Here is a 68836-nt window from a genome sequence, read left to right on the forward strand (position 1 = left end):
GTACATGGTCTTGAATAACTAATTTCTTATACCCAATTAACTTAAAAGGAGTCGAGTCCAGACACTTCTTACTTGGTTACACAATTTAATGTCAGTATTAATTCATAAAAACTTAAGTGACAGTCAAAACATAACTGTTCAATATGGCTCAAGCTAGAAGAAAAATAAACGCACACCTATTTAGGCGAGGTGCTGGCTAGCGGAGTAGAACACCTATTTAGGCGAGGTGCTGGCTAGCGGAGTAGAACACTTGAAAATAAAAGAGAGCCGCACACTCTAGGAGCTCAGATGCAATATGGTTCAAGCAACAGACTTCAAAATAGACCAATCAGTATGGCGTCATGCTCAAGCAACAGACTTCAAAATAGACCAATCTGTATGGTGTCATGCTCAAGCAACAGACTTCAAAATAGACCAATCTGTATGGTGTCATGCTCAAGCAACAGACTTCAAAATAGACCAATCAGTATGGTGTCATGCTCAAGCAACAGACTTCAAATTAGACCAATCAGTATGGCGTCATGATCAAGCAACGGACTTAAAACATATATATAAACAACATATTGTCATTCACCATCAAGAAAAAAAACATACACATTCAATAACCGGTTGCAACCTTATACAAAGGTGGGCATAGTGGCACAGAAAGGGGTCAGATCTAAGGTCTGAAGTCAGTAAAATGCACTAAATACCTGTTTAAGCCTGTCACTGACAGAAACAACATTTGGGCATGTTGTTTTCCTATCTATGGTATCCAGCTTCTCTTGGTGGATACGACAGACGCAAAATAGTTCAATCTGCTTTGGGTGCGTTCGTAAATTCGCTCTGGATATCTACTCCAATTTCAGAGCGCTCTCCTCCTGTGTGCTAGAGCGCAGAATAACTGATTCATTTACGAACGCTCAACATCCCTTGAATATGGCCGGTGTCAGTAAACCTCGGCTAAAAGGCGTATTAAATTGTTGCCAGCAGCACAGTTTCAGTCACCAATGCTCTGGATAACATGAAAACAGCCTAACCAGCTCTGCTAGGGCGAGTAAAATAGTCTCTAGTTTGTGTGGGGCGGCAGGTTGCCTAGTGGTTAGAGCGTTGGGCCAGTAACCGAAAGTTGCTAGATCGAATCTCCGAGCTGACAAGGTAAAAATATATCGTTCTGCCCCTGAACAACGCAGTTAAATGATCCTCGTCCTTCATTGTAAATAAACATTTGTTCGTAACTGACTTGCCTAGCTACATTAAAAAAGCGTAGTTAAATTGTTGCCAGCAGCACAGTTACAGAGATTGGAGATATGGATAACAGAGTCTTGTCTGGAAGCCGTGTGCTTGACTGCGGTTCAGGTCAGAACGGTCAAAAATATACCCTCTGAATTTATGAACAGACAATCTGACAAAGCTCTGAATTTACGAACGCCCAGTGCGAACTCTGGCACTACAAATTTAATGTTGTGCGCAGCCACTAAATAAAATCAGAATACAGGCAACAACATTTGTTATAGCTTGGTCTACAGTCAGCAAAGCTGATGAGTTGAACCGATATCTCTGTGCGATGTTAATTGCTGTCCAACGTGCTTTACCAGAATGCCGTATAACTCAAATTCTCACCTGTTCGTCCTCTCCCTGCCTCAACATGGGCGGTGCTCTCCCTCTCACTATTTGAACCCTGACATAATCATATTACAAACATGACGGGGTTAACTTATTAACATGACGTATACCATGGCATTGTTGAATACTCGTTTCTGATTGACTTGAAATAAAATCTAGAACATGCATTATCTAAGTGAAAATGCCCGAGAAGCCGTGTTCGGATGACATATTGGCACAGGTGTTGTTCGTCGAGGGCCGGCAAACCGTGCCAATATATCGTCCAAACACCGACATTAGCACATTTATACAACGGGTTACCAACATATTCACATAATGATTGACATATTTGAATTAAAAAGGTTATTTTGATTAATTTATTTAATCCTTCCACAAGATATAGTCCCGACACAAATATAGTGTTTCTACCCAAGCCGACTGGTCATTCGTTCTATCGGTTTGGTTGCAGGGACGCAACCCAGTTGTTCAGTGAATATGTATAGATAATAAACATAGAGTAAGCAGCAGTGTAAAAACAAAGGGGGGTCCCGGTGGCCATTTGATTAATTGTTCAGCAGTCTTATGGCTTGGGGGTAGAAGCTGTTAAGGAGCCTTTTGGACCTATATTTGGTGCTCCGGTACCACTAGCCATGGTATGAAAGGGTTATACTCAAACTCGTTGGTTTATGCGTTCTCTGGAAAGTAATGCAACTTCATTGAAAGTCAGCTCCACTCCGCTAGCGAGTCGTGGAACACACCTTCCACGTTGTTCATTATTTTCCATAGAATGCATAGCCTCTTGTTGATTATCCCTTACTTAGATTCTGATTTTATTAACTCAATTATTTTACTGTCTGGCAATAGGTATAGCTAGTTGGCTGACGACATAGTACCAGTCTACAGGGCTGGCGTTATGGGCCTGCCCTACAGTCCCTCCTTGCCCGTCCCCCAAAAATATTAAACTATAGATAATTTATTTGACCAAGACGTATGCCGACAGAAAGGCGCATCCATCTCAGATAAAGCATCCGAGCGAGCGAAACAGCGTCCCTCTGTCTCCATATGTGTAGACCATGTATCTTATGCTTTCTGGACAAAATGAGTATGGCATGTCATGCCTTTTCTGGCTAGACAGCATCAGATCCATGAGCTACATATACTAAGATAGAGGGGTGATGTTTTGCTCGCTAGTTTCAGCAGAGAGGAAGAGGCGAAGCGAGATGGCTCGCTCTTGCGAAAATGTGTCCTGAATAAGCCCAATGCATTTCTATGGGCATAATATGCAGATCTAAACTTTATTTTATTTATTTATATATATATATATATTTTTTTTTTTATATATTTTTTTTATTAACAACAAATCAATACATAAAGCACATGAGGGAACACAAGCATGCAGATCTAAACTTGTCACCTACATTCCTGCCTAGGACGACAACTTGTCACCTACATTCCTGCCTAGGACGACAAGGGCGGAGACAAATACAGATATCTGGTTTCAGACACTTGCGAATTAGAAAGCAAAGTTGGCGGGTGCACTGTTCGGATGCTGGCTTCCCCTAAAGTAAATTGATGTCTTGCCAAAATTATACAATTACTCCTGTCTAAATAATTAGCTAACGATAGCTCAAGCCAAGACAGATGGAAAGGGAGGCAGACAGGCAGAGTAGAGAGATGAATGCGATTGAAAGAACCTGAATTTTAATCAAGATATTTTCTACTTTTTTATTTGTCAGTTTTAGGCCTATGTATTTCACTTAGTTGTCGATGAAGTTATAGGCACACTGCTCCATTGGCCTATAGCTATATCTTTAGCAGCCAATGGATCACGGTATTATCAATGTGTCCATATGGCAAAGGCTGGTGCTCTTGCATGCACTATTTCAAGAGTGTGCACACAGGATATCCCATAAAAAACGGGCCCACCTATAGAAATAAAATGCCCATCCAACTGATTCGTTCTGGTGCCGGCCCTGCCAGTTTATTATTAATTGTATAGTTAGATAGCTAGCTATTCATTCATTTACTTCGTCTTCTGCATTCCCCCCAAATATCTTATGTCCTGCACTTTTCTCCCTTTTGGCATTGGCACATCCATTAAGGGCACTAGTTACTTTTTTCACTATGGTGAACACTGACTCATTGAGTGCTGATCACCTGAAACTGCAGTTGAAAAGGAAAATATCCAGATACGGTGCTAGCTTAGCTAGCTAGCTAACGTAAGTCTAGCTAAAACAGCCAACCTAGCATTCTATCACTCGGTATAAAACTCATTTTACACAATATTATCTCATCACCAATAGTTTGCTAGTTACACAAGAACATAGGAATACATCTATGACATTTTCAAGAACTTTTACTCGTTTATACATTTATACCTATTCAATAACTTTTACTCGTTTATACATTTATACCTATAAGAGCCTGCGCATATAGCTACCCTGAGAGGTATCCTATGGAGCCAGCTAGATCTACTCAGGGTTTTTTAAAGCTAACCAGCTTCAGTTAGCTTAAAATTCCAGTTCAGGCTTCATCCGTACTAGGACGGTGGATATTGCGGTCTGCCTGCCTCTAAACTCTAGCAGGCTTGTAACTGCGAGTGCATTGTGGCACATGGCTAGTCGAACGCCGAATTCTTCATGGGACACAATTCTGAAAAATGAATTCATTTCCATTGGTGAGTCAGTGACACATTTTCGTTTGTGCGAAATCAAAATAAAAAATAAATGATCTTGCAAATTCAGCAGGCTATGGTGAGAAACGGTCTTTATTTTATTATTGTTAATGCCGACTTTATCAAAGCACTTTCTCCCCCACTCCTATCAATAAAATAATTGTATTATGGTCATACAAGTGTTACGTCTGTGAAGTTTAAAATACATTCTGTTATTTACATCTGTTTTCTTTAATATACTGCTCAAAAAATAAAGGGAACACTAAAATAACACATCCTAGATCTGAATGAATTAAATATTCTTATTAAATACTTTTTTCTTTACATAGTTGAATGTGCTGACAACAAAATCACACAAAAATTATTAATGGAAATCGAATTTATCAACCCATGGAGGTCTGGATTTGGAGTCACACTCAAAATCAAAGTGGAAAACCACACTACAGTCTGATCCAACTTTGATGTAATGTCCTTGAAACAAGTCAAAATGAGGCTCAGTAGTGTGTGTGGCCTCCACGTGACTGTATGACCTCCCTACAATGCCTGGGCATGCTCCTGATGAGGTGGCGGATGGTCTCCTGAGGGATCTCCTCCCAGACCTGGACTAAAGCATCCAAGCATCCGCCTGGACAGTCTGTGGACATGATGTCCCAGATGTGCTCAATTGGATTCAGGTCTGGGGAACGGGCGGGCTAGTCCATAGCATCAACGCCTTCCTCTTGCAGGAACTGCTGACACACTCCAGCCACATGAGGTCTAGCATTGTCTTGCAGTAGGAGGAACCCAGGGCCAACCACACCAGCATATGGTCTCACAAGGGGTCTGAGGATCTCCTCTCGGTACCTAATGGCAGTCAGGCAACCTCTGGCGAGCACATGGAGGAATGCCATCCCACACCATGACTGACCCACCGCCAAACCGGTCATGCTGGAGGATGTTGCAGGCAGCAGAACGTTCTCCACGGCGTCTCCAGACTGTCACGTCTGTCACATGTGCTCAGTGTGAACCTGCTTTCATCTGTAAAGAGCACAGGGCGCCAGTGGCGAATTTGCCAATCCTGGTGTTCTCTGGCAAATGCCAAACGTCCTGCACGGTGTTGGGCTGTAAGCACAACCCCCACCTGTGGACGTCGGACCCTCATACCACCCTCATGGAGTCTGTTTCTGACCGTTTGAGCAGACACATTTGTGGCCTGCTGGAGGTCATTTTGCAGGGCTCTGGCAGTGCTCCTCTTTGCACAAAGGCGGAGGTAGCGGTCCTGCTGCTTTTTTGAGCAGTGTATATTAACATGACTCTTTTTTAACACAAAAACATTTGTATTTATTATGGATCCCCATTAGCTGCTGCCTACTCTTCCTGGGGTCTGGCAGAATTAAGGCAGTTATACAATTTTAAATACATTACAATGCATTCATTATAGAATTCACAACACACTAAGTGTGTGCCCTCAGGCTCATACTCCAATACCACATATCTACAACACAAAATCCATGTGTAAGTGTGTGTATAGTGCGTATGTTACTATCTTTATTTATTTATTTTTATTTCACCTTTATTTAACCAGGTAGGCCAGTCGAGAACAAGTTCTCATTTACAACTGCAACCTGGACAAGATAAAGCAAAGCAGTGCAAATACAAACAATTTAGCAATTAAACACTGGAGTGATAGATGTGCAGAAGATGAATGTGCAAGTAGAGATACTGGGGTGCAAAGGATTTCTTTTTAAAAATAATATGGAGATGAGGTAGTTGGATGGGCCATTTACAGATGGGCTATGTACAGGTGCAGTGATCTGTGAGATGCTCTGACAGCTGATGCTTAAAGTTAGTGATGGCGATATGAGTCTCCAGCTTCAGTGATTTTTGCAATTCGTTCCAGTCATTGGCAGCAGAGAACTGGAAGGAAAGGCGGCCAAAGGAGGAATTGACTTTGGGGGTGACCAGTGAAATATACCTGCTGGAGCGCATGCTACGGGTGGGTGCTGCTATGGTGACCAGTGAGCTGAGATAAGGCAGAGCTTTACCTAGCAAAGACTAATGACCTGGAGCCAGTGGGTTTGGTGACGAATATGAAGCGAGGGCCAGCCAACGAGAGCATACAGGTTGCAGTGGTGGGTAGTATATGGGGCTTTGGTGACAAAACGGATGGCACTGTGATAGACTGCATCCAATTTGCTGAGTAGAGTGTTGGAGGCTATTTTGTAAATGACATCGCCGAAGTCGAGGATCAGTAGGATAGTCAGTTTTACGAGGGTATGTTTGGCAGCATGAGTGAAGGATGCTTTGTTGTGAAATAGGAAGCCGATTCTAGATTTAATTTTGGATTGGAGATGCTTAATGTGAGTCTGGAAGGAGAGTTTACAGTCTAGCCAGACACATAGGTATTTGTAATTGTCCACATATTCTAAGTCAGAACTGTCCAGAGTAGTGATGCTGGATGGGCGGGCAGGTGTGGGCAGCGATCGGTGAATTGAATTGAAGCTAGTCTGGAGGTTAGTTAACACGGTGTCCAAAGAAGGGCCAGAAGTATACAGAATGTTGCCGTTTGCGTAGAGGTGGATCAGAGAATCACCAGCAGTAAGAGCGATCATTGATGTAAACAGAGAAAAGAGTCGGCCAGATAATTGAACCCTGTGGCACCCCCATAGAGACTGCCAGAGGTCCGGACAACAGGCCCTCGATTTGACACGCTGAACTCTGTCTGAGAAGTAGTTGGTGAACCAGGCGAGGCAGTCATTTGAGAAACCAAGACTGTTGAGTCTGCCGATAAGAATATGGTGATTGATAGAGTCGAAAGCCTTAGCCAGGTGTATGGTATTGTCTTTCATCAATGGCAGTTATGATATCGTTTAGGACTTTGAGTATGGCTGAGGTGCACCCATGATCAGCTCGGAAACCGGTGGGATTCGAAATGGTCGGTGATTTGTTTGTTAACTTGGCGATCAAAGACCTTAGAAAGGCAGGGTAGGATAGATATAGGTCTGTAACAGTTTGGGTCTAGAGTGTCTCCACCTTTGAAGAGGGGCTTTCCAACCTTTGGGGGTCTCAGACAATATGAGAGAGGTTGAACAGGCTAATAATAGGGGTTGCAACAATTGAAATGGATCATTTTAGAAAGAGAGGGTCCAGATTGTCTATCCCAGCTGATTTGTAGGGGTCCAGATTTTGCAGCTCTTTCAGAACATCAGCTATCTGTATTTGGGTGAAGGAGAGATGGGGAGGTTTGGGCAAGTTTCTGTGGGGGGTGCAGGGCTGTTGACCCGGGTAGGGGAAGCATGGCCAGCCTTAGAAAAATACTTATTGAAATTCTCAATTATAGTGGATTTATTGGTGGTGACAGTGTTTCCTAGCCTCGGTGCAGTGTCCTATAACTTTTTGGAGTTTGTGCTACAGGATGCAAATTTCTGCTTGAAAAAGCCAGCCTTTGCTTTCCTAACTGCCTGTGTATTTTGGTGACTAACTTCCCTGAAAAGCTGCATATCGCGGGGGCTATTCGATGCTAATGCAGTACGCCACAGGATGTTTTTGTGCTGGTCAAGGGCAGTGAACCGGAGTGAACCAAGGGCTATATCTGTTCCTAGTTCCTTTCTTTTTTAAATGGGGCATGCTTATTTAAGATGGTGAGGAAAGCACTTTTAAAGAATAACCAGGCATCCTCTACTGACAGTGACAGTGATGAGTGGTGGTCGTTTGACCGCAGACCCATTACGGACTCAGACAATGAGGCAGTGATCGCTGAAATCCTGGTTGAAGACAGCAGAGGTGTATTTAGAGGGCAGGTTGGTCAGGATGATATCTATGAGGGTGCCCGTGTTTACAGATTTGGGGTTGTACCTGGTAGGTTAATTGATCATTTGTGTGAGATTGAGGGCATCTAACTTAGATTGTAGGATGGCCGGCGTGTTAAGCATGTCCCAGTTTAGGTCACCTAACAGTACGAGCTCTGAAGATAGATGGGGGGCAATCATGTGTGTGTATGCATGTGTCTGTGCCTATGTTTGTGTTACTTCACAGTCCCCGCTGTTCCATAAGGTGTATTTTTACCTGCTTTTTAAATCTGATTCTACTGCTTGCATCAGTTACCTGATGTGGAATAGAGTTCCATGTAGTCATGGCACTATGTAGTACTGTACGCCTCCCATAATCTGTTCTGGACTTGGGGCCTGTGAAGAGACCTCTGGTGGCATGTCTTGTGGGGTATGCATGGGTGTCTGAGCTGTGTGCTATTATTATTTTAAACAGACATCTCAGTACCTTCAGCTTGTCAACACCTCTTATGAAAACAAGTAATGATGATGTCAATCTCTTTTCCACTTTGAGCCATGAGAGATTGACATGCATATTATTAATGTCAGCTCTCCATGTACTTTTAAGGGCCAGCCTTGCTGCCCTGTTCTGAGCCAACAGCAATTTTCCCAAGTCCCTCTTTGTTCTGGCTCTGGTGCCCAACACCCTATTAAGACACTTTATGTTGGTGTTTCCTTTATTGTGGCAGTTACCTGTAATAAATGATTAGCCTACATCTCAAAGTGTAGCCTAGGTGATATGTGTTTACAGCCTCTCATGTCCACACTGATGCTGACATCAGGGAGGCGCCAGAAAATGTAGCCAAACTTTTAATTACATAAATATATGCTAAATATATATATATATGCTAGTTATGTTTGACAATTATAATGTAGGATAATTAACATTAAAGTCGAAAGGCTTGATTCTGTTGACATACTCGAGGCACGGTTCGTTCAGACCAAATGGTCACAAGTGCAGAGAGCAAGGCCAGTGCCTGTTGCCTGGGGATTTTATGTCATTTTATGAGGCATGTCTTACCTTGTTTCAAAGTAGCCAAAATCAGACCATAGACATGTTGAGGGAATTATTTTATAAACAATTCCTTATGCCATTGAAACCAGCATTCTCACATGTTCTATAAGTGCGCATTGCTGCACTTATAATGTGAATAAATAATAGTTTAATCAATATTTTAGGCTAAACGTTCTGATCTGTTGTATCAGCCTCATTGCTTTAGAATTTTGGGGGGGATGTACAATGGTTTTTATGAATTTTGTATCTATTGTCCCAGAGTCTGTTTTGAACCGTCACTGTGGTGCAAAGCCACATAAAGCCAGAAGCTGCTTGGCCCTTTACAGTGGGGAATTTTTCCCCCCTCAATCAAATTCATCATAACCTTCATCCTCCCCGCAAGTTGCGCTACTGCAACACAACCCTGCCCATGCAGAGGCCAGTTATTTGGCTTCTATCTACTCTGCCTAGATCAGAGGAGAATGACTGCCCCTTCTCATTGACACCACGGGAGTTCATGACCGAAGACAATCATTGTACCAGTGCGCTATTGAGTCTTCATATAGGAATGAATGGTGTCACGTGAACAATGGTTTTGTCCACTCATACAGTCATTGGCATAGATAGACTAGAGAACAAGATAACAACAGTTTGACACTGGGCTCTTCTTCAGGCCTCCTCCTTTATCTGTTATACAAGCGTTTTTCATCATGAATCTTGTTCTGGAGGCTGCCCTGCAGAGTCTAAAATCTGTTTTTAAACATAACCCTAACCTTAACCACACTGCTAACTCTATTGCCTAACCTAAACCTTAAATTAAGACCAAAAAGCCAATTTTTTATTTAATTCATTTTTACAATATAGCCAATTTCGACTTTGCAGCTGGCCTGATTAAGGGGAAATCTCTCAGTTCTGCCTCCAGGATAAAACTCATAACAATAAACATCAACCTACATATCTGGAACAGACAGACTCACATCATGATATCTTCTCTCTCTCAACCCTCTAATGTTCTTGTCTAAATGACTAATATATGACACACTTATTTTACCACAAATGTGAGCTTGGGGTGATTATGTATAATGAAATCTATTAGGCAAATAAACGGATACAGGACCTGAAGACATTGTGTGCAGCCAGGCGTTGAGGAGTGAATTCCTCCACTACTTTATAATGAAAGACAGCATACAGTCAGAATTGAACAACGTCCTGTTAAAGATAATAATGGGAGATAAACCAACTGGGACAGACACACCCAATCCTAGCAACACACGTAAGGGTATTTAGGTGAGTACATCCTGAGCATTATGAAAAGTCCTTCAAATGAGTGGCCTGAAAATGTATTGACGTATTAGTCGATGTTAATGTTAATTTAAGCAAAACAACAACTAACTTATGGGAAGACCGTGTTTGGTGGACAGGGTAAACAATAGAATCCTCACCATTCCAAATATTTGCTGATAACACCATGCTATGTGCCAAAAGAGAAAATAATCATCAGGTAAAAGCCCCAGGCTTCTCCCGAGGGGGACAGGAGTTCAATCTCCCCCTGAAGGAGAACAGTGCTCTTGGGTTTCAAACCATAACAGTCCTAATGGGCTGGGCAGGACCACCACCAGCACAACTGGTACTAGTCATGATACAGCATTGGTCCTGTCTGTAGACTAAATTCCTGATGGGCTGAAGACAATCAAAACCCCACCAGAGACCAGGGAGAGAAATATGAAAGTGAAGGGAGGATAAAATAAATAGAGGGACAAGCATTTCCTGCCAGGGAGCCACTCTCCTCTCCAGCTCCATCTATTTGTTTTCACATTCATTAACAGATCATTTACAGCCAACAGTTAAGCGATGAACCTTCAACCCCAGGGTTAGCCGCTTTGGTGAGGTGGTGTTTGTGATTGGATGGAATCTGAAATCCAAATTCAAATACACAGAACAAGAACCATTGGTAATAAAAAATAAAAAACACAATTGTAACACCAATGTTTGCGCTTTACTCAAAGCTGCGGCTGCTCTGACACGCTGTCTGGCAACATCTCTGGATATCTGCAACTCCAGATTTAGTTCAAATCGGCAGACTCTACTGTGCACTGTATTTACACTGAGTGTACGAAATATTAGGAACACCTTCCCCTTTGCCCTCAGAACAGCCTCAATTTGTCAGGGCATGGACTCTACAAGGTGTCGAAAGCGTTCCACAGGGATGCTGGCCCATGTTGACTCCAATGCTTCCCACAGTTGTGTCAAGTTGGCTGGATATCCTTTGGGTGATGGACCATTCATGATACACACGGGATACTGTTGAGTGTGAAAAACCCAGCATCGTTGTAGTTCTTGACACACTCAAACCGGTGCGCATGGCACCTACTACCATCCCCCCCGTTCAAAGGCACTTCAATCTTTTGTCTTGCCCATTCACCCTCTGAATGTCACACATGCAAAATCCATGTCTCAATTGTCTCAAGGCTTAAAAATCATTCTTTAACCTGTCTTCTCCTCCCTTTCATATACACTGATTGAAGTGGATTTAACAAGTGACATCAATAACGGATCAAAGCCTTCACCTGGATTCACCGATGTCAGTTGTTCCTAATGTTTTGAACACTCAAGTGTATATGATAGTAAAATCAAAAAAGAAACTTGAATTTAATCATTATTTTAGAATCTCAAATGTATTTACCTTGATTATTAACAGCTGAGTAAAAGTGCCACTTCATCAACTTAAGCAAGAAACAAGTAGCATTAAAAAAGCAATTTTTTTCTTAGACATGCAACATCTAAGATAAGACACCTTCTACACGTACATTTTAGTAGCTGCTCTTATCCAGAGCGACTTACAGTAGTGACTTCATACATTTTCATACTTTTTTTTCATACTGGTCCTCCATGAGAATCAAACCCACAACCCTGGTGTTGCAAGTGCCATGCTCTACCAACTCAGCCAAACGGCACCCAATTCTAAATTCTATATTTTCTTTTTACCAAAGGCAGCAGAGACTGGTCTGGAAAGCTTGTAAAATAAATCTAAATGAAATCAAAATACAAAAATCCTAAAAATTAGAATAGAAATGTTCTGTGTCTTATTTCTAACCATTGTCTGCATATTAAGCGTGTGATTTGTTGAGCGTTTGGGACTTTGCTCCATGCGTTCCGGTGTTGGCTGAGGTCGCATTAAGGCAGCGATATCCATGCATAATGACCGGCATGAAAACGCCTGCAGATATTTGGGCTGGGCTTCTCCCATTGCTTTTAATTAATTTTCAGAAGACCCACGGAAGCCAAGCCAGATCTGAGAGCGAAAAGGCAGCTGCAAGACATTTTAGTATAGGAGATTAATGACAATGAAAACTTTTGAGGGGAGAAAAGTAAAACATTGCAGAATGAATGAAATGGTAACATAATGCATATACTGTATGGGACTGTCAAAATGTTACTGTGAACAGAATAATGGTTGTCATGCTTACTGTTTTGGACATACAGTGTATGAAGCTAAACCAGTTTCTTGGTAATTAACAATGTCTTGTTACTTGTGCAGTTTGTCCCTTTTTTTGCCCCCTCCCCAGCCACCACTCATCTGGACAGGGTTATCCCGGAAAGACATGCGCTCCTTTTTAGATGAGGCAGAGGTCACTCTTTGGGGAGAAGGTGCTTCTTTGTCTGCAGAAAAAGAGAAAGACACAAAAGAAAAATCTAACAAAATTGCATGATATATTAGCATATCACATATCAACATTTCTCAGGATAAAGTATTTATGCCCTGATGCTCTTTGCCTGAAGAAAAGTATATTGAAACATACCATTTACTGTAGTTTTATACAACGGGTAGGTCTAATACTGAATGCTGATTGGCTAAAACCGCATTCCAGCTGGTGTCTATTCCACAAGTTACCACCAGCTAAATCTATGACGTTAAAATGCCTATTTACTCTGTTTTATCTGACTGTGCAATCCACTGTCTCATCAACCCAGACAGGTACTTTATAAACTTGATCTCCACTATAAAAATCATCTTGACATTATCTCACATTTCTTTTAGACTAACATTTAGTTTCCACAGCGGAAATTTGTATAAACCTTGCTGTCTGCCTCTCCGACATTTACAACATTGTTTCAATATTCAAATTCGATCTCCAAATGTCCAATAGTAATGAATGTGTCGGGAGTCGGATGAGACAGACAGACAGGCAGGCAGCTTTTCTCAGGCAGTCGAAATCATTAATCAGCATAATTTTTATGGATATATAGAAAGAACTACCAATAGAAAACAGGTGAAATGAAATGAAGTGCAGCTAGTTCTCAGTCTTTCCAGCTTCAGTTTGAAGTGTATGTGGTAGCTGCGTTGTTGGTTAGCTGTCGAACAACAGTATCCTGACGAGAGAGCACATTTTCTATGCCAGGTGAAGTCGCTCATCATTAGCTTATTGTTATGGATGTAAAACAGCTTAAACAAATGCGGCTACCTCATTGTTATTCTGGCTGCACTGTTTGACGTGACTGTAAATTAGCCATAGTTGGCCAGCTAGCAAGCAAGGGATAAGAACGTTGGCTGCCAGTATGGCAATGGAACATTTAGAACGAACGACTGGATACAAAACAAAGACTGAATGACTGGGTCACATCTCTGGCAACGGAACCGATAGAACGAACTACCAGCCGGCTTGGGTAGCAACTCAAAATTTGCGTCGGGAATATATCTTGTGGAAAGATGAAATAGTATGAAAAAATTAATAAAAATAATGTTTTTAATGAAAATAATGTCAATCAGTATTTGAATGTGTTGGTAACCTGTTGTATAAAAGTGATAATGCCCTCGAAGCTGGTGTTTGGAACATTGCTGCGGGGACTTCCATTCATCCACAAGAGCATTATTGAGGTAGGGCACTGATGTTGGGCGATTAGGCCTGGTTCGCATTTGGCGTTCCGATTCATCCCAAAAGTGTTCGATGGAGTTGAGGTCAGGGCTCTGTGAATGGCAGTCAAGTTCTTCCACACCAATCTCAACAAATATTTTATTTATTTTTTTTCCCCTTTTTTCTCCCAAATTTCATGATATCCAATTACAATCTTGTCTCATCGCTGCAACGGGCTCGGGAGAGGCGAAGGTCGAGTCATGACCAGCCAAACCACACTTCTTAACACCCGCCCGCTTAGCCATTGGAGGCTACCGAAGTCAGCCTGCAGGCATCTGGCTACAAGAAATTGCTAGAGCGTAATGAGCCGAGTAAAGCCCCCGGCCAAACCCTCCCCTAACCCGGACAATGCTGGGCCAGGATGTCCATGTCCCATCACTCTCTAGCAACTCCTTGTGGCAGGCATGCACACTGACTTCGGTCGCCAGTTGTACGGTGTTTCCTCTGACACATTGGTGCGACTGGCTTCCGGGTTAAGCGAGCAGTGTGTCAAGAGGCAGTGCGGCTTGGCAGGGTTGTGTTTCGGGGTACGCATGGCTCTCGACCTGCGCCTCTCCCAAGTCCGTACGGGAGTTGCAGCGATGGGTCAAGACTGGAACTACCAATTGGATATCACAAAATTGGGGAGAAAAAGCGGTAAAAAGTACAAAAATAAAATATTATAATAATAATATTTCCCTTCATTGGAACTAAGAGGCCTAGCCCGAACCATGAAACAGCCCCAGACCATTATTACTCCTCCACCAAACTTTACAGTTGGCACTATGCATTCGGGCAGGTAGCATTCTCCTGGTATCTGTCAGATTCATCCGTCAGAATGCAAGATGGGGAGACGTGATTCTTCACTCCAGAAAATGCGTTTCCACTGCTCAGGAGTCCAATGATGGCGAGCTCTACACCACTCAAGCCGAGCTTGTGTGACCTACCACTTTACGGCCGAGCCGTTGTTGCTCCTAGATGTTTCCACTTCACAATAACATCAATTACAGTTGACCAGGGCAGCTAAAGCAGGGCAGAAATTTTACAAACAGAGCCTATGATGGTGCCACAATAAAGTCACTGAGCTCTTCAGTAAGGCCATTCTATTGCCAATGTTTGTCTATGGAGATTGCATGGCAGTGTGCTGGATTTTATACACATGTCAGCAACAGGTGTGGCTGAAATAGCCGAATCCACTGATTTGATGGAGTGTCCACATACCTTTGTATATATAGTGTACATATAGCGTACATTATAGCAACTACTTTGTATAGCCTAGGCTACCACACTGAAATGCATGGACAGCTCCTCATGCAAAGTGTATGTACTAAACTCTGTTAACGGGAGGCTGTAGGGGAGGCTGTTCCATTTCACCTGGGGATCAAAACTAAGCTCTCCAAACACAAGAACAAAGGTAGCGTGTCTGTGGGCATGATGTGTTCCACGTGTACCGGCCACAGTGAGCCAGACGAGCCCCACACAGGGAGCTCAGCAGTGGGGAGGATCACGAGGAGGTGGTGGGGGGCTGGAGCACAGCACACATTACAGGTACTGACCAGTTCCCAATATCTGCATGGCTGGTGTCCCATATAGTGTATCATAATCTGTATGTCTTATTTTTTTATGATTCATTGTAGGGAAAATATAACTCCCTCACACACAATTTTATCTCTACACATTTATTGTCAGTCAAATACCTTTTTGAAGGTACCCTAGCGGACAAGAGCGTTGGAACAGTAACCGATATATCGCTACTTCAAATCCCCGAGCCGACTAGGTGAAAAAAATCTGTCAATATGCCCTTGAGCAAGGCACTTAACCATCATTTCTCTAGTAAGTCGCTTTGGATAAGAGCTAAATTACTAAAATGTAAATGTTTTAAGACTCCCTTTTTATCATTAAACCATACTAAATATAATATTGAGTATCTGTGGCTACAGCTTATTTCCATCTGAATGGTTTGATCCTTCAACGTTTCATTGAAAACACTCAGCCAGCCACAGGGGTCATTTTGTGCTTGTTTGGAGAAACTATTCAGAACTTATGTGTCGAAATGTTGGAAATAAAATATTTATTTATTTGTTTGTTCCGAATCAAAAACAGAGGACAAAACAAATCTTGTCTTTATTAACACACATGTTGGTAATTTAGTTGCTATTTTCAAGGGTCATGCTATTAAAAAGTAGGTAAATAAATAAACGGTCGCACATTCCCTCGACCGCTGTGACCAAACAAATCGCTTTCAGTCATTTTACTCCCATTAGCTTTGAATGGGAACAACATTGAGGCAGTAGATAGGTAAGTTAAGTGGTTTCTTCTGCACAAGTAATGAAAATATTTAGTGGGGCTGAAAACACACTTCATGGCTCCGCCCCAGCGAGCGGTTGGTATCACATTGCAATAGGTTATAGAGTTTTTACATGGTCTTTACTGCCATGGCAAGCTAAGTGAACCCCTGACTTTAAAGCTGGATACTTTGATATAGTCTCTATACTCCTTCAGAGGCAAATTAAATAATTCTATTTTGTTTTCTGATAAGATATTTTTGCTGCTTTAAACTGGCATGGATTCTCCCTGCTTATACACATTTTCAAAAGAGAGCTTCCAGTCTATGGCACTACTGCTTTACTTTGGTGAGTTGCCAGCTAAGAGCTGTACCATTTATCCATGAAATAACTTTTAGATATTTGGCTAATTAAATGCAGTTTCCCAGTTTATGAAATATCAAATTGGCTTTTGAAAAATAAACCAGTCTTACACATACATACATATTTCAATTTACTAAGTGTTGTTTGATCACAGAGCCGCACAGAAAGTCTCTCTCTTCACCCTGCTCTAGGTCCTACAACAACGTGCCTTTATCACGCAGCGAGTCACTGCCCTCGTGGATATAATTTAGTAATCATCATCGGAATCTAATTTAGCTTCGTTAGGAAGGAACAGTATTTGTCTTCTTTTTTAGATTCCTGCAGCTTGTTTAATCTGGTCATCTGTTTGTTTCCTGGCTGTGTCTGTCAGAAGCATCTTTGTCACTCAAACTCCTGAGCGGAAGGCTGTCTGACAGAAAGGCCAGTCATTCTTCTCTGAAAATGACTTTTTTGCCTGTTTCTTGTCGAGGAGCAGCGCTCTGTCCCCTTCCCGACCCAAGCTCCCGATCGACCCGTTATCCCTGCTCTGCCACACACACACATATACACACACACAACGCAAAAGATGCATACACACACACACACACACACAATGCACACACATTGCACATACACAGACAGAAATAACACACACACGTCATATTATCATAACCTACTATTCATCAGATTTATGACAGTAGTCTGTTTGGAACGTGTGCTGGCCAGGCAGCTCATCTCATCCTAAAGCTACAGTGATTACATTTAGATCATTGAAAAAGTGCTTTTCATTATACAAGACTTGTGTCTATCTAGATTGGTCCAATGCTCACATGTGCCTGATATCATACCGCCTCTCACAGACACATATCTCGGCTCTTACTTTTCAGTGACTTTAAGTGACAGAGAATGTTCTGTCTTTAGTGACATTTAAATGGAGGGCCGAAAAAATATTCCTGCTAACTTACACCTAAAAACCAAATCATGGAATAAACATTGGAAAGGAACATTTTTGATTTGCTTGCAAAGGACAAATATTCCAATGAGGAAATCTTCGGAATATATTAACAAATTGACACATTTAATTATGCATGAAATAGTGGTACACACACACAAAACGTGTATGCTGAACTAAATGTTTAGTGGTGCGTAGATCCAGCAACAGGTAAAACAAGACAAAGCATTTGGGAAGGTAATAGGTGGGCTAAATAGTAGCTTGGTTGGGGTTAATAACATTTAAACTCATTCAATTCAGGAAATAAACAGAAATTCCAATTCCAAATATTGCTCATTCATATGCATTAAGGAAAATGTGAATTGAAAGTTCAGTTTACTTCCTGAATTTAAATGGAATTGACCCAACTCTGCTAGATAGTGAGTCTGAAGAAAAAATGTAAAACTCACTTAGTTGCCCCATAAAGTTTCTCCGAGCTTCATTGTGTTCTTTGTGAGGCGGGGAGGTTGACGTTCCGCTGGCCCGCGACATTGGGGCCTGGTCTGGACATTCTCTGTACCCTGCTACAGCCTACAAACACACACACACACTGTTCAAATAAGGTCAAACATAATTTTTCTCACGCAACTGGCCCCAACATTTTGAAAACATTCAACAGCTAACTACGCACTCATGTGCTCAAAGCAGAAAGGCAGTGTGTAGCTGAGGAAAGGAAAAGGGGGTGGTTAATTCAAACTGCACAGGGAGACCTGCGGTTTTCAACTTCAAAGAGTTGACGAGCATCAATATCATTCTCTGTTCTACATAAACCACACTGCACTGACACTGGTATTTCTACAAATCAAATCAAAAAATGGCCACGAGTTGATCAAATTGAAAGTGTCGTTACACTGGAAATAAGCCTTTTGAAAAAGAAACGTTTTAAACGCTAGGCGGAGTGGGAAACGAACTATGGAGTGAAACTTAAATATGAACTTGAAATGTAAACAATGCATGCTTCCATGGACTTTCTCCACAACCAAGATACAGACAGAATGAGAGGCAATTACTCAGTGAAAGTGAATCAGTCGTTGCTGGAATGTAACAGCGAGTCAAAATAAATAGCTCACCACGAGCTGCACTCTGCCTCCTTTCAGTATGTCTGGGTCAATCTCTGGGAGGAAACCATCACTGGAGACAGACAGAAAGGTTTCAAAACTCTGCTATTAGTGGTCGCTCTCCAATAGCGTGGTGGTTTCACTCCAACACCTCAGATCTATCACAGCATAAACATCAGATCAGTGGCATTACTGGCTTCCATTTAACTGCTATCATAATCCCAATGTCTGATTTCATATGTTATAGCCCACCCCCCCCCAAAATGCTAGATATTAAAAATGAAATAAAAACGGTCTGTATTCTTGTTTTGCATTTAAATATATTTCCTAAATTTGAATTTCTGCATAAAGAATTCATTTAATTGTTTTAAATGTTCTTGGGACATAATGTTCTAAAACAATTTGATTCTAGAACATTAGCCTTTATAATGGGCCAATACTTTCTGCCACTTCGGTAAATCTTTTATGTAATAAACATGTAATATCCCTTTCATCCCCATCACCTGCATATATATATATATATCAAATCTACAATAATGTAATCTAACCTACTGTCCATCATTGTTATTCTTCTGTATGTTGAACATGAGTTGCAGACATACAATATCATGTACTGGTGCATATCAGGTCTAGAGAACCTCACCTCTCAGGGCGTCTGCTGTCAGAGTGCACAGGCTGGGTGTGGAGCCACTGGTAAGTGCGTTCCTGGTTCACCAGTGTTTGGTCCACTCTCTCTGTTGCGTCCTGGTTCAACAGCATTTGGTCCACCCTCCCTGGTGCTTGCTGGTTTAACCGTGTTTGGTCCAATCTGCCTGTTCCCTCCAGGGCTAGTTCTGCCTGGTGAGCTGCACTTGACAGAAAATATATTTTGGTAAAACATCCCTGGTGACAACAGTTACAAGAAAATCACAGAGCTGCTTCCCTACACAGTCCTGCTGCTACAACGTCAACCAGGTGCAGAGACATCTTAACAAATGATGTGAGGCATAATTTATATAGGAGAGAGAGAGCGATTGTGTTAACACATGCACACCAACACCCTATTCCCTATACAGTGCACTACTTTTGACCAGAGCCCTACGGGCAATACACTACATAGGGAATAGGGTGCCATTTGGAACAGGGCCAAGGATAAATAAACAGAGGGAGCCTGGACTGTGACAAAGATTGACAAGTCGAGCGCTAGGCTAGGTTTTCCTCCCGAGCTGTAAGAGACAGATCAGTGCTTAGCTAAAGCTCACAGCGTTTATGTTGGGGCTTAAGGTAGCCATTTGTTTGGAGGGCTCTGGGGGCATTACTATAATACACTCGGAGTTGCTGAATGACGCAACAGCCAGGAGAGGTTGGGGGTCCTTTCATGGTGTGTGTGTCTATGTGTGTATGTGTGTGTGGTTGTGTGTTCTTGTAAAATTAAATTAATTTGAGCAACGTATCAAATAGAGAAAGCATTCAAAGATTTACGAACAACTCTGAAAATCCCATAATAAAGGCAATAATTTAAAATAAACATTTGCTCCCCGTTCACGGCCCGCCAACATACTGCCGACAGTAATGCTGCCTAAGATGGCCGTGAATTGACAGCCCGGTGCTGGAACTAATGACGCATTTATTTAACTCATTTTTATGCTTTCGCCCATCAGTAAAAAAGTAGAAAAGATTTCATAGCTGGCAGTCATCAAGGGTTAATTAAGAACCCAGTAAAAACGTCAAGTGATGGAAGCTCCCCCGGGGTAGTAAGGTCAGGAGATGGTGTTTCACACTTCCTGGAGCAGAAAGTATAAGTGGCATGTTTTAGTAGAACATAAAAAATACAGTACTAATGTATGTTTTACATAGTTTTTAATACTGCATTGTCCTACTGTAAACAGTGCCTTAGGAAAGTATTCAGACCCCTTGACTTTTTCCACATTTTGTTACGTTACAGCCTTATTCTAAAATGTATTTAAAAAACAAAATCCTCATCAATGAGGATGACTTATGTACTGGGTTTGACCAGGCCACAGATAGCAACAGAGATGTATTTATCTTGGGTGATTTTAATATAAATTGGAAGGATCACAATAATTTGAATAGAACTAAATTGATGAGATATGCCAAGAACTGTGGTTTGAAACAAATGGTTAATGATACTACTAGATCATCAATTAAGTTGGGTCATCGTTCAGACACATGCATTGATCTGATTTTCTGTAATATACCATTGCAATGCTTAAAAGCCAGATCAATGCCAGTGGGCTGGACAGACCATAATATTGTCACCATAACCATGAACACTAAGGTTCTAAAGAAACCCCTAGGATTGTGGTCAAAAGACATTTTAAAACATTTAATCATGAGCTCTTTCTAAATTATTTGGCTGTTGTACCCTGGGAGCTGATTTATCTAGAGGATGATTTAAATCACGCTACAGAATGTTTTACTGATTTGCTCACTGAGGTAATGGACCATCATGCCCCTATAAGAAAGAGTACAGTTGGTGCCCGTCCATCTCCATGGATTGATGATGAACTGGGTGAGGCTTTTTCTCAAAGAAATATGGCAAAAGTCTTAGCAGCCAAGTCAAAATTAGAAATTGATTAACAGAATTATAGAACATTACGTAATTATGCAGTTAAATTGAATCAAAAGAAAATTATTGATTGTAAAAATGATTCTAAAAAGATATGGAACACAGTTATGGGCTTACTTGGTACATCTATCTCATCATGTCCATCTAGTGTGGAGGTTGACGGGAGAATAATAACAAAACCAGTTGATATTGCCAATCATTTTGTAGATTTTTTTTACAAAGAAAATGTAATTACTGAGCAACAATGTAAACATACATTCTTCCAAACAAGCTATTGTCCAATGGATTGATTATCATATTATGAGCATCAATATCTGCTCTTTTAGTCTACAATCGGTGTCAGTGGAGGAGGTGTTAAACCTATTTAAATCATTACCTGATGGTAAATCTACATAGTCTTATGGACAATATTTTGCTTCGCTGTGCTGCTCCCCAGATTGCAGTACCACTGAGATACACATTTAATTGGTCACTTGAAAAGGGAATGTTTGCAAATGTATGGAAGCATGCGAAACTGTGTCCTATTCCGAAAGACTGCAAAGAACCCATTACTCCTGCCAATAGTCGACCAATTAGTCTACTCCCTACACTCATTAAGATATTGGAGGGTATTGTGAGTAGACAAATATGGGAGTACATGGAAAAGAATGATCTGATTACAGCCAATCAGCATGCTTATTGCAAAAACCATTCCACTACCACTGCATTGGTTGACATGACTGACCAGTGGCTCAATGCTATGGATAATGGTAGGTTTGTGGGTGTACTATTTTTAGATTTCAGTGCAGCATTTGATTTAGTGGATCATAAAATAATTTTGACAAAATGAATGCATTATGGTTTTAAGGAGGTAGCATTGAATTGGGTACAGTCATATCTAACTGACAGGAAACAGTCCACCTATATCAATGGTTAATTTTCTTCCCCTCATGTGTTAAACTGTGGAATACCGCAGGGCAGCTGCCTTTGGCCACTTCTTTATTTAATATATACCAACGATCCTCCCTATGCCTTAGCTGAAACTCAAGCTACTATATTTGCAGATGATACTACAATTTATGCAGCAAGACAATCGGTTCAACAGGTACAGCAAGCTTTACAAGGAGATTTGGAGAATATCAGGGAGTGGGTTTTCCAAAACAAACTTGTTTTAAACACCAAGAAAACCAAAGTTATGTTGGTCTGTTCAACTAGGAAAAGGCCAAAACAGCATGGGATACAATTAAGTATGGGAGGAGTACAAATTGAAGAAGTGGCAGAAACCAAACTATTGGGAGTTCAGCTAGACAACTGCTTATCATGGTCGTCTCAAATAACTAATTTATGTTAAAAAAAATATATATTAAAACAGCATGCATAATCAGAAGGATAGCTAAATATTTACCAGGAAAAATTCTTCAGCAAATAACACAAGCATTAATTGAGAGTCAGGTGAACTACTGTTCTGTGGTCTGGGGAAATGCATCATCAAGTGAAGTTAGGAGGCTGCAGAATGCACAGAACAAAGCAGCAAGGATTGTTTTAAGGTGAAAACATGCTTATTTTATTTCATAATATACATCATTTAAAACGGCCAAGTTCTATTCACAACAGTATTCAGTTGGTAAGAGACAGACATTCCATAAATACTAGGAATAGATTGTCCACCATCTATGCGTTATCCAGACAGAAAAGAGAAATAGGCAAAAGAACATTTCGATTTAGAGAAATAAAGAAATTGAATAAATTAACTGAGCAAACTAGAAACCTTTCAATATATACATTTAAACATTATTTTAAAACAATTTAAATATAATACATAGAAATGTTGTGGGACTATAGTAGTATTTTTTAGATTGAGTATTTATTGGGTCATTATGTTAGTATATTATGTATGTTTGCAATAGTGTGTTACATGTGAAAATGTGTTCGTATTATAAATTGTATTTTAATGTTTAAGGACTCTTGGAAGATTAGTCCAAATGGGGACTAAAAGACATTCAAATCACATCAAATCAATCTACACACAATACCCCATAATGACAAAGCAAAAACAGGTTGGCATTTTTGCAAATTTATAAAAACAAATTTAAAAAATGGAATATCACATTTACATAAGTATTCAGATTGTCACGACTTCTCCCGAAGTCGATGCCTCTCCTTGTTCGGGCGGTGCTCGCCGGTCTTCTACCCATCATTGGTCTGGTCTTCTTACACACCTGGTTCCAATCCCATTCATTAAGTGTTGTATATTTAACCCTCTGTTTCCCCTCCTGTCCTTGTCAGAGATTGTTTATTGTTATGTTCATGTTTTATGGATTGGTGTGCGACGGGTTCTTGTACCCACATTTATTTTATTATGGACTTTGGTTTTGGAGTTTATGTTTTAAGTTATTCAAATACTCCAATTATACCAAGTTTAATTCTCCTGCACTTGAATTCCCTGCCACCTGCATACACGACGTGACACAGATCCTTTACTCAGTACATTGTTGAAGCATCTTTGGCAGCGATTACAGCCTAGAGTATTCTTGGGTATGATGCTACAAGCTTGGCACACCTGTATTTGGGGAATTTCTCCCATTCTTCTCTGTAGATCCACTCAAGCTCTGTCAGGTTGAATGGGGAGCATTGCTGCAAAGCTATTTACAGAGGCCTCTCCAGAGATGTTTGATCGGGTTCAAGTCCTGACTCTGGTTGGGACACTAAAGGACATTCAGAGACTTGTCCCGAAGCCACTCCTGCGTTGTCTTGGCTGTGTGCTTCAGGATGTTGTCCTGTTGGAAGGTTTACATGAAGGATCTCTGTGTACTTTGCGCTGTTTATCTTTCCCTCGATCCTGACTAGTCTACCAGTCCCTGCCGCTGAAAAACATCCCCACAGCATGATGCTTCCATCACCATGCTTCACCGTAGAGATGGTACCAGATTTCCTCCAGACGTGACACTTGGCATTCAGGCCAAAAAGTTACATCTTGGATTCATCAGACCAGAGCATCTTGTTTCTCACTGGCTGATAGTCCTTTAGGTGCCTTTTGGCAAACTCCAAGTAGACTGTCATGTGCCTTTTACTGAGGAGTGGCTTCTGTCTGGCCACTCTACCATAAAGGCCTGATTGGTGGAGATGGTTGTCCTTCCAGAAAGTTCTCCCACCTCCACAGAGAAACTCTAGAGCTCTTAACCATTGGGTTCTTGGTCACCTCCAAGACCAAGGCCCTTCTCCCACGATTGGCCGGGCGGCCAGCCAAACTTCTTCCATTTAAGAATGATGGAGGCCCCTGTGTACTTGGGGACCTTCAATGCTGCAGAAATTGTTTGGTACCCTTCCCCAGATCCGTGCCTCGACAAAATCCTACCACTACGGACAATTCCTTTGACCTCATGGTTTGGTTTTTGCTCTGACATGCACTGTGGGACCTTATATAGACTTTTATTTTATTTAACCTTTCTTTAACTAAGCAAGACACATGTGTGCCTTTCCAAATCATGTCTAATCAATTGAATTTACCACAAGTGGACTCCAATCAAGTTGTAGAAACATATCATTGATGATCAATGGAAACAGGATGCCCCTGAGCTCAATATCGAGTCATAATAAAGGGTCTGAATACTTATGCAAATAAGATATTTCTGTTTAGAATTTTTATACATTTGCTGTGTAGATTGATGAGGGCAAAACATAATATTATACATTTTAGAATAAGGCGTAACGTAACAAAATGTGGAAAAAGTGAAGGGGTCTGAATACTTTCCCTCACCCCAGGCCCATGTCAAAACATAGTGGTACTCCTTCCACCTTCCCCTCACCCCAGGCCCATGTCAATACATAGTGGTACTCCTTCCACCTTCCCCTCACCCCAGGCCCATGTCAAAACATAGTGGTACTCCTTCCACCTTCCCCTCACCCCAGGCCCATGTCAATACATAGTGGTACTCCTTCCACCTTCCCCTCACCCCAGGCCCATGTCAAAACATAGTGGTACTCCTTCCACCTTCCCCTCACCCCAGGCCCATGTCAAAACATAGTGGTACTCCTTCCACCTTCCCCTCACCCCAGGCCCATGTCAAAACATAGTGGTACTCCTTCCACCTTCCCCTCACCCCAGGCCCATGTCAAAACATAGTGGTACTCCTTCCACCTTCCCCTCACCCCAGGCCCATGTCAATACATAGTGGTACTCCTTCCACCTTCCCCTCACCCCAGGCCCATGTCAAAACATAGTGGTACTCCTTCCACCTTCCCCTCACCCCAGGCCCATGTCAATACATAGTGGTACTCCTTCCAACTTCCCCTCACCCCAGGCCCATGTCAAAACATAGTGGTACTCCTTCCACCTTCCCCTCACCCCAGTCCCATGTCAAAACATAGTGGTACTCCTTCCACCTTCCCCTCACCCCAGGCCCATGTCAAAACATAGTGGTACTCCTTCCACCTTCCCCTCACCCCAGGCCCATGTCAATACATAGTGGTACTCCTTCCACCTTCCCCTCACCCCAGGCCCATGTCAAAACATAGTGGTACTCCTTCCACCTTCCCCTCACCCCAGGCCCATGTCAAAACATAGTGGTACTCCTTCCACCTTCCCCTCACCCCAGGCCCATGTCAAAACATATTGGTACTCCTTCCACCTTCCCCTCACCCCAGGCCCATATCAAAACATACTGGTACTCCTTCCACCTTGACCTCACCCATGTCAAAACATACTGTTACTCCTTCCACCTTCCATACTAGTACTCCTTCCACCTTCCCCTCACCCCAGGCCCATGTCCAAACATAGTGGTACTCCTTCCACCTTCCCCTCACCCCAGGCCCATATCAAAACATACTGGTACTCCTTCCACCTTGACCTCACCCATGTCAAAACATACTGTTACTCCTTCCACCTTCCATACTAGTACTCCTTCCACCTTCCCCTCACCCCAGGCCCATGTCAAAACATACTGGTACTCCTTCCACCTTCCATACTAGTACTCCTTCCACCTTCCCCTCACCCCCAGGCCCATGTCAAAACATACTAATACTCTTTCCACCTTCCCCTCACCCCCAGGCCCATGTAGTTCCCTGTCCTGATCCAGACATAACCCTCCTTCCACTATCCCCCTCAACCCACCCTCACACCCTGTCCTGTTCCCCTGCTCCAGGACAGGAGGAGTCACGCCTGTTAAGTGGGGCTTTTAAGCACATTATCCAATCTCTCTATCGAGGCGAGGGGGGCAAAAGGGAGGCAGGGGGAGCCCTGTCTTAAATGATATCTGAGAGAGAATGTGCTCATTCAAGGGGGTGCAAGGGGGAGCCTGGGACAGTCTGGATGGGGAGGTGGGTGTGGTCAGGGTCACGTCCTGCAGCTACCAAGTCGTAAAGGAGAGGCACGTCGTAGGCACTTTAGAGTAATTCAGAACAAGTTGTGGACGCGGGTGGTGGATGACTGTAATCCCATGGCTCTGGATCCGAAGGTCACGTTTTCAAGCCCAGTTCAATCCTTTATTTTTTCACCTATCCCAAAGTTAACCCTTAACTTAAAAACATACCAACATTTGACATTTGGATACATGGAACGATACTAAGCAGAAGGAGCAACCAAGGGTGTCAAAAACCCTTCGAAATTTGACATTTGAAGCAACTTTGAAATTTTACGTTTGGAGAAACATGGCTAAACATCAGAATCTTTAGTCAAATTGGTAAAACCATGAGATCTTGTTGGTTAAACTAGCCTCATGGGATCTTCATAGATTTCACCAGAAGCCAATATGAGCTTCTCTCTCTCCCTCCCTTCCCCCTCTCTCTCTCCCTCCTCACTAGCGCTGCCTCCTGCCCTGCCATGTCGTGGAGATGACCCTATGGGGATATGCCGTTGTGAGTTCCAGCGCCAGACTTAAAGCAGGAGTGGAGGAGAGGAGGAGGTCTCCTACTTTCCTTCGCCCAGGGGTCAAGCATTCACCTCAAGAGAGCAAACCACACACGGTCACCCAGCGGTCAACAGGCAGGCGGCGCAGGCCACAGACACACACACGCAGGCCACAGGCACTATGATAATAACAGTCTTTATTAAGGAAGGTGAGACGGCTGAGCTGGCTCCTGGCCTGCTCCAATTCACGCACTAGCTACATGCTTGCACTATATCCAGTATAACTTTGCAAATGTAGTATTTTAGGTGTGACATTTTTTTTCATGTTTTCCCAATATAATACTATTTTGGATTTAACATTTAAACCCAAATTTGCATTCCCAAATCCCATAAAGTGAAAATGTAGGATGTTGTTAGTTCATAGCCATTCAGAAGGAAGGATTCAGAAGGATTCTGGGTAAGTCAAGCATGTAGGAGCCGTTCCCTTGTTTCGTTTGTTCAATTGTGTTGTTTATATATTCAGAATGATATTATTGTGATTTGTGAAACTAAAACAACAATCCTTATCACTTAAGTCTGTGTTATTTATCTATATGCAACAGTATCAAATCTACAAAGAAAACAAAGAGAGATACAAGTTCAAACTAATAGGTTACTTCCATCTAATTGTTCATTATGAGAGCTTGATGTGGGGACTTCAATCACTGAGGTAACAGTCAGGTACACACCCAATAAACAAGTTACTAAACGATTAGACATGGTTGAAGTAACGTTAAATATGACATTGTTATATCATCATTTCTGTATAGTTTGAAGTGCAGGTGAATTATTTCAAGATTCCTTCACCCTGATGCTAAATTCAGATGCTAAATTCCCTGTCAAGCGTGTCAGAACTTTGGATAAGCACCGAACCAACAGGCAGCTATAACCCACACCTCCAGGCCGTCCAAACCCTGACTGCCTATTGCATTGCAACCATATTTCCACTATCGTTCCCAGCATCTTTCCTCCTCCCTGGTCCTGATCATTCATCAAACAGGCTGTACCTTGCAGAGCGCAACACATCAGCTGATAAAGTACAGGGTCAGTGACTTGGCGTGTGTCCAAAATGGCAACCTATTCACTATACCAGTGTTTCCACTGCAGTCATTTATATGTTGCGCTGTGCCTCGGCAAAATTATTGCCGCTACGGCAAAAAAATATGGAACAGGAAAGAGCGCCTCTGCCGAGGAGCACTTGGAAGACGCTAGAACAGTCCACATTTACGTTTCCTCTGACGAGGAGCACTTTGAAGACGCTAGAACAGTCCACATTTACATTTCCTCTGACGAGGAGCACTTTGAAGACGCTAGAACAGTCCACATTTACGTTTCCTCTGATGAGGAGCACTTTGAAGACGCTAGAACAGTCCACATTTACGTTTCCTCTGACGAGGAGCACTTGGAAGACGCTAGAGCAGTCCACATTTACGTTTCCTCTGCAAACAAAACTAGTAATGAATAGAAACATATGACTACCCCAGAGTAGAATAGTTTATCTATTTATCTAGTTGGCTTATTGTGTGTTCTAGCCTATGTGAGAGAAATATTCCATACGGCACTCAACATTCATGTAATTTTTTATTTATTTAACTAAGCAAGTCAGTTAAGAACACATTTTTATTTACAATGACAGCCTATGAGCAGTGGGTTAACTGCCTTGTTCAGGTGCAGAACAACAGATTTTTACCTTGTCAGCTCAGGGATTCGATGTAGCAAACTTCCGGTTATAAGTCCAACGCTCTAACCACTAGGCTACCTGCCGCCTCATAGAGACATGCATTCTGACAAGCAGTCAATACACAACATTCATGTTAGGAGTGTCATAGAGAAATGCATTCTGACAAGCAGTCAATGCACAACATTCATGTTAGGAGTGCCATAGAGAAATGCATTCTGACAAGCAGTCAATGAACAACATTCATGTTAGGAGTGCCATAGAGGAATGCATTCTGACAAGCAGTCAATGCACAACATTCATGTTAGGACTGTCATAGAGAAATGCATTCTGACAAGCAGTCAATGCACAACATTCATGTTAGGAGTGCCATAGAGACATGCATTCTGACAAGCAGTCAATGCTCAACAATTCTTGTAATTGCGGGAAAAACAACAGTTTTAATGGCCTTTGTTAAAAAGAGGAGGATTCCAGCTTTCCATTCCTAATTTACTTTTTTCTCAACTCCTAAATATGTGTGAACTGCACCATTTGAATTCTTAAGAGTCTAAACTGAGTTGTCTAAGCTGACATATGGAATTGTTTTAAGATGGTCATACCATGAATCATTTAGCTATTTGATTAAAAATTTTAGGACCCCTTTAGGTATAAAAAAAGATATATACAACATTGAATTTGGCTTTTACTACTATAGCCCATAGAAACGCATTGAATAACACATTCATAAATGGCAAAATAAATAATAAGGAATAAGGTTTTGAAATATCTGTCCTATATCTAGGAGGTATAAGAATGCTCAGGAAATATATATATATATATATATATATATATATATATATTTTTTTTTTTACACATATTTAACCCCTTTTTTGGGGTAGGAACAAAACTACCACCATACTTCCATTCATTTTTTTAAACGGGTGCCGGATGCCTTCAGACGAGTCCAGTGACACTTGTGGGGCAAAATGGTGAACACCATCATGTTCGTGAGAATCTCCCCTTTCCACAGTGGGGTCACATTAGTTTGTAGCCTAAACAGTTCGGAAGCTACAGGCAGAATTTGGCACATTGACAGTACCGATTTCAGACGAGTCCCGTGGTGCTTGTGGGGAGTCGTAGAGCACCATCGTATTCGTGAGAGTCTCATCTTTCCATAGAGTGGTCATAGCTACAGACGTTTTCATAAAATTTTTATTTTTGGGGATGTCTCATGGTCTGACAAACACCGCTGTAGCTCAGCCACTTTCCCCATCAGTTGCGGGAAGCCGATGTAGTGGATTGAGATGCAGTCCATGCAAAAAAACAGATATCTCTAGTTTAAACCAGATTTTTTTGTAGGGGTATGGTTAAGCACGTTGCTGCTCCGCTATTCACTGTGATTGCATAGGGGAGAGTGGTGCTAAATGTAACAAATCATTTTACCAATATGCTATTGGGCTTATTTATGGAGGTAAACTCAGCAAAAAAAGAAACGTCCTCTCACTGTCATCTGCGTTTATTTTCAGCAAACTTAACATGCGTAAATATTTGTATGAATATAACAAGATTCAACAACTGAGACATAAACTGAACAAGTTCCACAGACATGTGAATAACAGAAATTGAATAATGTGTCCCTGAACAAAGGGGGGTCAAAATCAAAAGTAACAGTCAGTATCTGGTGTGGCCACCAGTTGCATTAAGTACTGCAGTGCATCTCCTCCTCATGGACTGCACCATATTTGCCAAATCTTGCTGTGAGATGCTAACCTCCACTCTTCCACCAAGGCACTTGCAAGTTCCCAGACATTTCTGGGGGGAATGGCCCTAGCCCTCACCCTCCGATCCAACAGGTCCCAAACGTGCTCAATAGGATTGAGATCCAGGCTCTTCGCTAGCCATGGCAGAACACTGACATTCCTGTCTTGCAGGAAATCACACACAGAACGAGCAGTATGGCTGGTGGCATTGTCGGGCTGGAGGGTCATGTCAGGATGAGCCTGCAGCAAGGGTACCACATGAGGGAGGAGGATGTCTTCCCTGTAACGCACAGCGTTGAGATTGCCTGCAATGACAACAAGCTCAGTCCGATGATGCTGTGACACACCGCCCCAGACTATGATGGACCCTCCACCTCCACCTCGATCCCGCTCCAGAGTACAGGCCTCGGTGTAACGCTCATTCCTTCAACAATAAACGCAAATCTGACTATCACCCCTGGTGAGACAAATCCGCGACTCGTCATGAAGAGCACTTTTTGCCAGTCCTGTCTGGTCCAGCGACGGTGGGTTTGTGTCCATAGGAGACGTTGTTGCCGGTCATGTCTCGTGAGGACCTGCCTTAAAACAGGCCTACAAGCCCTCAGTCCAGCCTCTCTCAGCCTATTGTGCATAGTCTGAGAACTGATGGAGGGATTGTGCGTTCCTGGTGTAACTCGGGCAGTTGTTGTTGCCATCCTGTACCTGTCCCGCAGGTGTGATGTTCGGATGTACCGATCCTGTGCAGGTGTTGTTACACGTGGTCTGCTACTGCGAGGACGATCAGCTGTCCGTCCTGTCTCCCTGTCTTAGGCTTTTCACAGTATGGACATTGCAATTTGTTGCCCTGGCCACATCTGCAGTCCTCATGCCTCCTAGCAGCCTGCCTAAGGCACGTTCACACAGATAAGCAGGGACCCTGTGAATCTTTCTTGTGGTGTTTTTCAGAGTAAGTAGAAAGGCTTCTTTAGTGTCCTAAGTTTTCGTAACTGTGACCTTAATTACCTACCGTCTGTAAGCTGTTAGTGTCTTAACGACCGTTCCACAGGTGCATGTTCATTAATTGTTTATGGTTCATTGAACAAGCATGGAAAACTGTTTAAACCCTTTACAATGAAGATCTGTGAAGTTATTTAGATTTTTACTAATTATCTTTGAAGGACAGGGTTTAGACATATTTTAAATGGTGTCAGCATCATTTTATTTTTATACATTTGAGTAGAATGTCCTTTTAAAAACTCACCAGAACGAAATTCTCAGGCCATCTACAGTACATAACAATTGTTCCCCCCACACTGAAAGGGCCATTTTAAACACAGCCTTGGATTTGGGAGTTGACTACCCCGTTCCGACCTCCTCCCCGTGCCCCTCCTCACCCCATCCCCCCCACCCCCTCATTGGGTTTCTGATCTGACTTAGGGGAACTCTGTAAAAAGCGTAACCCAAACCCACTGGGGTTCTGGACCGGAGCAGGCTCCCGCTGCCTTTTTACGGGGGCTGGGCTGGGCTGTTGTGCGGCTGGAGTAGAGGCGTGCTGGCCAGGGTCTGGCTCTAGGTCAGTGGGATTTCTGAGTCTCTCTCCATCGGCTGGCCTGTGCTGGGTTGCCTCCCCTCTCCCCTGCCTCCCCTGGTGCTGACCTGTGGAAAGCACCCCCTCAGATCCATCCCAAGCTAGCGCCCCGGGCTCAGCCAGCCAGCCCAGCCGGAGCTCCCCGGCAGGGGCTTACGTTTCAGGCTTCGAGTCAAGCCCCTTCTGGAGGTGATTAGCCCCAAACCCATGACAGATTCTTTCCGAGATATCCGACGCGGCGTGTTTATTTTATCCAGGCTCTTTGTGTGGATGTGCTGGACATGAGTAACCCACTTGAAATGGGTATCGGCTTACATACCCGGAGAGCGGGGAGCAAGGCCGGGGAGCTGCCGCAAAGTGTTTCATGAAAGGAGGAGAAAATATTTCCCCTCTCTCTTTTTGGACCTATCTGTATTGTTAAACTGGTCTGTGTGGGCAGATGGTGCATGGAGGGAGAGAGAAGTACATACAGAGTCTAAACAAACAAACCAATTCACCCATCTAGCCTCCCTTCCCAAACAAACCAACTCACCCATCTAGCCTCCCTTCCCCAACAAACCAACTCACCCACCTAGCCACCCTTCCCCAACAAACCAACTCACCCATCTAGCCTCCCTTCCCAAACAAACCAACTCACCCACCTAGCCTCCCTTCCCCAACAAACCAACTCACCCATCTAGCCTCCCTTCCCCAACAAACCAACTCACCCATCTAGCCTCCCTTCCCAAACAAACCAACTCACCCACCTAGCCTCCCTTCCCCAACAAACCAACTCACCCATCTAGCCTCCCTGCCCCAACAAACCAACTCACCCATCTAGCCTCCCTTCCCCAACAAACCAACTCACCCATCTAGCCTTCCTTCCCCAACAAACCAACTCACCCATCTAGCCTCCCTTCCCAAACAAACCAACTCACCCACCTAGCCTCGCTACCTTAACAAACCAACTCACCCACTTAGCCTCCCTTCCCCAAAAAACCGACTCACCCTCCTAGCCTCACTACGCCAAAAAACCAACTCACCCTCCGAGCCTCACTTCCCCAACAAACCAACTCACCCTCCTAGCCTCACTACCCCAACAAACCAACTCACCCTCCTAGCCTCACTACCCCAACAAACCAAATCACCCTCCTAGCCTCACTACCCCAACAAAGCAACCAACTCACCCTCCTAGCCTCACTACCCCAACAAACCAACCAACTCACCCTCCTAGCCTCACTACCCCAACAAACCCACCAACCAACCAACTCACCCAAACCAAGAGACTACTACTACCCCTCACAAAACTATTTATGTTTAAGACAAGAGGCCTTCAGTTTGTTCAGTCTGGAACCCCTCAGTGCCCTACCTCCCCAGTACTTAACTCAATTTCACACTTCAAGTCATCTACAAAGCCCTGCTGAAACACAATCATCTTGTTTATCATCCGTCATCCCAAACTACTTCATGTCCCACTATTTACCACCGTTCATGTGCCTTCAATTTGGTCACCGGTCCGTAATCTCTAAGCGTTTCTATTTAATACACGAAGCAGTCGTACTTACTTCCTCCAGATAGTAAACGTCTTATATTGAAAGCACTAAAACACGCACATACATAAGCATGGTTCTATGAGCTGCAGTATACATTTGTGTGGGATTGAAGTATGCTGCATCAAGTACATTTTGATATTTTTGTTAAACGTAAAAATTGTCGCCATCTCATTTAAGGTTAATGAGGTAGCCTAAATGCATGGTAATACACAGTACAGTTGGCTGGGCTAGGTTTGCCTCAGCTCAGTAATGTGATAAGACTATATTACTGTTGTGTCTAGTGTTGTCTGAGTCCTACCTTTAATGTAGTCTCTCCTCTCTGGAGAGGGCTTCTTTGGTGCTTCCATAGGGGCATGCTGGTTGCTATGGTTCCTGAAAAGGGCCAGGCGTACAGTTGGGTCTAGAAGAAAGAAAGAGAGAGACAGAGAGATAGAATGAGAGAGAGAGACAGAATGAGAGAGAAAGAGAGAGAATGAGAGAGAGAAAGAATGAGAGAGAAAGAGAGAGTCTAACATTAAACCCACAGCATCCAGAAAATAACCTTTGGGTTCTGGATAAACTCACAGCAGAGACCCTTCATGACATGCAGAGAGCCTAACACTATGCATTCCCTACTTTGGCAGATGACAGTTGAAACAAGCCTGTGTGGCAGACAGAGAGAAAGATAACTGGATCTAGCGCTCTGGTACTGTACAGTCATGCTCTAACAATCCTGATCAACGACCAGCCTCACTCTGTCTGTCTACTCTACTTGGACGTGGCACTACTACCGACCCGACGACCGACCAGTGTTTGAGGTGAGGTCACATTTCGGTGTAGCCGCGGTAACCCATGCAGAGTAATGAAAACCGTCTCCGGGACGATGGCTCGGAGAGAGCGTCTGGTTGGTTGGAACTAAGGGAAGGGAAAGCCACCAGTTGGTTTGGTTCATTTCCTGTAAGGGCTCTCTGACTGGGGCCAATAGGAGATGACAGGGCCAGACCTCTGTTACCTCTGCTGTCTGTTACAGCTGATTAACATACACAAGGAGGAAAGGCTCAATGCTGCTAGTGTGGCAATATAGTTTTAAAAAATAGAGGAGAAAGGAGAACCTAGACGAGGTAGGTTCTAGGGGGGTTTGGTTCAGTAATAGTTGCTCAAGCCAGTTGAACATCTTTAAATAGTAAATAGGTTCCACATTTAAATAAACTTCAACTGATCTATGCAGACCCAATAGTTTTCTTTGCCTCTGCTTCTTAGACTTCATCTTCTGAGCTCTCTTCAGCATCATCAGAGCAGTGTGGCTGTCTCTGAACCCCCTGGGGAGACAATGACACACATGTCACACGCTGAATCTAAAACATCCTCACTACAACACTCACACACTGACAGTGACAAACAGCTTTTGTCCCATTAGGGTACAGCATACAGGACAGAGTTGGGGATTTTGTTCTAAATTTGGCAGAAATGTACCCATAATATTCCCCCTCTTTGCAACTCTACTTACCACTCCTCCAGAATCTTCTCTGATCTCTCAGAAAGACCACTGAGCCCTGACACAGAAGCAGGAGATCTCTCAGAAAGACCACCGAGCCCTGACACAGAAGCAGGAGATCTCTCAGAAAGACCACCGAGCCCTGACACAGAAGCAGGAGATCTCTCAGAAAGACCACTGAGTACTGATGCAAAGACAGGAGATTTAGTTCTGAAATAAATTGGAGGAAAAAACACACTCTCAATCTTGATCCTATTTGGAAACAATAGTTTATGAAGGCACTTTCATTGGTGATTAGTAAGGAAGCAAGCCTTCACTTGTGGCATCCATGTTGGCTTTGTGAGAACTACCTAGATTAAAATGTGTCAGCCATGATGGCTCAATCAGTTTCCTACCTGCTGATGCTGTCAAGGGAAACTCTATGCTCAGCAGGCTCTGCTCTCTCCCCACCCATCCAGGCCTGCTTGGGCTTCCACAGAAGAACAGGTGGGCTGGTCTGCTGGTTGGCATCTGGAAGATTCAGAGGACGCTGAAATACACAGTCAGAAGAGAGAAGGTTGTTATCATGTACTGTAGCATTATATCAAAGAAGAAACGTGTTCAGGTGTTCTTAATGTTTTGTAATGGTAAAAGGAGTGATCGTCAGCTAATCGTGAAGAACAGACTATTGTTGACCCTGGCACTATGGGAGCAAGCCCAGTGCTTCCCCTAATTAACAGGAAATGTGAGGGTCGAACACCTAAAACACAACCTTCCAGAAGTTTGCCCTTTTCTAAATAGTCTAAATGAGAATAGGAATTACAGAGTGTACATTAAGATCCAGAATTTCCATTCCCAGAAGACCCTAAAGTCAAAGTCACAAATTAAGTAGTCTTAAAAACATTTTAAAACCCTCTCCCTCCTCTCTGTCGAAGTGGTGAAATAGTTTATCCATCACGTTAGCTAGTGTTAAAACATTAAGGCCTGCCTGGCGTGGAGGCAGCTGCCCCCCTCCAGTGAGCGCCAAGCAGAGCGGCTAGCTAAGGTGATATAGAGTCCTGCCTGCAACACTCATCCAAAGCAAAGAGCCAGGGAGAGATATCTAAGGAAAGAAAAAGGGCCCTGGATCATTTGAAAAATGACATCTGCTGATGATGCATAGGGTATTTCAGGCCTCCTAAAAGTAATTGTGTTTTTCAAGGTAATACATTTGAGGATTAATCAGTGAGAGCTGTGGTGGGTCCTGGAGGACTTTTTTCTTTTTTGGGGGTGGGGTTTCAGTGCTGTGTGTTACCTTTGGACCAAGTAGCTGGTCTGGGAACGGAGGAGGATGAAGGAGGGTTTTGGGAGGTGAATCGTCAGACAGCAGCGAAGTCATCATCCAGTCTCTCTCTAGTGCCATCTATTTACAAGCCAAAGGAGATGAGAATCACCTTCAGCGTGACACAACAACATTAACAGACTACCGCACTGGACATCAAGGTTTTTCTATTCCCTCCAAGGGTTTGGTGGTGAAGTGACTTTAAAGTAAACAGCAGATCATCATGTGATAGAGGTTTTGTTATGTTTAAATATTTGAGATGAGTGCTTCACGCATACACGCACGCACGCACACACGTGAACGAACGAACACACACACACACACACAACATAGACACATTCTCAAGTGGATGGCATTTGAAGAGGACAGAGGGCAAGTGAACTTGTGGATGATGAAAGAATAGCTAAAATGCCATTTATCATGTAGAATCTTCCAGTTTCCCCTGGCCTCAGTATAATGGGCAGTGTTCTTTAATAATCCTAATCCCCAGGGAATAGCCGAGTAGATGAGTGAGAGGAGTAGGGGAAAGGGGAAACGTGCCGGTCTCCATTTTTCTGGGGGGCAAGGTCAACTTGATAGGGGGGTTGAGGTTCAGACCAGTCAACCCAGAGAGAGTCAGTCTGTAAAGTTTGTACCTACTGCCTACCTCATCAAAGACAAATTCATCCACGTTCACCTCCTCGAAGGCCTCGTGATCCCCGGGGTTGAAGCCCCGAGCCTGGGCCAGAGCAGCAGCCAGCCTCCTCCTCAGGGTGAAGCCTCTCCAAACCGCCTGGAGGAACGAAGGTACCAGAGGAAGAGCCATGAATCACAGACAAAGTTAAATATTGTGTGTTATCCCATTAGGAAGATAAAACATGTTAACCTCTGTTTAATTGCTGAGTGATCTGCTGTTTGAACTCTATGTGACTTGGGCGCTAGGAGACAAATGGAGCGCCAGCGAGGGTTCTAAATCCTCAGAATTCCCAAAGGGATGACTTCACAAAGTGAGCGGTGCTGGAATCTGGAATCCTCACCGCTCCCACTACTGCAAAACTCTGGAATTTGATTAATCATTTTATCCCCCCACTGCCAAAGACTCCTCAAGGGCCCATCAAGTACAGAGGGAGAGAGAGAGAGAGGGGAGAGAGGGATGGGAGAGGAGGAGAAAAGGGGAGAGAGAGAGAGAGAGAGGGGAGAGAGGGATGGGAGAGGAGAGGAGGAGAAAAGGGGAGAGAGAGAGGGGAGAGAGGGATGGGAGAGGAGGAGAAAAGGGGAGAGAGAGAGAGAGAGGGGAGAGGAGGAGAAAAGGGGAGAGAGAGAGAGAGAGAGGGGAGAGAGGGATGGGAGAGGAGGAGAAAAGGGGAGAGAGAGAGGGGAGAGAGGGATGGGAGAGGAGGAGAAAAGGGGAGAGAGAGAGAGAGGGGAGAGGAGGAGAAAAGGGGAGAGAGAGGAGAGGGGACATTTCAAGAGAAGTGTCTTGTAGAATGTTTGATCTATTGAATCATACGATAACCAAATTAAGCCTCAATATCATATAAGATCTGGACATATGATGTCTTTATTATTAATAAAGACTGGACCTCTATGACCTATGAGAAATTACATTTCTATAAAAACTGATCAACTCAAACTATCTATTTGTGGTATTGATCGAAGCAAGACAACGATTTCTGAGTAGACAGTCATGTATTTCCATAGAACCGTTTGAAAAACCTGTCAGCATGGCCAGTCTAATAGTTATGATAAAGAGTTCCAGGAAGTCACTAAAAGTTTCCTGTGACCCTGACTTACCTGGATGGCAGTTGCAGCGTAATCTGGTTCCAGACAGCTCTGCTCTGACCCAGTATGGCTGGGTCCTGTGTCTACTCTTCCCCTCTCTCTTCCTCTTCTTCCTCCTTGCTCCTCTCCTGGAGGTGGACGCAGCTGGATCCTCTGACGTCCTCTGTGTCCTCTCCAGTGGCGCTGGATCACCACAGCTGCCATGCTGCTCCGAAAAAAAGACACACAAATAGATACATAATGAAATCATACCCTCAATCTCTTTGACCATGGGTGCGTCTGAAATAGCACCCTATTCCCTATGGTACATAGGTTGCCATTTAGGATGCAGAACACACATTTATTTCTGTCCAAACATCTGGCTTGCAGAGACTCCAGAAGAGGAATCCAGCCTGTCTCGAACAAGCTTATATCAAAGATACAGCCTTTATAATGATGACTGTGTGTCAGAGTGAATATGATGTTCAACATCGATCAACTGGAGGACACTCTAATGATGACAAATGCTCATTGGCAGAAACTAATAAAAGTAGAGAAACTATGAAAGAATTCATGAGTGAGGGAACACTTTACTTTTTGAGGTCCAGCTTGATGTGAGCTTTGGGGAAGGGTGAACTGCTGGGCTTGGCAGTGGCATGGGACGTTTTTTCCTCGGAGAAGGTAGAGCTGGAACTTGTGTAGCTAGCTGGCGTTGCTGGCTTCAACTCGGGCCTAGTGGACACAGTCCCTAGACTGCTGAATGATCTGTATGCTGGGGGCTGAGGCTGCTTTTCACTGTTGTCATTGGCTGGGCTGATGAGGGGAACCATATGTGGCCAGGTGTTTGTGTTGCCACAGGACTTATTTTCAGGTTGCTTCCTGTTCATGACACCACCATGTCTGTCCATACCCTCTACATCGGACTTTTCGGCAGGGATCCTGCTAACCCTGGTGGTGTCACTCCTGTGACTGTCATCTTGTTTGTCGGTGATGCTGGTGTCTCCATATTCGTGAGCGTATCTGTGCTCCTCAGCCAGATGTACAGCTTCATCATGGAGCTGGAGGGAGAGCCTCAGAGCATCCAGGGGAGGGAGAGCACCGCTGCGCACACACAAACACATGCACACGTTCATATGAAGATCACATAACATTGGATGTTGTTCTAGGTTGTGTAACATACATTCCGTCCTCTCTCATACGAGGCCTACCAGATAAGCAATGGCTAAGGTAGATACAAATGTCTGATGAATACCTACAAAAACAACAACACCTTTTTCATATTTGATCACCTAGTATCTGCATTGAAAAAATGGCTTACTTTTGGGCTGCAACAGGCTTGCCTTCACAGAGGGTCTATGGGTGTCAGTTCTGTAATCCCATATAATGTCTCTTTCATAGAGGGGATTAAGTTGGTACAAAGCCACCTCAATGGAAACTTAACGAGTCTATTAGCAACGCTTGGATCCGCTTGGATCCGCTTCCCCCAATCTATCTAAGACCCTCAGGGCTACTCATGGGTACTGGGTACACAGTATACGAACCTACACGGCCTGCCCACTAGCCTGAATAAGCCTTGTCTTCACAATGCCCCTGCTATTCAGCTAGAAGGGGGGTAAAGAGGGTGACCATATAGACAGTGACCTCGATTTCTCCTCCTCGTATCTGCCAGTTCACCACAGGGTCGAGGGGAAGGTGTATAACAGTAAAGGAAAACGGTGAATAGTCGGTAAGGGAGAAAATATACACTGTTTCGTATCTTAAAAGTCCCATTTAAGGTTGGATAAATAATAATTTATGCTATTAAACAATGAAGTTCATATTGTTTTGGCAGAGTGAAATGGGACCTGTGGAGAGCAGTTATATGAGGGGAAATCAAATACCTGCTGTCCTGGGGCTACTAGCTACCGCAGTTCAAGCACATGATGGAACTGGAATGATACATTTGAATGGAAACTAACTGGGATTCATTCAGAAAGGTACTTCGACCCCATTTACACTATGTGAAATGAGGACGGCAATGTAACACTACAGATACACTGTCAATACACATAGAAACTTATAGAGAAAGTAAGGACATTTCAGATGAAATACCTTTAATTTCTCTCGGCAGTGTTGTAAAACTTTACACAGCAGGGTAAACCCCAGGATGTCGACATAATTTTACCAGCTTTACTAGACAGGCCTGAGCCACAGCCAGACTCTTCACCTCTCTAGACCTTGTCTGGCCCTGGGTCGAGACTTGAGCCAGGGGTTAACTGGCTGCGGTGGTCCCTGCCCTGCCCCCAGAAAGGCCCATTGTCCAACGCCCAGAGGGGGTGCATGGAGCATGGACAGGGGTGGAGAGGAGCGCACTGTGGTCCCCCCCGAGCCATGGGACTCCTTGGTCTCACCCATACTACCAGACACCACTGCGTTTCATCTTTTGTGAAACATAATTATGGTGAGGTCAGAAAGATGAGCTGAGGGTTGACCACTGGCCTATATGTTGGTGGTCTGGTCTGTTTAGGGGTGTTAGTTAAGACTAGTGTCCTCAAACTACTTACAAAAACAGCTAAACATTGCCTTTCAGCTTTGGACACCCTGTGTATCAGTTATGCTAATAATAATAATATGCAGGTTAGAGTTTGTCTGTATGACGTTGCTATCCTACAGCATATGTGTAAGCTGAGCTGTCCAGCAGAAAAGCTGACGAGAGTCTGTAGTAAGCTGCATGAACCTGAGTTGTGCCGTGTGGCTGTGCTGCAGTGTGTGGAGCTGCTGGAGCTGTGCCTGACAGAAGGCTAGAAAGCTGTTCTGAGGCAGCAGGGCCGTGACTAGACCAGGACCAGGGAGCGCTGGAGAGGAGCCGACAGGCTGCCCGTCTATGGCCTGTAGACCCGGCACAGCCCTCTGCAGACTGGACCTGTGGAAGATAACATGGTGGGTTAATCAATAAAGATCATCGCTGGAGGCTATAGAATACCATACTAGGGTTCATGCTACTTGGTAGCATTTCAAAAAGTCAGGGCCTATACTCAGGGCCAATGCTCAAAAAAGTCTACAACTATTTAGGGTGACAATTGCAGTCAGTAAATGTATTTTAAAAATCTCAACACAGTAACTATACCAGCATGTAACTCCAATGTAATAAACACATACGTTTTAGGCCCTGTCATGTAAAGTGCTCTCCATATTCTAAAACACTAAATTGATACATGACCACATAACACAATTACATATTCAACATTGTTAAAGTAGGAATTGTGAATGATCCTGGATTTGATTTGAACTCAAACTGATTATAAAAAATGTAAAGGGTCAACCCATTTTCAGTTCAAATTGATTTGCCCCCAACTCGGATGTCTAAAGTGTACTATGATGTGCCAGTGGAGAGCCTTGTTGTATCCAATAGTTTGTCAGAGAAGTCCTTAGGCAGAGTAGATACACCACCTTGAGAGAGCGAACAGGGATAAAATCCTAAAACGATTTTGACATTTCAGGCCCAGCAGAATCAAAGCCATTTTGCTCCATGCGAAACAAGAAGTTTGGTTAGAGTCTTGATTTTCTCAAAGCAGAAGAATGTGATGACATGTTGAGCTGCAGATGAAAGACTTTGAGACTAAAGACTCTGGGCTTCAGGCCCTGCTTTTCTTTGTTTTTGTTGTTATTTTCCTTTTTTTCTCAACCACGAAAAGAGTGAGTGACTTAAGTTGTATCCAATGTATCCCAAATGGCACCCTATTCCCTATGTAGTGCACTGGTCAAAAGTAGTGCACTACATAGGGAATAGGGTGCCATTTGGGACACAACCCTTAAGCTGAAGCAGCTGATGGTGGCCTGGCTGTGCTGTGAGGGGGATGGCTGCTGAGCTGTGTGTCTATGGGAGAGAGAGGTAACACCGGCCTGAGGCTAAGGATGTGCAAGCTGAGGAATCCCAAAAACTTTGCCAGCAGAGAAAATGGTCTCCAAAGCAAACTGCATGGCCAAATGTGGCCGATCGATGCCAATGTGAAAATGTAGAAAGAAACACATTAGGAAACGCATACAGTATTACTGAGCCGTGACAATTTACAAATAGAGTAAATTTATACAGTATGAATGTTTTCTGTGATATGACAAATCTTTATCTGTAACTAATCTGTAATTATTAGTCTTTATGAAATGTTTAAATGTGAAAGTGTACTTATAAACAACAACTACTACTAACCTAAAGCAATTTATGTTCACAATAAATGTTTGGTTAGTATTTGCTTCTGGTCATTTTACCACAGGCGCTGTTGCTGTCAATATGAGCCTAAATCCAATACAAAATGTGCCAAAAGGATGAGAGCCTTTAGTTTAGTTTATCAACATCAGGCGTAAATCTGGCTTAAAATATCCTTAAGAATGATGGTGGGGCAAGAACCCGCTGAACTCCCTGTACTGTGCCACAAACATGACTCTAGGTCACAGGTTGTGCAGTCCACTGTCAGAGTAATGGGGTTTTGATGAGCCCCACCTCACCCCTCTCTTTCTCTCACTCTCTCATCTCTCTCTATCTCACACACACACACACACAAACAAGGATTAGATTCCAGCCCTACAGGCTTGTCGTCTGGCCGACCGGACCCTCTTGTAACAAAGCAGAAACCATAATAAAGCCTTGATCCTCACATGAGCTTATTGACGTGAGGTGGGCACACACAATGCCTTTCATGGTCAAATGTTTTTGGGTGGAAAAAAACATGCTTTGCAATTACGTGCCATTGGTTATTTGTGTTTAACGTACAAGGTTCAAATGAAAGAACTCAGGAAATTAGCTTAAAATATGTCAGAATGCTGAACAATTTGACCTTCTTGGCTCATTTGAATAAATGTATTTATTAAGCGGAGCCCAGAGCCGTGGACATGCAGCACCTTCTCTCTCTAACAATACAATGTTCCATCCTGGTCCTAGCTAGGCTCTCCAGCTGCGTCCTTCCCTCCATCCTATCCGTCTTTGTCTCTCTCCGTTTCGAACCTAAACCAACCTGGCTCTATATATTTCATTTAGTGAAGACTTCCTTGAAAACACAAAGAGGTCTGATTAATCAGGCAGAGTGCTATCTTCTTCTCCTGGCTCAGGGCTGCTGGAAGTGTATTTCTTAGCAATCTCCATTTGGTGCTTTAGTTGAGTCGGTGTTATCGCTGGACTGGGATGAAAGGGCCAGGGGGAGAGTGGGGAAATACAGGGGGCTAATTCCACTGTTGGCACTGGAGGTTAGGTAAAGTTCATTGGGAATATTTATTCTCCATTGCGGCTAACGGTGGGGCACCCCAGGTAATAGAAACCCATATGTCTGGGTGGGTGCTGACTGCAAAAATGGATATAGATAGAATGCATAATGTGGTGTACAGTACTACTACTGGTTGATTAGAATAACTATTCAGATATACAGTAAAGGTAGTGAAAAATAAGTGTGTTAATCATGGTTCTTTTAAGTGCTCAGTGGCACGTTTTTTTACATGACTTGGTCGAGGAAAGGGTAGTAGGCTACTGGTATTATTAAATCCTGTCGTAACAGTTCTTGAGAGATCCAGGCATCATCTTTTAGGCTAATGCTATGACTAGACGGACCTTAAAATGTTACAAATATATATATTTGTAATTTCACACTTCATAAAAGTTATGCATGGTTTGTCGGTCATAAACTGTTAAGACCACTAATGACCACGTGTAATGCCGAAATGATGAAATCTAGCTAGACTACCGGTAATTGAAGTTAAGTGCTCTAGCTAGCACACATTTTTCATATCAACTCATTTGGACCCCCCACTTGTTTTGGCGCTGTAAGTGAATGAGCAAATTGATATTGAAAACTTAATAGATTTTTCCGTTGAATAAATATTTTGGGAACTACTGACACTCAGTGCTACAGAGGTTGCGCGGTGCGCAGTGCGGATATCGCTGGCACGTTGGCTAATCCAATAGCATTCCCAGATTGCTAGGCTAATCCTGGGATGTGGACAGGAAGCACTTGTGTTCGTTCTGGTGGAATGTTTATTCTACCTTAGTCACCACAGCCAACATCCTCCTCCAGACTGGGCTCACGTTCTGCGACAGGAGGGATTATATGAAATGGCAGTGACTTGGTATTCCCGTTGGTATGTAACCTAACTTCTTACATCCGCCCCAGCAGGGATATTCCAGAACAAAGCTAGAGAAGTTAATTGTGTCTGTCTGTCTCTCTACACAGCCATTTTAAAACCATTTTAATTACATTTTTCAACTAATCGTTGCAATGTTGATGACTGGGAATGTATTGTATGTACCACAGGAGGTTGGTGGAGCGTTAATTGGGGAGAACGGCTCGTGGTAATGACTGGAGCGGAATTAGTGGAATGGTATCAAATACATCAAACGCATGGTTTCCAGATGTTTGATGCCATTCCATTTGCTCCGTTATGGCCATTATTATGAGCCGTTCTCCCCTCAGCAGCCTCCACTGTTATGTACCTGTTATGATGCAGCGTCCAAGTACAGTGTTACCGTATAAGGTGATGTGTGTATGACAACATTGCTTTCTCCCACGGGTGCAAGCAACCCAGGGCTTGTCGCTCATACATATTCACATATTTTGTGTTTCTCATTGGGCTTGCCCTACCTCCACATGGACTCTTGCTGAAGGGGATTCCCAGTGAGATGGACCTCTCGGAGGAGTGGACATCCCTGCAGACTCTCACACAGGTTCTGCAGCTCTACAACAGTCAGGCAGAGCAGCAAAGGCCTGAGCTTATGGTTTTACATCGCACAGAGGCAGAGAAGCAGAGGCCTGAGCTTATGGTTTTACATCGCACAGAGGCAGAGCAGCAGAGGCCTGAGCTTATGGTTTTACATCGCACAGAGGCAGAGCAGCAAAGGCCTGAGCTTATGGTTTTACATCGCACAGAGGCAGAGAAGCAGAGGCCTGAGCTTATGGTTTTACATCGCACAGAGGCAGAGCAGCAGAGGCCTGAGCTTATGGTTTTACATCGCACAGAGGCAGAGCAGCAAAGGCCTGAGCTTATGGTTTTACATCGCACAGAGGCAGAGCAGCAAAGGCCTGAGCTTATAGTTTTCCCTGTCTATATATCACTATCGCTGGTACCTGATCTTGTTATGGAGACTGTATCTTTATCTACTGCTGGATCCCCTGACATTTACTGGATGGAGGTACATCGCATTCCCCAGATGTGTGACATTATGCATATCGTAGACATAGGCTACCATAGATCCACACTTAAAATGCTCCCTCTCACTCACATAGAGAGGCACTTAGCAGAATAATATGAATGGAATAGCATGAAACTACAGTATGTAAATGAAATAACAACATGACAACTGAAATATTTGGATCAAAAGTTTTTGGGACATCAAAAGTTACATAAAAAAAAGAATAAACCATTACCTAAGAGGCAGTTGTCTCTGATGTCCAGCTTCTCCAGTGACACAAAATGACACAGTGATGGCAGTTGGGTTATACTGCAAAACACAAATGAGAAAATACATGTAATACACTGTAATGGAATACTGTAATTTATACAGTACTTTTAGGTATTATCAACAGTAAAAAAAATAACTTGTTACTTCAGCATACTGTATATTATAGTGCGTTTTGGGAAAAGTGCTGTATTTCGAATGGTACTGTAATTCCATCCCACAGAAAACAGTATCTTTGGAGCGCCAAAAATCTTTTGACCAATAGTGGGTGAATGGTATTGCTGTTTCTGTCTCATTAACATATTTTGAGGCATGTCTTGTAAGAGCCTATATTTTTGCACCCATGAGTGAGAATGCTGTTCCAATTTAACTCCTATGTGGTTATAGTGCCCCATGACATTTAAAATGTATAGGGGACAGATTTGAGTGGCATCAAGACCTAAAACTTAAATGGTTGAGCATTTTGCCATGTCCTTCAGGTCTGTGTTGCTCTGTAGTCGCTGCCAGTTTGGAAGCTTTTGTTAAGGCCTCTAGATGTGCAAATGATATAAAACACAAAATATTCATTAATGTACTGTAATGTGTAAACACTTTACCTAGCCCAATTACAGTAAAATACTGTGAAATACAAACCCCTCATTCATCAATTAATTCATTCCGATTACGATAGCATTTACTTTTTTACAGTATATTACAGTCAATTTTACAGTATTGTACTGTGTATCATTACAGAGTACTTGCTTTGATACCGTATTTATATTAAAGTGGGTGCACTGTAATATGAAATACCGAAATTCACTCGCCACCGAGCTGCCTGCAAGATACTGTTAAATTCATGGCAAGCCCTTTACAGTGTATTTACCAATCATTCAGCAACATTACATTGGTTTTCTTAAATCTTACAAATGTTATCACAAACACTGAATTACTTACATGTAGCTAGTACAATCTAAACTGGCCTAGTCATTGGCATTGGATACACTGGATTTTTTTTTTTATCCTTTATTTAACCATAGAAGTCACATTGAGATTTTTTTTAAGTGAGCCCAGGCCAAGAGAGCAGCATACATATAGTTACACAACACAACATAAAACATAACAATAGCATCAGATGGAATGACATGTGAAGTTACCTGTTTTGGGCCCCAGAGAGGAGCTGCATCAGGGGGAGCCAGCAGGCTGTCAGGCCCTCCAGTGAGGAGATGCTGTTGTCCTCCAGATGGAGCTCCACCAGCAGGACCTGGTTCCTCAGACTGGGTAGCTGGGGGAAAGAGAAAGGGGCAGGAGGGAGGTAGAGAGACCGACAGCGAGAGAGATACGGAGAGAGAGACACAGAGAGACAGAGAAAGATAAAGAAAGAAAGAGAGACAGAAAAAGAGAAAGAGAGAGTGATAGAGTGAGTTTACCTACAGTGGCAAGAAAAAGTATGTGAACCCTTTGGATTCCTGCATAAATTAGTCATAACATTTGATCTGATCTTCATCTTAGTCACAACAATAGACAAACACAGTCTGCTTGAACTAATAACACACAAATTATTGTATTTTTCATGTCCATATTGAATACATCATTTAAACGTTCACAGTGTAGGTTGGAAAAAGTATGTGAACCCCTAGGCTAATGACTTTTCCAAAAGCTAATTGGAGTCAGGAGTCAGCTAACCTGTTGTCCAATCAATGAGACAAGATTGGAGATGTTGGTTAGAGCTGCCCTGTCCTATAATAAACACTCACAAAATTTGAGTTTGCTATTCACAAGAAGCATTGCCTGATGTGAACCATGCCTCAAACAAAAGAGATCTCAGAAGACCTAAGATTAAGAATTTTTGATTTGCATAAAGCTGGAAAGGGTTACAAAAGTATCTCTAAAAGCCTTGATGTTCATCTGTCCACAGTAAGACAAATTGTCTATAAATGGAGAAAGTTCAGCACTGTTACTACTTCCCCTAGGAATTGCTGTCCTGCAAAGATGACTGAAAGAGCACAGTGCATAATGCTCAATGAGGTTAAGAAGAATCCTAGCGTGTCAGCTGAAGATTTACAGAAATCTCTGGAACATGGTAACATCTCTGTTGACGAGTCTACAGTACGTAAAACACTAAACAAGAATGGTGTTCATGGGAGGACACCACGGAAGAAGCCACTGCTGTCCAAAAAAAACATTGGCGCACGTCTGAAGTTCACAAAAGATCACCTGGATGTTCTACAGCTCATCTGGCAAAATATTCTGTGGACAGATTAAACTAAAGTTGAGTTGTTTGGAAGCAACACACAACACTATTTGTAGAGAAAAACTGGCACAGCACACCAACATCAAAACATCATCCCAACTGTAAAGTATGGTGGAGGGAGCATCATGGTTTGGGGTTGCTTTGCTGCCTAAGGGCCTGGACAGCTTGCTATCATCAACGGAAAAATAATTCCCAAGTTTATCAAGACAATTTCCAGGAGAATGTAAGGCTATCTGTCCGCCAATTGAAGCTCAACAGAAGTTGGGTGATGCAACAGGACAACGACCCAAAACACAGAGATAAATCAACAACAGAATGGCCTCAGCAGAAGAAAATACACCTTCTGGAGTGGCCCAGTCAGAGTCCTGACCTCAACCCGATTTAAAATGCTGTGGCATGACCTCGAGAGCGGCTTCACACCAGACATCGTAAGAATATTGCTGAACTGAAACAGTTTTGTAGATATGAATGGTCCAAAATTCCTCCTAACCGTTGTGCAGGTATGATCCGCAACTACAGAAAACATTTGGTTGAGGTTATTGCTGCCAAAGGAGGGTCAACCAGTTATTAAATCCAAGGGTTCACATACTTTTTCCACCAAAACTGTGAATGTTTACATGGTGTGTTCAATAAAGACATGAAAACGTATACTTGTTTGTGTGTTATTAGTTTAAGCAGACCGTGTTTGTCTATTGTTGTGACTTAGATGAAGATCAAATCAGATTTTATGACTAATTTATGCAGAAATCCAGATAATTCCAAAGGGTTCACATACTTGTTTTTGCCACTGTAGCTACTGGTGCTGCTGACAGGTACTACTGGTTCTGCTGACAGGCACTACCGGTGATGCTGACAGGCACCACTGCTGCTGCTGACAGGCACTACTGGTGCTGCTGACAGGTACTACTGATGCTGCAGATAGGTACTATTGGTGCTGCTGACAGGCACTACTGGTGCTGCTGATAGGTACTATTGGTACTGCTAAGAGGTAATACTGGTGCTGCTAAGAGGTACTACTGGTGCTGCTGACAGGCACTACCGGTGATGCTGACAGGCACTACCGGTGCTGCTGACAGGCACTACTGGTGCTGCTGACAGGCACTACTGGTGCTGCTGACAGGCACAACTGGTGCTGCAAATAGGCACAACTGGCGCTGCTGACAGGCACTGCCGGTGATGCTGACAGGTACTACTGGTGCTGCTGACAGGCACTACTGGTGCTGCTGACAGGCACTACCGGTGCTGCTGACAGGCACTACTGGTGCTGCTGACAGGCACAACTGGTGCTGCTGACAGGCACAACTGGTGCTGCTGACAGGCACTACTGGCGCTGCTGACAGGCACTGCTGGTGCTGCTGACAGGTACTATTAGTGCTGCTACTGCTGGTGCTGTTGACATGTACTATTGGTGCTGCTGTCAGGCTCTAATGTTGCTGCTGATAGATACTATTGGTGCAGCTGACACGCACTACTGGTGCTGATGACAGACACTATTGGTGCTGCTGACAGGTACTACTGGTGATGCTGACAGGTACTATGATGCTGCTGATAGATACCATTGGTGCTGCTGACAGGTACTACTGGTGCTGCTGACAGGCACTACTGGTGCTGCTGTCAGGCTCTACTGGTGCTGCTATTAGATACTATTGGTGCTGCTGACAGGTACAACTGGTGCTGCTGATAGATACTATTGGTGCTTCTGTCAGGCACTACTGGTGCTGCTGATAGGTACTACTGGTGCTGCAGACAGGCACAACTGGTGCTGCTGACAGGCACAACTGGTGCTGCTGACAGGCACAACTGGTGCTGCTGATAGATACTATAGGTGCTGCTGATAGGTACTACTGGTGCTGCTGACAGGCACTACTGGTGCTGCTGATAGATACTATTGGTGCTGCTGACAGACACTACTGGTGCTGCTGACAGGCACTACTGGTGCTGCTATTAGATACTATTGGTGCTGCTGACAGGTACTACTGGTGCTGCTGACAGGAACTACTGGTGCTACTGATAGATACTACTGGTGCTGCTGACAGGCACTACTGGTGCTGCTGATAGATACTATTGGTGCTGCTAACAGGTAATACTGGTGCTGCTGATAGGTACTACTGGTGCTGCTGCCAGACACTACTGGTGCTGCTGATAGATACTATTGTTGCTGCTGACAGGTACTATTGGTGCTGCTAACATATACCATTGGTGCTGCTGACAGGCACTACTTGTGCTGTTGATATATACTATTGGTGCTGCTGATAGATACTATTGGTGCTGCTTTTGGATACTACCGGTGCTGCTAAAAGGTACTACTGGTGCTGCTGATAGATACTATTGGTGCTGGTGTTGGATACTACTGGTGCTGCTAACAGATACTATTGGTGCTGCTAACAGGTACTACAGGTGCTGCTGATATTTTTCCTTATAATCCATCATGCAGGATTAATGTCGGTTGCACTTTAATTAGTTTAATCTATTACTTTCCTGGTAGTTAGGCCTACATGGTATACTGACTATGTATTTTACCTCAGTGAGATTGTTTCCTGTCAGGTCCAGGGTGTTGAGCAGAGCACAGTTGTCCAGGCCCTCTACACTGGACAGATGGTTGTGAGACAAGTCCAGGTGTAGCAGCGTGTACACCTCTCTCAGTCCTCTAGTACTGATCAGCTGGTTGTGGTCCAACAATAACTTCTGCAGCCTCTTCAATGGCTCCAGACCACCTTTATAGGAGAAGAAGAAAAATAAAGACAAAGAATTTTCCTTACATTAGTATGTTCCAGTATGTAAAGTAGTAGATAATGGTATGCTTCATTTGCATACCCAAAGCGTTATGGGGTAGAACAAAATCAGATTGTGGAACTGTGAGGGGTTGAAGTAGGATTCAAATGAACCAAAGAAGATCTAATTTCAGTGTGTGGCCAAGGTTACCGTTTTAGTAACGTTCAAAGCTAAACTGCCAATAAAAAAGCATTCACGGTCTTCTCAGGCAGTTAATATCTATTCATGACTTGAGGCCTGGCTCCTGGTCTGTTATTCACAGTAACTAAGTCACATTTCAATATATACTGAGCAGGGGATCAAAAGAAGAGGTACACTGCTCCCTAGTGGATAGCAGTGGTTACAACTAGCCATGAAGTACACTGTAACTGTAGAGCAGGCAGGGGTGTGAGTCAAACCACACATCTGGAAGGCTGCACAGTCTGTTGATTTCCATCCTTGCCTTTTAATCATTGTCTAATTTAGACCTGTATGGGGTTCTGATAAAAAATTTAAATTCAAACTGAGTTTTCCACACTCTGTATAGGCCATCTATGAGCTCAGTTTACTGATGCAATGGGGACCTGAGCTCAGCTTACTGATGCGATAAGGACCTGACCTCAGCTTACCGATGCGATGGAGACCTGAGCTCTGCTTACCGATGCAGTGGGGACTTGAGCTCAGCTTACCAATAAGGACCTGAGCTCAGCTAACCGATAGGGACCTGAGCTCAGCTTACCGATGCAGTGGGGACCTGAACTCAGCTTACTGATGCGATGGAGATCTGAGCTCAGCTTACTGATGCGATGGGGACCTGAGCTCAGCTTACTGATGCGGTGGGGACCTGAGCTCAGCTTACCGATGCGATGGGAACTTGGGCTCAGCTAACCGATAGGGACCTGACCTCAGCTTACCGATGCGATGGGGACCTGAGCTCAGCTTACGGTTGCGGTGGGGACCTGAGCTCAGCTTACCGATGCAGTGGGGACCTGAGCTCGGCTAACCGATGGGGACCTGAGCTCAGCTTACTGATGTGGTGGGGACCTGACCTCAGCTTACCGATGTGGTGGGGACCTGAGCTCAGCTTACCGATGCGATAGGGACCTGAGCTCAGCTTACCGATGCGATAGGGACCTGAGCTCAGCTTACCGATGCGGTGGGGACCTGAGCTCAGCTTACCGATGCGGTGGGGACCTGAGCTCAGCTTACCGATGCAGTGGGGACCTGACCTCAGCTTACCGATGCGGTGGGGACCTGACCTCAGCTTACCGATGCGGTGGAGACCTGACCTCAGCTTACCAATGCGGTGGGGACCTGACCTTAGCTTACCGATGCGGTGGGGACCTGACCTCAGCTTACCGATGCGGTGGGGACCTGACCTCAACTTACCGATGCGGTGGGGACCTGACCTCAGCTTACCGATGCGGTGGGGACCTGACCTCAGCTTACCGATGCGGTGGGGACCTGACCTCAGCTTACCGATGCGGTGGGGACCTGACCTCAACTTACCGATGCGGGTGATGGAGTTGTGCGAGAGCTCCAGAACGTCCAGATCCACAGCACCAGCCAGACCATGGATGGATGTCAGACGGTTCCGGCCAAGTCGAAGAACTTGGAGGTTAGCCAGATTCTCACAGTCCACAAACGTGATTGAGTTGTCCTATACAGACATAACAATCAAAATATGTCTGAGTTTTCAAATACCAAGGATTTTATACTTTTACATGCTGATTTGATCACTGTGAGAGACAGTATGCAGTGTTGCATGTATATAATATAATACTATGTAGCTAAAATATACTATGTAACACATACGCTGAGTGTAGAAAACATTATGAACACCTGCTCTTTCAATGACCAGGTGAATCCAGGTAAAAGCAATGATCCCTTATTGATGTCACTTGTTAAATCCACTACAAAATCAGTCTATATGCAGGGGAGGAGACAGGTTAAAGAAGGATTTTTAAGCCAAATGAGATAAATTGTGTACGTGTGCCATTCAGAGGGTGAATGGACAAGACAAAATATTTAAGTGACTTTGAACGGGGTATGGTAGTAGGTGCCAGGTGCACCGGTTTGTGTAAAGAACTGCAATGCTGCTGGGACTTTCACGCTCAACAGTTTCCCGTGTGTATCAAGAATGGTCTGCCACCCAAAGGACATCCAGCCAACTTGTCAGACATATACTGTAGATAGATATACAGTTGAAGTCGGAAGTTTACATACACCTTAGCCAAATACATTTAAACTCAGTTTTCACAATTCCTGATATTTAATCCTAGTAAAAATTCTCTGTTTTAGGTCATTACGATCACCACTTTATTTTAAGAATGTGAAATGTCAGAATAATTTATTTCAGCTTGTATTTCTTTCATCACACTCCCAGTGGGTTTACATATACTTTACATATACTCAATTAGTATTAGATAGCATTGCCTTTAAATTGTTTAACTTGGGTCAAACGTTTCAGGTTCCACAAGCTTCCCACAATAAGTTGGGTGAATTTTGGCCCATTCCTCCTGACAGAGCTGGTGTACCTGAATCAGGTTCGTAGGCCTCCTTGCTCTCACACTCTTTTTCAGTTCTGCCAACACATTTTCTAGGATTGAGGTCAGGGCTTTGTGATGGCCACTCCAATACCTTGACTTTGTTGTCCTTAAGCCATTTTGCCACAACTTTGGAAGTATGCTTAGGGTCATTGTCCATTTGGGCGACCAAGTTTCAACTTCCTGACTGATCTGATGTCTTGAGATGTTGCTTCAATAATATCCACATAATTTCCCTTCCTCATCATGCCATCTATTTTGTGAAGTGCACCAGTCCCTCCTGCAGCAAAGCACCCCCACAACATGATGCTGCCACCCCTGTGTTTCACGGTTGGGATGGTGTTTTTTGGCTTGCAAGCCTCCCCCTTTTTCCTCCAAACACAACAATGGTCATTATGGCCAAGCAGTTCTATTTTTGTGTCATCAGACCAGAGGACATTTCTCCAAAAAGTACGATCTTTGTCTCCATTAATCATTGTACCTAAACTGTATGCGTAAACATGTATACGCAGGGCCCAGCTGTAAAAGAGACCTTGGTCTCAGTCTGTGTTCCTTGTTAAAATAAAGGTATAATAATAATAATGTGCAGTTGCAAACCGTAGTCTGGCTTTTTTATGGAGGTTTTGGAGCAGTGGCTTCTTCCTTGCTGAGAGGCCTTTCAGGTTATGTCGATATAGGACTCATTTTACTGTGGATATTTTTGTACCCGTTTCCTCCAGCATCTTCAGAAGGTCCTTTGCTGTTGTTCTGGGATTGATTTGCACTTTTCGCACTGAGGTACGTCAATCTCTAGGAGACAGAACGCGTCTCCTTCATGAGTGGTATGACGGCTGAGTGGTCTCATGGTGTTTATACTTGCGTACTATTGTTTGAACAGATGAACGTGGCACCTTCAGGCGTTTGGAAATTGATCCCAACGATGAACCAGACTTGTGGAGGTCTACAATTTATTTTCTGAGGTCTTGGCTGATTTCTTTTGATTTTCCCATGATGTCAAGCAAAGAGGCACTAAGTTTGTAGGTATGCCTTGAAATACATCCACAGGTACACCTCCAATTGACTCAAATGATGTCAATTAGCCTATCAGAAGATTCTAAAGCCGTGACATCATTTTCAGGAATTTTCCATGCTTTCCAATTGTCTGGCTTTCAGTGTCATTACCATAGTACTATTTTTCATTTGTTTATTTGTCAGGGACCATGTACAACATTCCATTGCACCAGATCTGGCTAGATAAACCATTTCTGTACAGCTTACCCCACATGTAAATGGTGGTGTATTTACCTGTACATCGATGTAGCGAAGCTCTGTGCATTGACTGAGGCCCTCCAGGGATTTAAGGCCACAGCGTCTCATTGTGAGGGTCTGCAGTCTGGGGCATTGGGACAAAGTAGAGAGGCTACAGCCAGGGAGATCCTCCAGAACAACTGTGGTCACCTGCATTGGAAGGTAGAGCCCAGTCAGTGAAATATTGCTTTTGGTTTTGTTATGGTTGGTTTGTTGGTTATTTGAATGTGTCTGATTGACTGTTTTGCAGACCTGGGTCAAATGCATCTAGGTCCAATACTTTCAAATATCCTACTTGTAGTCTGGTGTAATACCTTTAGTGTTAAAAGCTAAATCAAGCGCAACTTATACATCACAAATTTTTCTGGAAAAACCTTTATGAAATAAAGCAGGGGTAGGCAACTAGATTCAACGAAATTCATACCTTGATTACATTAAGACACGATCACATATGTGACCGACCGGCTTGATTCTGTCTTAGCCCCACCCAGCTTTTTAAGGATTCACATATGAGGCCATGTATTAAACAACCAAAGAATTCATGACTAAAGGCTAGTTTATACTACAGGTGTGTTCATATATTTAATATGGAGTGCCAGAGTGTGCTCAGAGTGCGCTCTGGGCGTTCGTAAACTCAGAGCATTGTCAAGACTGTCCATTTGTAAATTCAGAGGGTTCAGAGTGCACCCAGGACACTCTGGCCCAGGAATAGGGTTGATCCGAGCGTTCTGAACTAACAACAGCAGTCAAGCACCCAAGCTAACTGGCTACCATTGGCTAGCATGCTAGCTACTTCCAGACACAAATGAGGGAATAGCTCATTCTGACCATTTTACTAGCCCTAGCAGAGCTGGTTAGGCTTTTTTATGCTATCCAGAGCGTTGGTGACTACAACTGTACTGCTGGCAACAATTTAATTATGCTTTTTTTTGCCAACGTTTACTGAGACCGGCCATATTCAACGGGTGTTGAGCGTTCGTAAATTTGTCAGTTATTCTGCTCTGGCACACTCAGACGAGAGTACTCTGAAACAGTTGTTTCAGTGATGTTCTATTGAAATGGATACTTGCATATTGGAGTCTTTTGTTAAGTTTTAATACACGCAAAAAAAAATGAAAAGCCGTGTTAGACAGGATTACCCTACACATACTGACCAGCTCAAATAGACAGAAGCGGGCTATATGGCAGACCAATCCAAACTCATCTCTCGGCATGTCCAGCCCACTCATTATCTCAGCCAATCATGGCTAACTAGGGTCGTAATTTAACAATCTCATTCATATTTACAAAAGTCATACAAGTTTGTTATTAAGGCACATGAAAGTTCACATGGTCGAGAAGGCATATCTGCCCCCCAAAAAACATTTTGATTTAAAGAAAAGTTTACGTTCAAATGGCTCTCCTGTGAAGTAGTGACCCACGACATACGCCTAGTTTCCTGAAACGGGCCACATACATAATTTTTTTATTCCTGTGCATAGTTTGGAACAGATTTCCTCATTTATACAAATGTTTTTCTTAATTCCTGGTGATTTTAGTCAACAACAAAAAAAATCACTCGCAGGACCTTTTTGCCCTGCAGGCTGCCTGTTACTGACCCCTGAAATAAAGAGTATCACATTGTAGATCGTATCATGCAGGTTACCTCCTGAGGGGAGTTCCAGGCCCCAGACTGAAGGAGTGTTTCTGGGCAGAGGAGGGGTAAACCACTCCCCTCAGCAGCCCTCCTCGCCCCCCTCCTCCTCTGGGTCCTGACCCCCTGCTGCTGCTTCCTCTTGTTCTGCAGGGAGAGTTTGGACCAGGAAGTGCAGTCCCTCATCCAGGCCAGTCTCCTCTGCTCCGTCTGCTCTGGTAGAGATACACTCATACGCTCAAAGGCAGACTGAGGGGCTGAGGTGCTGGGGTCAATGGGGGGAGAGCTGGCAGTGGGGGAACATTCAGTGGCGGCTGATTTCTCCTCTCTGGCTTTTTCCTCACTCGGGTTTTGACTTTCCTCCTTCACTATTCCTGTCCCCAGCTTTTGCAGGCTCTTTGGTTTCCTCTCATCTGATTCCATCCTAATCTCTTCCTCCTCCTTGCTTTTCCTTTCATTCTCCTTTTCCTCCTCATCCTCCTGTCTTTTTCTCCGCTCCTCCTGCCTAATCTGCTCCTCCTTCTCTCTCCTCTCCTCCTTCTCTCTCCTCTCCTCCTTCTCTCTCCTCTCCTCTTCTTTCCTTCTCTTCTCCTCTTCTTTCTTTCTCTTCTCTTCTTCATGCTTCTTTCTCTTCTCTTCTTCATGCTTCTTTCTCTTCTCCTCCCCTTTTCTTCTCTCTCCCTCCTTTCTGTTCTCCTGATCCTCCCTCTTTCTTCTGTCCTCCTCATCCTGTCTCTCTCTCCCCATACGGACTCGATCCTCTTCTTTGGCTCTCTCCATACGGACTCGATCCTCTTCTTTGGCTCTCTCATACTCTAAGCTCCTCCTCTTCAGCGCTTGCTCCTCCAACTCTCTCCTTCTGTTTTCCTTTTCCTGCTTCAGCCGCTGCTCCTCCTGTTCCCTCCTCCACCTCTCCTCCCTCCTGTTCCTCTCCTCCTCAGACCTTCTTTGTTCCTCTCTTCTGCGGTGGAGCTCAGCCCTGGTCCACCGGCGTGCCAGGACGCCTCTGAGGGCAGCCTGGATAGTGATGGCCGCCCTGCATCGAGACTGGTGGGTCTTCCTCCTCTTTTCCTCCTGCACCTTCTCAAAGGCCCTCCTCTCCTCCTCCATCTGTCTCTGGAGGCTGTTGATCAGCTCCTGGTTAGTGTGGGAGAGTGGAGGAGAGAAGTTAAACCAATAAAAACTGATAAGAAAGATGAGCCCCTTCTGAAAACACTTCCAACCAAGCCCCTCTCCATTGCCAGTGTTTCAGTGTTTGCACATCAAATTTTTTTTTGATTGAATCTGGCCCACCTGCTGTTTGAAAAACTCTTGTTGAATCTTCTCTTCTGCCTCTCTTTCTCTCATCTCCTCCATGCCTGTAGGGCGATGCTACAGACAGACAATGACTTCTTCAGTTGGTCACTCTTAGTTATGGAAAACATAGAAACGGGAAATGGGAGAAAGGGATGATACGAACTATCTCACCCTATTGTCCTCTTCTATCTGCCTCAGCTCCTCCTCAAAGTCTCTCTGTCTGCGTTTCCTCCCCTCCTCCTTTTCTCTCTGATCATTCTGCTCCTTCTTTCGCTCCACCTCGTATTCCACAATTCTCCTCTCATCCTCCTCTTTCAACTTACGCTCCAAAGTTTTCAGTTCCAAACTGAGTTGCTTTTCAGACCTTAAATATGCATCACATTCAATATCATCTGTGTCAAACAGAAAGACACAGGTCACAGCTCCATTAGTTTGAAGAATATCACCTTTTTTATTTCCTTTATAGGGCTGGACTAAATGAGGCAATGTTGACATCTAGTGGACATATATATCACACACGCACACAGAAATCTACACATACCCTCACTGTTGTGTGGCACTCTGTCTGTAATGTCACTGTCAGATACAGTGTGAGGGCAGGCCTTGTTGGGGATAGTGTTCAACTTCTCATCCTCCATCTCTAACATGACCTAAATCAATCAAACATATTTAGCCTACGTCCCAGCACAAATTACACAACACTAGTACTTTAGGGCACACAAGCCTTATTAAACTAGACTCACTTGTTCTTTTAACTTCACTGGGTCCTCGTGTAGGCCTAAGTCAGAGGCCAGTTCCATTAAAAGGTCTTCAGAACGACTTGAAATGATGGAATACACCTCAGCCGCTCTGGAATCTGAAAACAGACAATGTACAAAGACATTGAGTCACATATACACAACAATAGTATGACATCATGTAGCCAGCAGCTAGCTTGACTGATGAATAAATGATCCATGCATTTTCTATATTTCTGTTGCCTATGCATTATCCAGAGGTCCTCATTCCTACCATCTTCATTGTCCTCAAGGATGAGCTTTTCAAACTGACTTGCTCTGTTCTCGGAGGCTTCAAAATATTTGAGCATTGATTCTGGGATTTTATCTGAAACCTGGGGGTATTGAAAGGTGAAAAGTTAGGTTTACATGCACTTGCAACCAGTAGACATTTATTGACAAGTCGTATAAAAACATTGTGCAAACAGTAGGCTAACGTTAGACAATGGAGATTATTAGGCCTACACAAACTCTCCAGTTGACTAATAATAAATCAACTCACATCATCTTCATCGGCATGATCTTCATCAGCAGATGAATAAAAATCTTCCTGATAAGAATGATCTAATTCAATATCCTCAGAGGAGTTGTTGATGCTCAGTTTGCTCAGGTCTTCCTGACTGACATCCATGGTCTAGCTAGCAGCTTCAGGAAACAGAAAAAGAGCAGGAAACACTGCATGAAACTTCAACTTAAAACTTTTACATTTTATTCCCACGAAATGTTTCTGTTTTAAATAAGAGGTAATTTACCTGTGTTTGTCTGTTTTGTATACTTGCTCACCGGTTTTCTAACCATGAACGTCAAATCATTCCATCCGCGTCTAAATGGAACTGTGGTCTCTATGGAAACTGAGGAGAAAACTACGGAACACCACTCAGGACAAACGTAACACTGTAGGGTGTTGACTTGCCATTTGGCAACATACCATTTCTCTACATTTCATGTACAGATCAAATGGGAAACATTAGTTACCAGTATCTTTGTTTTATTGTTAGACTACGTCAAATCAAAGACTTGTAACTGGACTCAAATGAAAAGAGTGCACACATAATTGCTTTATGCTGGAGGGGGGCCTCAGTAATTTACATGACAAACAACTATTTTCTGTGACTCTCTCTTCTATGTGCACGGCATAATGTCCAAACATTCCCTTTATGTTTCAAAGAACTTTAGCCTACTACTACAGTAAATCGTGTGGGGAAAGTACATTGCAATCATGCAAGATCACAGTAAATGTCATTCTTTGGAATTGAATAGCCTTGCATAAGCCTCAAGTGCTGTGTTTTCCCACTCTCTCTCTCTCTCTCTCGCTCTCCAAAGTTGAAGGTACTGTTGTGGCCAACAACACAGACTGCAACCTACTGTACAACAATGACATTTCTGATGACAAAGGAACGGAACCTTTCCCACATGGAAAGTGCAGCGCTTGTAGTCCGTCTCTCTGAGGAGATTCCAGAGCAGCCCTCGCAGGTTTTCCCACACCCATTCCCAGGGGCTCTCAGAACTTCAGAACTTTACAACTTCCGCCACCTTGTTCAGTGTTTCACTGGAGAACATTGTGTCCTCACATTTTTGTGTTCGGACTCAGAAGTCATTGAGTCTTCTCTCATGACTTGCCAGAATTCAAGGGCAACATCAATGGCTAAATGGCGCCAGATGCACCTTATCATGTTACCTCGAAAAACCAACATCAAATTCCATAGATTCTCTCCAAAAACACAATGTGGTCTATATTCTGAGTCTACAAAACTTTAAGAACACCTTCCTAATATTGAGTTGCCCCCTCCCATTTTTGTCCTCAGAATAGTCTCAATTCGTCAGGGCATGGACTCTACAAGGTATTGAAAGTATTCCACAGAGATGTTGGCCCATGTTGACTCCAATGCTTCCCACAGCTGTGTCAAGTTGGCTGGATGTCCTTTGGGTAGTAGACCATTCTTGATACACACAGGAAACTGTTGAGTGTGAAAAAACCCAACAGCATTGCAGTTCTTGACACAAACCGTTGCGCCTGACACCTATTACCATACCCCGTTCAAAGGCACTTAAATCTTTTGTCTTGCCCATTCACCCTCTGAATGGCACACATACACAATCCATGTCTCAATTGCCTCAAGGCTTAGAAATCCTTCTTTAACCTGTCTCTTCACCTTCATCTACACTGATCGAAGTGGATTTAACAAGTGACATCAATAAGGGATCATAGCTTTCACCTGGATTCACCTGGTCAGTCTAGGTCATGGAAAGAGCAGTTGTTCTTATTGTTTTATATACTCAGTGTATGTATATGCAGTCTGAAAGGTCAACAAACAGTGACACTGCCAAACGTGTTTGTATGTGTGTGTGTATACGAGCATTACAAAGGTCATTACGGATCACGGTACCACTTCAGTCCCAGCATTTGACAGGGAGAGTTTTCAGCGGAGCCCTTGTTGTTGAAGTCAAACTGCCTGCCCCTCTGTTCCATCAGGTCCCCCTAAGAAGCATTGACAAAGTTCAATTGCTCAAAAAGGCCCCATCAGCAAGCCTTGTCCACTCTGATTAGGCCCCGGCGGCGTGTGGCCCTTTGTCAGTAGGCAAGGTGTCCTGACACTTTTGTCCGGGAGCACAGAACCCAGACAGCAACTAGACAGGCCCAAGCTGCAGATTTACACAACAGATTACAGCAGTCAATGGCGGCTCCGGCCCAAATGGAGTGCTGGTTTGGATAGCCACCGTGTGTTTACTCTGTCAAGGGTTTTCTGTTACTGGACTGTAGCTATTATCTGGGCCTCTGGGTCCTAGCCGGGTGCTTCAAGCCTATCGCTTCTGTCTAGGGCTGTGAGGAGAGGGGGCTGCTGAAAGTAATTAAAATGTGACAATGAAGTTCCCATGTATCTCTGGTACTCCTCATACTGTAAATTAGATTAGACATAGTGTGCAACAAATAAAACATTTATTGTGTTCAATGTTGTCTAGTAATATCTAGGGATCTATTGTATTTGTTGTATAATAAATCAATTCAAAATCAAATCACATTTATTTATATAGCCCTTCGTACATCAGCTGATATCTCAAAGTGCTGTACAGAAACCCAGCCTAAAACCCCAAACAGCAAGCAATGCAGGTTTTGAAGCATGTTGGCTAGGAAAAACTCCCTAGAAAGGCCAAAACCTAGGAAGAAACCTAGAGAGGAACAAGGCTATGAGGGGTGGCCAATCCTCTTCTGGCTGTGCCGGGTGGAGATTATAACAGAACATGGCCAAGATGTTCAAATGTTCATAAATGACCAGCATGGTCAAATAATAGGTCTAGAACAGGTAGCGCGTCCGGTGAACAGGTCAGGATTCCATAGCCACAGGCAGAACAGTTGAAACTGGAGCAGCAGCACGGCCAGGTGGACTGGGGACAGCAAGGAGTCATCATGCCAGGTATTCCTGAGGCATGGTCCTATGGCTCAGGTCCTCCTCCTCCGAGAGAGAGATAGAGAGAACTAGAGAGAGCATACTTAAATTCACACAGGACACCGGATAAGACAGGAGAAGAACTCCAGATATAACAAACTGACCCTAGCCCCCTGACACATAAACTACTGCAGCATAAATACTGGAGGCTGAGACAGGAGGGGTCAGGAGACACTGTGGCCCCATCCGATGATACCCCCGGACAGGGCCAAACAGGAAGGATATAACCCCACCCACTTTGCCAAAGCACAGCCCCCACACCACTATGGTGTATAATAGGTAGGTGGCTTAGAGGTTAGAGAGGTAGACCTGTATAGAGTGTTGCCAGTTAGAACTCCAGTCAAGGCACTGCAACAATAGGACACAATGAGAGGATTCTGAAAGTTACTTGCGGGTAATGGTTGTTCATAGATATTACACTCTTAGAAAAAAGTGTTTGTAAAGGGTTCTTCGGTTGTCCCCATAGCAGAACCCTTTGAAGAACCATTTTTGGTTCCAGGTAGAACCCTTTTGGGTTCTGTGTAGAACCCTCTATGGAAAGGGTTCTACATGGAACCCAAAAGAGTTCTACCTGGAACCAAAAAGGGTTCTTCCATAGGTTGTCCTATGGGGACAGCCGAATAACCTTTTGGGTTCTAAATAGCACATTTTTTCCTAAGCGTGTATACTCACGTGAGGGGGAAATTATTAACCAAGATAATCCCCGACGAAAGGCACTGACATAAATTTGAAGCATAATCACTTTAAGTTGCATTCTTTGGCTAAGCGGCAGTCACATTTGATTCACACCCAACAGAATACACTTCTGGTTCACCTCCCTCTAAGCCTCAAAATGAGCCCCACCCAAATTGCTAGGATTCACCTACTGTAAATCTTCAAGGCTGAAGATCAGATATGAGATTTTTGTTATTATCCATCGATAAAGTTATAGTAACAACTGTGGGTTGTAAGTGAGACATTCCTGCAAGGGGAAATTTGGATTGTCTTTCAAAGTTATGATTATGGTGCCAGTATGACCTTACTATTTCAAAGCTGCTTCTGATTACTATGGGATTATATGTAATCGGAAATTCCCTACTAATGAGAGTGAGGTTGGAATGGGCCTCTTGGAAGCTGCATGGTTTCATTAAGGAAATACAATGTGTTGGTGGTCAGAACTACTGTATGTACACTGTTATGATGTAGGGCCTATCTTACAGTGTTACCAGATGTTTGCATGGCAATGCATTGGTGCCATACAGTAGATTTCAGACATTCAAATACAGTACATTTCAGTGGAAGTTGGTGGCTTTTGTGAGCATGGCCTTATTTCTATTACAGCATATTGGATGAGTGTCATTCATATTCCATTCACCCAGCTCAATGTAACATCGATAGGTTTAGGCCATTACATGATACTCAAATTTTACCTATACCCATCATGAGGTTGCTACAACCTAGTCAATAAATGAAAGTTTACAATGTAGGTGCACAGGTCGAGATCATTTTTAGTAATCAAGGTGACAGACAGTGGCACATTCAATACCGCCTTGCACACTCCTGCATCTGGCTGATCTATGGTGTAATCACTAGTGCAACAGTTGCAAATGAGAGTTTCTATTGGACATATTCAGGTATGTTTATCCCCGTTTCGTTCCGTTTGCTTCCATTTAAGAAACATTTTTCAACAGAATCAGCAGAATGAATACACCCCTGATCACACGCAAACACAGTTCACTTTCATAGCAGCCACATACAAACAGTATGATCACTTTGTTCATTCCTTCTCACATCTACGCACTCTCCTCCTCTCTCACCTTTTCCCTTCGCTTGTGGACTTAAGTACACAACACATCAGCTGTCTGTGACCAGGCAAAAAAAGCTTTCCAAGCCAAACCTTCATATTATAACCGCTAAGGGACAGGTCAACATTTACTGGGGGACGGATGGTCCAACATAGGAGAGGGTTGTCAAATTTTATTTTGTTGATTTGGGGAGGGTTGTGTGGGTTTTTATTGGGCACAAGGGATGGTAGTCCTCCTCTTTCTCCTCTGAGGAGCCTCCACTGGTAGATTTCAGCCCTTCAATGTCAGTGAAGAAGGATTGAACGTCTTTGTCTGAATATTCATCCAATTTCACAGGTGTGGGGTACTGTAACTACTACAGTGCATCTTTAAACAGTGTGGGCATCCTCTCCATTGCCAATACTCCATTCAGCTGAAGCAGACTGGTCGGGCTCTCTGCTTCCAGGAGCTGTCTGAATCCCTCAAAGAATCCCAGGCAGGTTCCAAGTCTGTACACCCTGGATCCCATGACTTGGATGAGCCCGGTGACACAGGACAGTTCCCAGTGAAAGAAGGAAGGAAGGAAAGAAGTCCAACACTGTAATTAATCCTCTCTTTGTCAAAGCACCCCTCTAAAAGAACTTAAGATGACCAGCTAGACCATTCTTAAATCCGCCACATTAGTTCCATTATCATTTTTTAAATCAACTGTATAGGCTAGGGGTTAAGGGGATGGGTTTAAAGAAAATGGAGCCGTGTGTGAGAGAGAGGGAGAAAGATGTCCCTTTGTCCTGATGGTATGTGTTTGCTATGCCAGTGGCTGTCATTAATAGAGCCTCTATACTATAGTCACATGTAACTGAACTGTGATGCACAGAGATCTTGAGCAGCTGGAATTTAAAGGCATGGGACTACTTTATACAGGGTTGACTCATTGACAACAATCCCATTTGCAAAGACCTGTTCAAGTCTGCCATATATCAGAATGAGGATCTATACAGTTTGGATGCTATTGTACAATTTCAGCTAGATAAAATAAAATGCTGAATCACCACAATGGCAGTCATTTTACGCACGTTTTAACCTCTGGCAATCCTATTGCACCAGGTGAATAAAACATAAATGTAAAATCACACCAATGTAGACACAACAGTGGTAGGCTTGATTACCAACAACGACGAGACGGCCTACAGGGAGGAGGTGAGGGCCCTTGGAGTGTGGTGTCAGGAAAATAAATCAAATCAAATCCAATTTTATTTGTCACATACACATGGTTAGCAGATGTTAATGCGAGTGTAGCGAAATGCTTGTGCTTCTAGTTCCGACAATGCAGTAATAACCAACAAGTAATCTAGCTAAAAATTCCAAAACTACTACCTTATAGACACAAGTGTAAGGGGATAAAGAATATGTACATAAAGATATATGAATGAGTGATGGTACAGAGCGGAATAGGCAAGATACAGTAGATGGTATTGAGTGCAGTATATACATATGAGATGAGTATGTAAACAAAGTGGCATAGTTAAAGTGGCTAGTGATATATGTATTACATAAAGATGCAGTAGATGATATAGAGTACAGTATATACATATACATATGAGATGAATAATGTAGGGTATGTAAACATTATATTAGGTAGCATTGTTTAAAGTGGCTAGTGATATATTTTACATCATTTCCCATCAATTCCCATTATTAAAGTGGCTGGAGTTGAGTCAGTGTGTTGGCAGCAGCCACTCAATGTTAGTGGTGGCTGTTTCACAGTCTGATGGCCTTGAGATAGAAGCTGTTTTTCAGTCTCTCGGTCCCAGCTTTGATGCACCTGTACTGACCTCGCCTTCTGGATGATAGCGGGGTGAACAAGCAGTGGCTCGGGTGGTTGTTGTCCTTGATGATCTTTATGGCCTTCCTGTGACATCGGGTGGTGTAGGTGTCCTGGAGGGCAGGTAGTTTGCCCCCGGTGATGCGTTGTGCAGATACCATCTACTGTATCTTGCCTATGCCGCTCTGTACCATCACTCATATATCTTTATGTACATATTCTTTATCCCCCTACACTTGTGTGTATAAGACAGTAGTTTTGGAATTGTTAGTTAGATTACTTGGTTATTACTGCATTGTCAGAACTAGAAGCACAAGCATTTCGCTACACTCGCATTAACATCTGCTAACCATGTGTATGTGACAAATAAAATTTGATTTTGAACTTCAATACTTGTATCTTAATGTTATCAGGCCATTGTACATACTGTACTCCATTTCTGACCTTTGGACAAGTGCTTGAAAGGCAAAAACCTGTCTATACACCTGTTGTTGGAAGTCGATCAGAATTGGTTCTAAAAGTTCAAATCAAAGTTTATTGCAGGCCTTCCCCAATGCCGAGTGCATGTCACGTCCTGGCCAAGAGGGGCTGTGACTAAACTCAATTCAGTACGATAGATCCAACTACACCACCAAAAGCATAGGGAGCTCCAAATCACTCATAACAGGGGTTTGGAAATACATGACAGGAAAATCAGAAGCAGGTAACATTTCACATGTTCATTTATTTATATCCCAATTTCAGCTTCCATGAACCAAGTTAACTTTAGCTTAGCAAACAAAATGGAGGGAGGATATCACAAACAGACTAACGGTTCTCTTGTGGTGAAGGAGAGTCCGACCAAAATGCAGCGTGTAGATTTCGATCCATGTTTAATAAACAAACGTAAAACACAAATCAATTATAAACACTACAAAACAAAGAACGTAATGAACGTAACGAAAACCGAAACAGCCTATACTTGTGTAAACTAACACAGAGACAGGAACAAGGACACTACGGACAATCACCCACGAAAACACTAAAAGAATATGGCGGCCTAAATATGGTTCCCAATCAGAGTGTTACGGCTTTCTAGTGGTGATGAAGGAGAGTCAGACCAAACTGCAGCGTGTCGATTGCGATCCATGTTTAATACAACAAAGAAACACGAACTTACAAAAACAATAAACAAAACCGAAACAGCCTATCTGGTGCAAACTAACAGAGAGTACACATAGGACTCTAAGGACAATCACCCACGACAAACTCAAAGAATATGGCTGCCTAAATATGGTTCTCAATCAGAGACAACGATAAACACCTGCCTCTAATTGAGAACCACTCCAGACAGCCATAGACCTTGCTAGATAACCCACTACGCTACAATCCCATTACTAACACCAAAACCCCAAGACAAAACACACCCCAATACAAAAACCCCATGCCACACCCTGGCCTGACCAAATACATAAAGATAAACACAAATTACTTTGACCAGGGCGTGACACAGAGACAACGATAAACACCTGCCTCTGATTGAGAACCACTTCAGACAGCCATAGACTTAACTAGAACACCCCACAAAGCTACAATCCCAATACATACACACCACATACAAAAACCCATGCCACACCCTGGCCTGACCAAATAAATGAAGATAAACACAAAATACTTCGACCAGGGCGTGATACAGACAATGAAAAAAAAAAACTGGTTTCAGTGAAGGGAAATCACTACACAACTCTAGTCATCATTCCATCAAAGTAACACTTAGCGAAACCTACGCTTCCAAAAGCACCTGCACCTGGGAAGCCACACCGCAAGCAAAATATAGAAGGGTTATAAAGAGAGGGAAGCCAATCACGTTTCAATTAATCAATCAGCTAACACACACTAAATTAGGAGCACCTGGCCCAAAGCATGCACAGTAATTAGGGTATTCGTCACACCTGTGACACATACTGTACACCCAGGAAGATCTTAAGCCTTATTCACTGAACTTCCTAAAAACAAGACACTTTGATAAAGCTATACCTTTTTGTAGCAGGTTGAGAGAATTAACATAGCAGGTTAGGAGAATTAGATTGTTAGGAAAAGGGTTAGGGATTGCGAAAAAATGCTCTCCTAACCTGCTGCAAAAAGTAACTTGTATCGAGATAGCGTGTTTTTAGGGAGTCCCCCTTGTTCACACTGCAGGCCTTAATGCTTGTTTTGTCATGTGACAAGTGTATGTAGACGGGAGAAATATTGTTTTCCAACTGAGGTTAAATGCTGCAATTGTGGTGGTGAGCATGCGCCCAAATTCCTGAAGTGCCCTGTTAGGGTGAAGGAGACAGAGCTGGCCAGAGTAAGGGATGTCCAACATGTCTCCTACCCGTAGGCAATGAGAAGAGTGGAAGAAGGGAGTGACGCTGAAACAAAGGTATTAGGATCGGAGACGTCAGTGAATGTTCCATGCCAACAGAGGGGTCCTGACATGTTGCATGTTAAGAAAGTGATCTTTGTATTGTTTATGACAGTGGTTATAAACTGCACAGCACAAACAGAGAGGAAATCTGAGAAAATAGGAATCGTGAGTGTGGCCGAGCATTTTTTGGGGCTCAGGGAATCTATAGCAGAGGCATTCCAAGAAATGATTGCGATGAATGTGTGAGTGTATAGTATTTAGTGCTTCTTTTCCATGTAAAAATAAAAATATATATTTATTTGATGGTCGAACTATGATTTATTTATGGATATCACATGCTTATTTTGGTACAGTAGTCCACACATTTTCCGCTCTTTGGGATCAATTCAACCAATCACTTAATGTAAGAAAATGTACAGAGAAGACACATGATCAGAAGAGCAATGCAACAGATGTCCCAATGATCTGTCCTTCCTCCCAAAGTGTACACTTCTTCACTTAACTTCGCTGATTTGAAAGACAATGGCTAGTGTAAGACATTATGGAGGAAACTCTCACTAGCCGATGCCTCCACCAATCCAATGCTTTTTTTCATGGCCTACAAAGGACTCTATATCATCAGCTGAGGGTAGAAGGACCAGAGTCCTGGATGAACATTGTTATATCTAGCAAAAACACTGTGATGTAAGAAGCGAGACACAACATGATAATTGCAGACACACATAATATACTGTTTCGTACAGTGTTCCTCTGATTGCTGCCTCGACATTGCAGTCTATCTATTGTCAAGGCTGACCTGGCTAATGTCATTCTTGTCTAAATGTTAACATTGTTTTATCACAACACGTTTGAACTGCATGTGCCATAGGGAGGCTTGCAACCTGATTGGGCATGCAGAGGGTCAGTGTTCACTAAAGTACAGTAGATACTGGCCAACTCATGAACCAACTATATTGCTCTGGTGAAGAGCAGAGGAGGGAGAATGGCTTATGTGTAGGTCTTTTTCCATTCAGAATCCATGTCGTATTGAAAGTCACACTGTAAAGAATCAAGATTGTGCTTGATGACAGACAGCGCAATGTCAGATAAAATTGTACTGTCTAAGAATAACCCATTCACATGACTCATTCATCCTTGTGAGTTTTTTTCTCAATGAGAAGGTTACACCGGTCAACAAAAGAAGCATGTGGGTTACGACAATGCCATTGTGAAAGCCAATGCCTCAACTTTCCAATGGCTTTCTGGTATTCACACTCGATGGCCTCACGCATCAGGTTCCCAGAGTCGGGGTTATCCCATGAAGAATTCAACAGGAAGGCTCACAGCAAACCACCAACTGTGACCCATGCTGTGTTTACCATCACATGATCTCAACAGATCCGGTCAGAG

General features: G+C 43.4%; 1 protein-coding gene across 1 annotated transcript; it reads right to left on the reverse strand.

The window, feature by feature from the left end:
- Positions 1 to 11714: 11714 nt before the first annotated feature.
- Positions 11715 to 58928, reverse strand: lrriq1 (leucine-rich repeats and IQ motif containing 1). Its single transcript, XM_031801444.1, has 28 exons — positions 58777 to 58928; positions 58527 to 58669; positions 58260 to 58359; positions 57992 to 58104; positions 57790 to 57898; positions 57420 to 57640; positions 57246 to 57323; positions 56550 to 57089; positions 55965 to 56477; positions 54317 to 54469; positions 51996 to 52146; positions 50256 to 50449; positions 46639 to 46766; positions 45474 to 45547; positions 44691 to 44784; positions 40805 to 40990; positions 38683 to 39189; positions 38122 to 38314; positions 36995 to 37120; positions 36322 to 36429; positions 35444 to 35577; positions 35061 to 35258; positions 34784 to 34872; positions 33873 to 33974; positions 19270 to 19471; positions 18639 to 18699; positions 17979 to 18099; positions 11715 to 12718 (listed from the first exon to the last, which is right to left on the reverse strand). The coding sequence occupies exons 2-28, from the start codon at positions 58653 to 58655 to the stop codon at positions 12585 to 12587; spliced, it is 4758 nt and encodes a 1585-aa protein (XP_031657304.1). The 5' UTR covers positions 58656 to 58669; positions 58777 to 58928; the 3' UTR covers positions 11715 to 12584.
- Between the last annotated feature and the right edge of the window lie 9908 nt (positions 58929 to 68836).

This window comes from Oncorhynchus kisutch, linkage group LG22 (genome assembly GCF_002021735.2).
Source record: "Oncorhynchus kisutch isolate 150728-3 linkage group LG22, Okis_V2, whole genome shotgun sequence".
Lineage (NCBI taxonomy): Eukaryota > Metazoa > Chordata > Actinopteri > Salmoniformes > Salmonidae > Oncorhynchus > Oncorhynchus kisutch.

Bases quoted from the DNA above. Each gene is read 5' to 3' on its own strand.
- lrriq1 (XM_031801444.1), bottom strand. From the start codon at position 58,655: ATGGATGTCAGTCAGGAAGACCTGAGCAAACTGAGCATCAACAACTCC. The intron at 18,100-18,638 runs GTGAGCTATTTA...GTGTGTTTGTAG, and splicing joins GAGGCAGAGTGCAGCTCGTG to GCTGTAGCAGGGTACAGAGA. The intron at 12,719-17,978 runs GTGAGTTTTACA...CTTTTTCTGCAG, and splicing joins AAACTTTATGGGGCAACTAA to ACAAAGAAGCACCTTCTCCC.